Source organism: Urtica dioica, chromosome 4 (genome assembly GCF_054948205.1).
Source record: "Urtica dioica subsp. dioica isolate 48M chromosome 4, U.dioica_male_clone48M_v1_H2, whole genome shotgun sequence".
NCBI lineage: Eukaryota > Viridiplantae > Streptophyta > Magnoliopsida > Rosales > Urticaceae > Urtica > Urtica dioica.
Genome location: NC_142759.1, coordinates 20,189,742 through 20,260,281, shown reverse-complemented (window position 1 = coordinate 20,260,281; position 70,540 = coordinate 20,189,742). Strand labels below are relative to the sequence as shown.

At 39.0% G+C, this 70,540-nt stretch overlaps 9 protein-coding genes across 10 annotated transcripts in view; 3 read left to right on the top strand and 6 right to left on the bottom strand.

The window, feature by feature from the left end:
• The first annotated feature begins 26,579 nt into the window (after window positions 1–26,579).
• Window positions 26,580–28,477, top strand: LOC149401103 (anthocyanidin 3-O-glucoside 2'''-O-xylosyltransferase-like). Its single transcript, XM_089611456.1, has 2 exons — window positions 26,580–27,311; window positions 27,834–28,477. The coding sequence occupies exons 1-2, from the start codon at window positions 26,580–26,582 to the stop codon at window positions 28,467–28,469; spliced, it is 1,368 nt and encodes a 455-aa protein (XP_089467582.1). The 3' UTR covers window positions 28,470–28,477.
• Window positions 28,478–28,526: 49 nt separating this feature from the next.
• LOC149401102 (P-loop containing nucleoside triphosphate hydrolases superfamily protein) lies at window positions 28,527–35,562 on the bottom strand. The gene is made up of 7 exons (XM_089611455.1): window positions 35,325–35,562; window positions 33,768–35,172; window positions 33,443–33,583; window positions 31,571–33,305; window positions 30,705–31,003; window positions 29,811–30,616; window positions 28,527–29,721 (listed from the first exon to the last, which is right to left on the bottom strand). Exons 2-7 carry the CDS (start codon window positions 35,088–35,090, stop codon window positions 28,869–28,871), a joined length of 5,157 nt encoding a protein of 1,718 aa, XP_089467581.1. The 5' UTR covers window positions 35,091–35,172; window positions 35,325–35,562; the 3' UTR covers window positions 28,527–28,868.
• Window positions 35,563–42,619: 7,057 nt separating this feature from the next.
• Window positions 42,620–44,494, top strand: HPY2 (RING/U-box superfamily protein). The gene is made up of 7 exons (XM_089612777.1): window positions 42,620–42,744; window positions 42,825–42,896; window positions 43,132–43,242; window positions 43,349–43,459; window positions 43,627–43,766; window positions 44,013–44,095; window positions 44,169–44,494. Exons 1-7 carry the CDS (start codon window positions 42,646–42,648, stop codon window positions 44,315–44,317), a joined length of 765 nt encoding a protein of 254 aa, XP_089468903.1. The 5' UTR covers window positions 42,620–42,645; the 3' UTR covers window positions 44,318–44,494.
• A 16-nt stretch (window positions 44,495–44,510) lies between these two features.
• On the top strand, window positions 44,511–46,763 carry LOC149401100 (Polynucleotidyl transferase, ribonuclease H-like superfamily protein). The gene is made up of 6 exons (XM_089612776.1): window positions 44,511–44,862; window positions 45,046–45,248; window positions 45,328–45,408; window positions 45,479–45,604; window positions 45,677–45,800; window positions 46,166–46,763. The coding sequence occupies exons 1-6, from the start codon at window positions 44,617–44,619 to the stop codon at window positions 46,358–46,360; spliced, it is 975 nt and encodes a 324-aa protein (XP_089468902.1). The 5' UTR covers window positions 44,511–44,616; the 3' UTR covers window positions 46,361–46,763.
• A 145-nt stretch (window positions 46,764–46,908) lies between these two features.
• On the bottom strand, window positions 46,909–47,755 carry HB52 (homeobox protein 52). The gene has a single exon (XM_089612778.1). The coding sequence runs from the start codon at window positions 47,530–47,532 to the stop codon at window positions 47,059–47,061; it is 474 nt and encodes a 157-aa protein (XP_089468904.1). The 5' UTR covers window positions 47,533–47,755; the 3' UTR covers window positions 46,909–47,058.
• A 5,564-nt stretch (window positions 47,756–53,319) lies between these two features.
• On the bottom strand, window positions 53,320–53,656 carry LOC149401098 (signaling peptide TAXIMIN 2-like). Its single transcript, XM_089613435.1, has 2 exons — window positions 53,553–53,656; window positions 53,320–53,443 (listed from the first exon to the last, which is right to left on the bottom strand). Exons 1-2 carry the CDS (start codon window positions 53,654–53,656, stop codon window positions 53,320–53,322), a joined length of 228 nt encoding a protein of 75 aa, XP_089469561.1.
• A 3,038-nt stretch (window positions 53,657–56,694) lies between these two features.
• Window positions 56,695–58,634, bottom strand: LOC149401097 (uncharacterized protein At4g28440-like). Its single transcript, XM_089613330.1, has 2 exons — window positions 58,234–58,634; window positions 56,695–57,150 (listed from the first exon to the last, which is right to left on the bottom strand). The coding sequence occupies exons 1-2, from the start codon at window positions 58,487–58,489 to the stop codon at window positions 56,957–56,959; spliced, it is 450 nt and encodes a 149-aa protein (XP_089469456.1). The 5' UTR covers window positions 58,490–58,634; the 3' UTR covers window positions 56,695–56,956.
• A 7,542-nt stretch (window positions 58,635–66,176) lies between these two features.
• On the bottom strand, window positions 66,177–70,052 carry LOC149401096 (D-amino-acid transaminase, chloroplastic-like). Its single transcript, XM_089613329.1, has 6 exons — window positions 69,639–70,052; window positions 69,503–69,567; window positions 69,220–69,395; window positions 67,202–67,398; window positions 66,528–67,007; window positions 66,177–66,459 (listed from the first exon to the last, which is right to left on the bottom strand). Exons 1-6 carry the CDS (start codon window positions 69,655–69,657, stop codon window positions 66,353–66,355), a joined length of 1,044 nt encoding a protein of 347 aa, XP_089469455.1. The 5' UTR covers window positions 69,658–70,052; the 3' UTR covers window positions 66,177–66,352.
• A 161-nt stretch (window positions 70,053–70,213) lies between these two features.
• Window positions 70,214–70,540, bottom strand: part of TAT7 (Tyrosine transaminase family protein) — a 6,472-nt gene continuing 6,145 nt past the window's right edge. For both annotated transcript variants that reach the window (XM_089613327.1, XM_089613328.1), the window contains exon 8: window positions 70,214–70,499. In XM_089613327.1, coding sequence (XP_089469453.1) covers window positions 70,372–70,499 — 128 coding nt within the window. In that variant the 3' untranslated portion in view covers window positions 70,214–70,371. The remainder of the gene's footprint in view (window positions 70,500–70,540) is intronic.

Below are 70,540 nucleotides of genomic sequence, written 5' to 3'. Positions count from 1 at the left end.
GTCTAAAACAATCCCCACGAGCATGGTTTGGGAAATTCTCCAATGTACTCAAGCGTTGCGACTACGAACAAATTCAAGCCGATCCAACACTCTTCTCAAAGATCTCAACACAAGGCAAGCACACCATCCTGAGTGTGTATGTGGACGACATAGTCATCACCGGAGACGACCTAGAAGAGATCAGGAGACTGAAGCAAACTTTGTCATCTGAGTTCGAAGTCAAGGACCTCGGCAGCCTACGATACTTCCTCGGCATGGAGGTAGCTCGATCGGAAAATGGCATCTCTGTTTCCCAGCGCAAGTACACTTTGGATCTCCTCAAAGAAACTGGCATGCTTGGCTGTAAACTAGTTGACACTCCGATGGATGCCAATGTGAAACTTCTAGCTCGCACCACCGAGGCCGCCACCGACAAAGAAAGATTTCAGCAGCTCGTAGGAAAACTCATCTACCTAACTCACACGAGACCAGATATTGGATTCGCAGTGAGTATGGTAAGTCGATTCATGAGTAATCCCTCGAAAACTCACATGGACGCAATTATGAGGATTCTCCAATACCTCAATGCTGCCTCAGGGACTGGTCTCTCCTTCAAGAAAAGACGAAGTCGTGGTGTCGAAGTGTTCACAAATGCGAACTGGGCCGGATATGTTCCAGACAGACGATCAACATCAGGCATGTGCACATACGTCTGGGGAAATCGTGTTACCTGGCGAAGCAAGAAGCAGTCCGTTGTCTCAAGAAGTAGTGCTGAAGCTGAGCTCAGGTCTTTAGCAAGCGGAGTCGGTGAAGGCATCTGGCTGAAGAGAGTTCTCGACGACCTCAAGATCATCATCGACGGTCTAATCAAGCTCTTTTGCGATAATCAAGCTGCTCTCAGCATAGCCAAAAATCCAGTCCATCATGACAGAACAAAACATATCGAGATCGACCGATACTTCATCAGTGAAAAGATTGAAGAAAAAATAATCGATATGGAATACGTTCCATCAGGTCGTCAGCTCGCCGACATTCTCACCAAAGCCCTTCCTCGAGCAACCTTCTCCGAGCTATGCAGCAAGCTTGACCTCCTCAACATATACAGTCAAGCTTGAGGGGGAGTGTTGAAATCGAGCTCGTCAGTTCGCCCTCCCGGGTCACTTAGTCAACTCGTCAGTTCGCTCTCTCGGGTCACTTCGTCAGCTCATCAGTTTGCCCTCCCGGGTCACTTCGTCAGCTCGTCAGTTCGCTCTCCCGGGTCACTTCGTCAGCTCGTCAGTTCGCCCTTCCTCCTGACAAGCGTGCCTTCCTCCTGACAAGCATGCCTCGGAAATCCTCACTCCTTGGAACTCATATCACATGGAAAAATGTGTTACATTTATTTGTCATCTATTTTTCATGTCTTATTTTCTGTGTAACATTTATTACTTTCTATTTCCTAGATAGTATTATTACATGTATTTATTACACTCTCTCTTGTATCCACCATATGTATAAATAAGTGATACAAGTTCATATCAAATATAAGAAAATATTCAAAGTCTCGGAACTCTCTCTATCTCCTCCGATTCTCTATCTTTCTTTATCATTTCTACAATTTTTTAATTGAATACGCTTGAAATTAGCTTTTTAATATGGTAAAACTTGCCTCGAAAGGTATTTTATTTTCCAATTTTAAACACCTCCAACTTAAAATATCAGCTACATGTGATTTTCCGTGTATTCTAACAAATTTCTATTTTATAACAGATGAAGAAAAAAAAGTGAAATAATTGTGGATTCGATCAAGTAGAGCCTACTTGGTTCTTGTCGGGTCAATTGTAAAATCATTTGCTGAGTCCTTGTGATAGGTCTCCTTCCCATAGAGTTTTTCAATCACTTAAACCAGTATATGATTTATGTCCATATTTTATAAAGATAATTAATATTATATCCAAATTCAATACAAGAATCATTCACGGCCATTTACAATGATAATAGATTGACCTACTGACAAAATTTGGTATACAGGTCCTAAAGTGAGAGTCATGATTAGATTAGATATATATAGATAATAGAAGTTGAATTTCCAACTTTAGAAGAAATATATATACACCTATTTTTTTTAAGAACTTTTATAAAATATGTGTACACTTACGATGAAAATAAAAGAATCATTATAATTTATATGAATGACCGCTGTGCTGGAACAAGTTGTTATGAGCAAAGAATGCACTTAATTTTACGCCTAATAATGAATATATTGCTCTCTCTCTCTCTCTCTCTCTCTCTCTCTCTCTCTCTCTCTCTCTCTCTCTCTCTCTCTCTCTCTCTGTATTAATAATTGCAATTTGTAATAACGTGACAAAAATATTTTAAAAAGGGAGGGTTATATGTGTTGGTGCTACAAAATAAGGATACATATAGATCCCACCATGTTACCACCATCTATCTTTTTGTCTTTATTTTAATTCCGTATCTTATTTAAATTACGCATATCAGAAGATTTAGGTTAAACGGTGAACAGTATACGGGGAAGAAGTTCATACGTGGGCTTTAAAAAAAAATGGAATATTAACTTATCTGTATATAAGTTTGGAAGTTGTCGTCCATATAATGCAAAAAAAAAAAACCAGAAAATGCCATTTCGATTCACGTGTATGGTCTGCTCGGCGCAACAGAGCTGTATTATAATGTGATAATAATAGCAGTACTAGTAGTAATAATAATTGGACTCATATTATTATGGGATATACATTACACAAAGCCTGGATTGCCTTTAAGGCTCCTTTTTTCATGGTTTCTTTCTTGTACTAAAAGGAAAAGCTTTCCAGGCTCTCTTGATTGTTTATTTATTCCAACTATTATTATGTTGGTCGTAAAATAAGAAGCACTGAATTAGGCTATGTTACGCGTACTGTACTTTAGTGTAATGAATTGACTAAATATTTCGTTAAACCGAAAAGGTTACGAATGTGTATATATTAAATATTTCGTTAACCATGTATATCACTACCAACCTGGTCAATGTATATTATACCATCTATTTAAATGGTAGATACACTTGAATACATTAACACACCTACAATCATTAATAAACCCACTTCCCATAATCAACCAAAATAATAATTTAGACCAAGGAAAAAAATGTCGTTTTCGTTGCCGTTTCGAGCCTCCTGATTTATGGAAAATCGTCATGTCGATGGAAAACCGAACGGAAAAATTGTGAAAAAGGGTAAGTGAAATACCGTTTTCAAATGCCGTTTTCGATGGAAAATCGACGTGCCGACGGAAAATCGAACGGAAATAATGTGGCATAATATATTATATATATATATATATATATATATATATATATATATATATATATATCTTCAATTTTACATTTGTGAAATCTATGGTACTTAAGATATTAATATATATATATATATGATATTATGATATATATTTTAAAAGTTGGACAATGTATATATTATATTTTTAAGAGTTTAATTATATGTATGTCTAATATATTTATTTTTTGACACAATGTATATATATTCATTTACTCATTATATATATATATATATATATATATGTATATATGTTTAAAAAATACTTAACTATCCTTTATATATATATATATATATATATATATATATATATATTTAGTCATGTATATAATATACATATATATATATAATTGTGTACATGTATAATATAATTTATTTATGATGACAGTTTAAATTTAATAGATAATATTCTCTTCCAACAAAAAAAAACTAATTTAATAGATTTTATAAGATTGGTAATAGAAGATAAAAGTTAATTAATTGGATTGCTTTACATAACACACCTTATTATATAATCTTTTCTTTCTACCATTATCTTTAAAAAAAAAAAAAAAAAAAAAAAAAAAAAAAACACACACACAAAACACAAAAAAACCAAAACGACACACCAAAAAAAAAAAAAACACCCAAACGACACACCAAAAAAAAACGACACAGGAAAAACGACACACGAAAAACGACAGGATAAAAACGACAAACGACGAAAATCGACGAAAAACGACGACGAAACGAAAAAACAGGTCTTCGTCGGCCGCACAACCTTCGGCAGCGACTTTTTCGCCGGAAATCGGCGAAAATCGTCGACTTTTTAAACCATGATTTAGACAATTCTACTAATTGGTTCAATGTGCAAATACTCTTTTATCATTCTTTGTTCTCTCGTTCTCTTTCAATCTCTTCTTTATTCCTCGTCCAAGTGAAAGAAAAAAAAAACCCCGAAATCTGCAAGGGATGAACAAATCAAAGAGGACGCGAGGGTACCGGAGAGAGTTGTTTCGACGGAAACGCGCTAGTCCCTCGAGGGAAACAGGATCCACATCGAAATCGAGGAGCACCGAATTTCGTACCCGGAGAGGGCGTCTTCCAAGACTTGCTCTGTCGACTAGGGAGGCGGCGCGCCGGTCCGGCAAGGGGTACAGGATCCCCATCGAAATCGAGAAATTAAGACCACCGGATTTTGTAGCCGGAGAGAGTTCCTTCCGAGGCTTACTCCGTCAACCAGGGAGGCGTCGCCGTGCCGAAAGTGTCGCACCTGGGCTTGGGACACTGGTAAACGCTCAGAGAGCTTGATGTTGCCATGAACAGAATACATGATCGCTACATTCGTTGACAAGAAATCGTTCCCTTTCTCCTCTGATTTTTGGCAGAAGTTAATCGAGCTTCCTCTCAGCCTTCAATGGTCGTTAAATCGTGTTCATGAAGCATGCGAACTTTTCGGTTTGTTCCTCTGTTCGGTCGTTTTTTTTATTTTTTTTCTTCCCGTGGTCGGAATTAGACACGTTTCCGAAAGTAATTTGAGTATGTAGTGGTTTAAAATTTAAATTAATTTGGTAAGTAATTGGTTTGGTTTTGGTCCGAACTGGTATATTATGGGAAAGTTTAGAGTGAACTATAAATAATTTGTACACACTGCAAATAAATTGGTGGTGAGCTTCATGATATTCAGCTTCCTAACCAACTGAATAATCATAATATGTGCATAATCAAATGAAACTTTTTGTGGATCTATATGTACTTAATTTGTGTAAAAGGGATACAAGACCACTTAGATCAAGTGATTGATTTTGCTATGTTGTTCTTTTCAATTTTCGGAGTAAGAGAAGACCTAAATTCTATTGATGATTGAACAGTTTTTGCAAAGCCATATGTCAACAAATTGTGTTATTTGTTGACGTGTAAGTCAACAAATGATGTCATTTGTTAACGTCTATGTCAACAAATCATGTTATTTGTTGACATCTATGTCCACAAATCAACAAATTTTCTAGTGTTGCAATTTGTTGACATATATATGTGAACAAATCGTAAACAAACCCAGATTTTTGACATATACGAGACTATGAGGAAAAAAATTACGAAAAAAGTAAAGAAAAAAAAACAAGAGGGTAAAAATGGACACAAAATATTATCTCTCCTCTTTTTACTAGTAGATTTGTCCAAATTAGACTTATGGTGGAAAATGATAAAAGTGTTATAAAATGGTAATAGATGTGTCAATTTCTCATACATTTGCTTCGGGAATAAGCATATTATATAAAAGCTTTATGACAATATAGCCCACGTCAAGAGAGCGTGGCCCATAGTTTTCTCTCTCGTTTTCTTTAATAAATTACAAAAATAACGTTTTTTAAGTGTAATATTTTTCAAATAATGGCTATTTTAAATCTTTCGAGACATATTTCATTCTCATCAAGACATATCACATATCAAACTAAGAAATCGTTATACGAATAATTCTTGCCATATTTTTTTTAACTTAATACCCCTAAATTATGTATCAAAGTTTTTTAATCCTATAAAATATCGGTTGTCTACAATTTTTCTTACCGTTATAGTTTTATTTGCCTTATTTTCCTCGATGCTTCTAACTTCACAATTTCTTCAGCGGCCATGTTGGAATCTTATATGATCTCCCCTTCATCTTTGGCCCTAGATGATGAAGTCATCAAAGTCGCTCAAGGCTCAGATTGTGCCTTCCCGAGCTTTGGCTTATGTATGGATCTTATTATATGAGGTCAAATCAAAATTCTTGCAATTTTACGAGACTACTCAAATATAGGTTTCACTACAACTAGGCTTTATTTCGATTTCCTCAGTCGACTTGGCAGGAACAGTACTGGTAGCAAGGCTGGGAGTAGATGTTGCATTACGGGAAAGAAAGGAAATTGAGAGACCAAGCAAAGCGATATTAAGTAAAATATGTGGGTAACCCAGCACAAAAACACAAAAAAAATGATATTACAGTAAGATGAAAGGTAATGAACTATAATATTGAAAATTTAGTACTACGAAATTACTAAACGTCTACTGAGAAAGTTGTACAACTATATCGGTTTGAACAACTAGTTGAACAACTATTTGTTGGTGTGAGAATAATTAAGCAAGCATAGAAACTGAAAGCAATAAATGACATACGGAATTGGTACCTTGTTCGGTGATAAAGCACTTATTCAGGGGGACTGATATGTCCGATAATGAAAAGTGATCCACTATCTCAATAATCAAAAGTAAATGACTTAGGTTTGCAGACTCCCTCTCAAACACCTAACTTCTTTGACTTCTCAAATGGATAGCAATTTGAGCTCCCCTCATATCAGAGACTCCCAATCTCTTTCACGCAACTCTTCCTCCCGAAGATTTTCTCAGCGTATCAACGCTAAACACACACTCACAAAACTATGTACAAATAAAGCACAATAGCAGCAAGTTCGTTGACCAGTTGTCTATGAAGATTTCCTAGCAGAGAGGTTAGTTCAAGGTTAAGGTTGGCTTGAATTGACCTAAAATTTCCGTGAATTGATCGAAACAAACCTTAGTGGGTTTTCTACGATGCAATTTCTAATCTCCCACGAAATCTAATAAGTCGAAATATAATTAACATATCCTATACTCATTTGTCCATAAAAATCACAACTGAAAGATATTCCAGTTATATTCGCGCGGGAGAAAAGTTACTGAAGTAACTCGAATTGGTTGAACAATTTCTTGCAGTTTCGACTTGAACAAACTGTTACAATTTGTTTTGTCAAACTAATGCTACAGGGGACCCAACATAGTAAATCAAAACAAAAACCGACATACAATGTTCTTTATGATTCGAACTAAGGTATATGAAGAAAATCAAATTTATTAATTACATATATAGGGATGAAAAAATGGTATGGCTCAGTTGGTTAAAAAAACGTGGAGTTGACATTATTTATTTTTTTAAATGACATTATTTTGATTCTCACCTCTATTAGACCTTTTTTTTTTTGCAGTTTTGGGATTTCCAAACCCTGTGTAGACAATCGCGTCGACGCCTCTTTTGTTTCACCAGTTCATTTATTGATTTCGACTCCTCCTATTTTCGGCAATAAAATATATTAGAAACGGATGCTCAACAAGGGTTGTCTTGCCATGTTCATAATCATAGGAGCTAGTGAGCTTCGTTGGGAGAGTAAGATCAAAATGTGCATCTTACACCCCAAAAAGGTGACATGTGACATCAAATAAGAGTAGGAATTGAATACGATCTAGGGAAAACAGAATGCTCAGTATTATGATAGGATTATTAAACACTACTACAAAACAAGGATTCTACAACGCTTAAAAACCGTTGTGGAATGATTCTACAACGCTTGTCAAACGTTGTAGAATCCTGCGTTGTAGAAGCTTCTACAACGCTTAAATATCCGTTGTAGAATCCAAGCGGCTTCTACAACGCTTCAACATCCGTTGTAGAATCCAAGAGGTTTCTACAACGCTTAAATATCCGTTGTAGAATCCAACTTTCTACAACGGATATCTAAGCGTTGTGGAACCTCCTACAATGGTATACATCCATTGTGAAATTTCTAAATAATTAAAAAATCCCCGCCGCTGCGATATATAATTTTCGCTGCGGCGAGATTTTTATACAACAGATATTATATCTGTTGTAGAATCAACTCGCCGCGGCGAATATTACACGTCGCCGCGGTGGGAATTTCGCCGCGGCGACGTCAAATCTTAGCCGCGGCGACATGATTCTACAACGGATAATTATGCGTTGTAGGAAGGTGGTGAATTTTTTTTTTTAAACTCGCCGCGGCGAAGAAAAAATCTCGCCGCGGCGAGACTAAGATTTCTAATTTGCCTGCTCTCGGTATCTTTTCTCGCCGCGGCGAATAATATTTCTCGCCACGGCGAGAAGTATAGTTCGCCGCGGCGAGAGTATTTTTTTTTCAATCCAAAATCTGTTTTTACACGATATACCAGCACCTGAAAATAATCTTCAATACCAAAAATAATATCCTCATCTTCAAAACATTCAAAATCTAATATATACATCTACAACCAATCCATAATTCAATAAAAAAAAACTAGCTAATCATCACAGTTAATAAATGTTTGTACATAACTTACTCATTCTTCCCTAACTCTCTCTAAATCCTCCTTTGTATAGGATTTCTTATTTTCTAATTTTCCTACACCTCCTACGACTATATCACGCATATAAGAAATCACAAAATACCCGCATTCCGTGTTTCCCGTTTGTCTCGGAGCGTCCCAAGCCTTGATGTACGTTGATTGCCCGTTACTATTGGCGTTTTGATGCTCGAGCTTGAAATCAACAAGAACCCTATATAACACGGAGATTATAAGAGAAAAAACATCTAGAACGATTTATAATAAAAATTATTTAAGAAATCAAAATATTACCTTTTTATCAATCGATTTAAATCGATTGGGATTTTATTTCTCAACGGGTCACAGAACATAGCGCTATTTCTCCAAAGGTCGAGGACAACGAGCATCCAATGCGCACCTTTGTTATACGGCATCAAAACTAGTTCACCAAATTTGCAATGTCGTACCACGTTTCCAACGTCCTTGACTCGTTTTGACAAATAAGCCTTCTCGTCGTCATTTTCGATGTATGAACTTAAGCTCGGATTTATAAAACAATAATTTCGAGTCTTATTCGCCTTTTCTAGCCTCGAGCGTAGATAGCTATGACAAACAAATATTTAGTTGATCAAAACACTAAATATTGAATATTGATATTAAAAAACGCATATAAAGAAAACTCTTACTCCATATAAACCGTTATGCTCCCCGCGCCAATTTCCAAGTATTGCAAAAAATCAGAAACGTCTTCAAATGACACCGGAATCGGGATAGCCGCAAGACTTGGACTAACATTGACCATAATCACATCCTCTTCCGGTAACATTACTTTGTTGGCATGTTGAGCGAGCAATCGATACTTGGGATTAATCACCTTGTACGAAATCTTCTTAGCATCATCGATGCTAGCTTTACTCTCAAAACCGAGCTTTGAGAGTTGTTTGACAACCGGACCGCGACTCTCTATTCCCGTGTCCATTTCAATGAGTCTCTTCGGCCACGAGAAAAACCCGCCTATAGCATCTTCAATGGTTTGAGCTTCTTCGGTGGGAATTGGCAATTTTTTCTTTTTTAATCAAAACCCCCAAAACGGCCACGCGTAAATTTCCTTCCTCCAAAGGTGAGAAATGAACTACGTCTCCATTCATGTACGCTCGCCCATCTGCAACATGAATTGTGCCTCCTTTCACAACATCATCAATGAAAAGAAGACACTCGACGCTTTCATCCGAACTCGGTGTCACCGGCGTGGTTGGATTCAAAGAGCAACTAGCACGAACACTATTGGGTTTTTCCACAACGACATTATCGATCTTCGGACAATCATCAACGATGTTAGGATCGATCTTCGGACGATCGCCAACATCGTCGTGTTCTAAGCAAATCACGAATATATATCAATATCTTAATACCAAAATATTTAGCTTTATAGATAAAAAAAAATAATGAACATACCTAAAGAGACCGCGTCATTAACGTGTTCTTCAACGTTTGCCATCTCTTCATCATCAACAACCTTGTCCTTGAGATTCTCTTCAACACGCTCGACACTAGGCGACTTGATATTAGCATCTCCGACATTAATGCTACCATTTCCACCGAAGGCTGTTGAAATCGAGCTCGTCAGCTCGCCCTTCCGCGTCGAACTCATCAGCTCGCCCTTCCGCGTCGAGCTCGTCAGCTCGCCCTTCCGCGTCGAGCTTGCCTCGGAAGTCCTCTCCTTGGAACTCATTCCTCATGGAAAATCGTTGCATTGATTTCTCATGTTATTTCCGATGTCTTGCTCTCTGTGTATATTTATTATTCTCTCTTTCCTAGAAGTAGTTTTTACACATGTATTTATTACACTCTCTCTTGTACCCACCTTATGTATAAATAGGTGATACAAATTAATATTAAATACAAGAAATATTCAAAGTCTCGGAACACTCTCTCTCTTCTCCGATTCTCTCTTTCTTTATCTTGTCTCTCTAAACTTCAACATGGTATCAGAGCAGGGAAAATCAACCATCATGAACACCACTCAGACCACGCCCACTCAGTCGCAATCTGAATCTTTCTCCCAACATATCACGAGCCACAAACTCAATGGCCACAACTTCCTACAGTGGTCCCAATCTGTGCTCATGTTCATATCGGGACGAGGTAAAGATGACTACCTCACAGGCGTGGCCACATCTCCTGTGATCGAAGATCCGACGTTCAAGAGTTGGAAGGCCGAAAACAGCATGGTGATGTCCTGGCTCATAAACTCTATGCTCCCCGAAATCGGAGAAACCTTCCTCCTTTACCGAACGGCAGCAGAAATCTGGCAAGCAGCTAGAGAAATCTTCTCCAACTTAGAAGATATGTCCGAGCTGTTTGAAACTGAGAACACTCTCCACGACCTACGTCAAGGAGAGATGTCTGTTACTCAGTTCTTCAGCTCGCTCACACATCTGTGGCAGAAGATCGACCTCTACGAACAGCACCAGTGGACCAGCTCCGAAGACTCAAAACTCTACCGCATGATAGTGGAGACCAAACGTGTGTTTAAACTATTATCCGGACTCAACAAAGACCACGACGAGGTCAGAAGTCGGATACTTAGTACAAAACCACTACCATCACTCCGTGAAGCCTTCTCCGCGGTCTGACACGAGGAAAGTAGGAGGAAACTCATGCTTGGAGTCATCCAATCGAGCTCAATTCCGAGCTCATCCTCAGACTCGTCTGCCCTCACCACGCATGGAGACGAAGCACTTGCAGCTCGCGTCGTAACAGAGAGACCTCGCAAACCTCACTCATACTGCGATCATTGCAGACGACCTGGACACCTCCGAGAAACCTGCTGGAAGCTGCATGGGAAACCACCGAGCTCGAAGTCAACCCGAGACACTAAGGATCCAAACTCAGCTGGAAACTTAGTATCCACCTCGTCCGCTGCCTCGACCTTGACCTCGGACTCCTCTCCCTTCAGCAACGACCAACTCGCTATTCTCCAAAAGCTTATCCAACAAGTCCAACTCAATGGAGAACACTCGGGCATTGGTTCTCTAGGTAACTCTCCTAGAGCCCTCCATGTAAGCTCAGAGAATCCCACAGCATGGATTGTCGACTCCGGTGCCACTGATCACATGACTGGTAATAGAAATCTATTCACAACTTACTCCGCTTGCAATAAAAGCATATTAGTCACCATCGCCAACGGAGCCAAAACTCAAGTCACTGGTATTGGTACCGTTGTCTTGACGAAGTCCATGAGGCTAGACTCGGTGTTCTTTGTGCATCAACTACAATGCAATCTCTTATCTGTGCATAAGATCAACCAAGACTCTAAGTGCCGAACTATTTTTTATGGAAGTTCATGTGTGTTTCGGGAACAGGTCACGGGGAGACAGATTGGTAATGCCGAGCTAAGCACCGGACTCTATGTCATCAAGCCAGATCAGCCCGCCATGTGTCAGCTCGCCCAACATTCACCCCAGTACAAAGAGATCATGCTCAATCACCTTAGACTAGGGCATCCAAATTTCATGTATCTCAAACGAATGTTTCCTTCTTTGTTTATCAATAAAAATATCAATTCCATTCAGTGTGACATGTGTGAGTTCGCCAAACATTCTCGAAGCTCGTATCACCCCACCTCGTACAAACCATCTCGCCCTTTTGCCACAATTCACAGTGATATATGAGGGCCCTCAAAAGTTCTCAATATCACTGGAGTTCGATGGTTCCTTCTCTTTGTTGACGACCACACTAGACTCAGTTGGATATACATGATGAAACAAAAATATGAAACATCCAATCTATTCAAAACCTTTCACAAAATGATCCAAACACAGTTCGACACATTCATTCAAATTATCCACACTGACAATGCTCGAGATTACTTTAATTCTGAGCTCGGTGATTTCTTCAAAACACATGGCATAATTCACTCCAGCTCGTGCGTTCATACCCCGCAACAAAATGGGGTAGCCGAGCGGAAAAATTGACACATTCTCGAGGTCGCCCGAGCCATCATGTTCTCCTCAAACGTCCCATCTCATTTTTGGGAGAAGCTGTCCTCACAGCCACCTACCTCATAAACAGAATGCCATCTCGTGTCCTTGGCTATAAAATCCCATCTCAAGTCCTTCTAGAGACATACCCTCACTGTCGATTCATCTCAACCCTACCTGCGAAAGTGTTCGGCTGTTCAGTCTTCACCCATTCTTATGGCCAAGGTAAACTTGAACCAAAATCGCTCAAATGCATCTTCCTTGGCTATTCAGCAACCCAGAAAGGCTACAAATGCTATGAACCCCGATCACAAAAATTCATAGTCTCAATGGATGTATCTTTTCATGAGTTCAGTCCTTACTTCGTCAATTCAGCTCGTCAGGGGGAGAATGACGAAAATGACTTCCCAAATTGGCTCATCATAAACCCAGAATTCAGCTCGCCTCAAAATCCGACCTCACATGTCTCAGAAATTCCCAGCTCGCCCAGCTCGCCTCAAAATCCGACCTCACATGTTCCAGAAATTCCTAGCTCACCTGTTCAAGAAATTCCCAGCTCGCAAGCCTCTGAACCATCTCCATGCGAACTGAATATCACCCAGAGTCCGGTACACGCTCGCGACCAAGATGTCTCTCCAAACCTGAACCACGACACTATTGAACAAGGTAACATCGAATCTCCAGACTTACCCATTGCATTGAGAAAACCTCCTCGGTCGTGTGCTCAATACAGGATGGCAGATTACGTGTACTATGGGAATTTATCTACGAGCTACCAAGCCTATATGGCGAAGATAGATGAAGGAAAAGTGCCGAACTCCATCGATGAAGCCCTTCAAAGTTCCGAGTGGTGAGACGCAAGTCATGCTGAGATCCAAGCCCTCGAAAAGAATGATACGTGGGATATCGTCGAGCTACCACCAGGCAAGCGAACTGTTGGATGTAGATGGCTCTTCACCATCAAACACAATCCAGATGGGACAGTGGAGAGATACAAAGCCCGACTTGTCGCAAAAGGGTACACGCAGGCGTATGGCATTGACTATCAAGAAACATTCGCTCCAGTTGCAAAGTTCAATACCATCAGAATCCTCTTTTCCCTAGCAGCCAACTTAGATTGGCCTCTCATCCAGCTCGATGTGAAGAATGCTTTTCTAAATGGCGAACTGGAAGAGGAAGTCTACATGCAACTCCCACCAGGATTTGACAAAGATCAAGGAGCCAACAAAGTCTGCAAACTCAAGAAGTCACTATATGGACTAAAACAGTCCCCTCGAGCATGGTTCGAAAAATTCACCAACGTGCTCAAACGTTGTGACTACGAGCAGAGTCAAGCTGATCCAACACTCTTCTCAAAAATCTCCACACAAGGCAAGCACACCATTCTTAGTGTGTATGTGGACGATATAGTCATCACCGGAGACGACCTGGAAGAGATCAGGAGGCTGAAGCAAACTTTGTCATCTGAGTTCGAAGTCAAGGACCTCGGCAGCCTACGATACTTCCTCGGCATGGAGGTAGCTCAATCAGAAAAGGGCATCTCTGTTTCCCAGCGCAAGTACACGTTGGATCTCCTCAAAGAAACTGGCATGCTTGGCTGCAAACCAGTTGACACTCCGATGGATGCCAATGTGAAACTTCTAGCTCGCACCAACGAGGCCGCCACCGACAAAGAAAGATTTCAGCAGCTCGTAGGAAAACTCATCTACCTAACTCACACGAGACCAGATATTGGATTCGCAGTGAGTATGGTAAGTCGATTCATGAGTAATCCCTCAGAAACTCATATGGACACAGTCATGAGGATTCTCCGATACCTCAAATCTGCCCCAGGTACTGGTCTCTCCTTCAAGAAAAGACGAAGTCGAGGTGTCGAAGTATTCACAGATGCAGACTGGGCCGGATATGTTCCAGACAGACGATCAACATCAGGCATGTGCACTTACGTCTAGGGAAATCTTGTTACCTGGAGAAGCAAGAAGCAGTCTGTTGTCTCAAGAAGTAGTGCTGAAACCGAGCTCAGGTCCTTAGCAAGTGGAGTATGTGAAGGCATCTGGCTGAAGAGAGTTCTCGACGACCTCAAGATCATCACCGAAGGTCCAATCAAGCTCTTTTGCGATAATCAAGCTGCTCTCAGCATAGCCAAAAATCCAGTCCATCATGACAGAACAAAACATATCGAGATCGACCGATACTTCATCAGTGAAAAGATTGAAGAAAAAATAATCGATATGGAATACATTCCGTCAGGTCATCAGCTCGCCGACATTCTCACCAAAGCCCTTCCGCGAGCAACCTTTTCCGAGCTATGTAGCAAGCTTGACCTCCTCAACATATACAGTCAAGCTTGAGGGGGAGTGTTGAAATCGAGTTCGTCAGCTCGCCCTTCCGCGTCGAGCTCGTCAGCTCGCCCTTCCGCGTCGAGCTTGCCTCGGAAGTCCTCTCCTTGGAACTCATTCCTCATGGGAAATCGTTGCATTGATTTATCATGTTATTTCCGATGTCTTGCTCTCTGTGTATATTTATTATTCTCTCTTTCCTAGAAGTAGTTTTTACACATGTATTTATTACACTCTCTCTTGTACCCACCTTATGTATAAATAGGTGATACAAATTAATATTAAATACAAGAAATATTCAAAGTCTCGGAACACTCTCTCTCTTCTCCGATTCTCTCTTTCTTTATCTTCTCTCTCTAAACTTCAACAAAGGCTTTCATCACCAAAGATTTCAACTCGCTCATCTCCCGACGCATCCTAATTAATTCTTCGTTCGGCGTTGGAGGAACAAAGTACTTGAAACGCGAAGTGTGTTTGGATTGACCGCAAACTCGCGACGTTCCCAAAGCTTCTTGCAAAATGCTCTTTCCCGATTCCGGCACCCATGTCCCTTGCGTTGCTTGTTGTGATAACGTTTTCTACACAAAATTATTTTCAAATAAAATTACAAGATTAATTGTTATAACAAATGTAAAGTACTTACAATTTTTTCTGCCATTAGTTTGTCTTTCTCATCCTTGTAGTTATCTACGTCTTTCATTCGCGAGTCAATCCAAAGTTCCTCTTTCGTAGGCCATTCCCCCGTTTCTTCGTGCTAGTAAGAAGTAATTATACAATAATTAATAAACAATGGAAAATTAGGAATAACTAAAAAAAATAAATAAACCTAACCTTTTCTTGATCAAGCTTTCGATATCCATTTCGGCCCGTTCGAGATTTGTACACACTTTTTCCGGTATTTGTTTTCCCATGTTCCGATGTTTGTATGAACACTTCGGATCGTTTATACTCAACAAATGTTATCCAATCTTCTTCGGTGACACTTGTGTAGAATTTCAAAACACAAGCCGGTCTCTTTAAGGCGATTGGATCGTTGATGATATCTTTGAGTAGATCGTTGTATAGCTCATGATGAAATAACCTTGCCGCTTCTCCGACTCTCATAAGGCAGTCGTGCTTTTGTTCAATAGGAAACGTAAATCCTTCTAACATTTCGTTCCAAATCTGTTCCTTAATTTGATTATTCTCTTTAGATCTCCAATCGCGCATCGAAAGTGGAACGTATTCTCTAGCTAGCACGCCAAAGTAACTCGACAACTCATCACCCTCCTTACCAATTGGTTGTCCCTTTTCATCAAATTGTACCGGAATTTTTTTACCTAGAGTTTTGGCCTCATTAACCCAACTCATAAGAGTGTTTCTTCTTTTTCCTTTTTCATCGGAATTTAGTGCTAGTTGTCTTCTAATTTTTCTTTTACCACTATCGCTAGAAGTAGTAGTAGTGGACGACATTGAATCTAATAAACAAAATTCAAAACATAATTCAATTTTCAACTCAAATGTAATCAAAATTTCAACTCAAATGTAATAAAAATCCAATATAAACTCAACTCCAATCACAATATAAACTCAAATCCAATCCGATTCTAAACAAAAAAACAATTTCAATCTCAATTCACTCTAATATCAAATATATTTCTCAAATCAAATCAATATCAAACTTAAATTCAATAAACTCAAATCCAATACAATATCTTCCTAATTTCAAATCAATATCGAATTCACACTAAATAAGTCCATGTAAAAATGTTCAAAAACATTACCCGGAGTTGGACGAGCACAAGGGCGGCGAAGGTGAGGGCGCGCGGCGAGGTGAGGGCATGCGGCGAGGTGAGGGCGCACGGCGAGGGTGGGCGCGAGCGAGGTGAGACCGGAGGGCGCGCGGCAATGTGAGGGCCGGAGGGCGGCGTGGGCGCGCGGCGAGGTGAGGGAGGGGGCTGGGCAGGGGCGAGGTGGAGGCGGGGCTGGGCGAGGTGGAGGCGGGGGCAGGGGCGAGGTGGAGGCGGGGCTGGGCGAGGTGGAGGCGGGGCTGGGCGATGTGGAGGCGGGGCTGGGGCGAGGTGGATGCGGGGCTGGGCGAGGGCGCGGGGGCTCAGCGAGGTGAGTGAGGTGAGAGGGAGAGAGCGTCGAGAGAGATGAGTGAGGCGAGGGTCGGAGAGAGGGAGAGAGCGCGCGGGGCGATGGCGTGGGGGCTCAGCGAGGTGAGGGACGGGGGCGCCGAGAGAGATGAGTGAGGTGAGGGTCGGAGAGAGGGAGAGAGAGAGAGGGGCTGAGAGAGAGAGAGTGGTGGCGAGAGAGGGGCGGGGCGGCAAGAGAGTGGCGGAGAGAGAGAGAGGGACGAGAGAGATGAGTAGTGGAGAGAGAGATGAGAAGAAATGAAGTAGAATAAGGAATGAGAATGAGGGAAAATTGAAAAAAAAACGCTAAGTATAGAATATGAAATGGGCGGGTAGTTAAAAAAATTTGAAATTTTCAGATTTTAAAACGCTCCTACAACGCTTATTCTAAGCGTTGTAGGAGCTCGCCGCGGCGATGTATATTTCTCGCCGCGGCGAGCTGCTTCTACAACGCTTATAATAAGCGTTGTATGAGCCTCGCCGCGGCGAAACCAAATTCTCGCCGCAGCGAGAGTTACCCAGAAAATTCTCGCCGCGGCGAAAATGTGCCATCGCCGCAGCGAGGTAACCCTAGATGTCCTCGCCGCGGCAGTATACAATTTTCGCCGCGGCGACACCTTTCTACAACGCTTAAACAAGCGTTGTAGAATCCTCGTCGCGGCGAAAGAGAATTGTCGCCGCGGCGAGGAATACATTCGCCGCGGCGTAAAATGTATGATGCCGCGGCGAGACTATATGTCTGGAACATGGTGCTCTCGGTAAGATTTTCGCCGCGGCGCAGGACTCCTGCCGAGGCGAGATTTGTACCTCGTCGCGGCGTGATTTTGTCGCCGCGGCGAACGCATATTTTTGCCGCGGCGAGGACATTGTACAACGCTTATGGAAGCGTTGTAGAATGTTCTCGCCGCGGCGAAGTAGAAATGTCGCCGCGGCGAGTGACACGAGACTGGTGATATAAATTCTCATTTCTCGTCTTTTTCACTTTGAACTCTCTCTCTCATAACCTCACTCGAAAAAATATTTCCAGTACCTTTCCTACTCATTCTAGAGCGTCCTCGTTTACTAGTCTCATCTACACATTCAAATCTTGTAAGTTCTTCTTTAACTTGTTCTTATTGTTGTTCTCTTGATAGTTTATTAATTAGAATGGGCAATTTTTTGTATAATTAGGGTTTTTCTATGAAGATGAGAAAGTGGATGTGGGAGAATAGATTGAATGAGATATATCGGAAAGGTGTAGATGAGTTTTGTGATTTTGCTAGAGAGAACATGGTAGATGTGAAATCTATTCGTTGTCCTTGTATTAAATGTGGAAATCATAGACATTTTTCGATTGATGTCGTTCGGACCCATTTGTTTGCATATGGAATAATGACCTCGTATCAAAGATGGTTCTACCATGGTGAGGTTTTTCGTTCTACGGCAAATGAGGATAATGTTGAAGATGATATTGATGATATGTGCGCAATGATGAATGATTTGGAGGACGATTTTGTTGAGCGAGCGAAATTGTTTGAGTCCATGATGAATGATGCGGAGACACCATTATATGAAGGGTGTACAAGCTATTCGAAGTTGTCATTTTTAGTTACATTATTTCATTTGAAGGCGTCGGGGGGTTGGACAAACACTAGTTTTACTCTATTGTTGGAAACACTGAAAGAAGCATTTCCGAAAGACAATAAAGTACCTTTAAGTATGTATGAAGCAAAGAAGACTTTGGGTACATTAGGCATGAAGTACGAGAAATTCCATGCGTGCCCAAATGATTGTGTTTTATATAGACACGAGTATGAAGATCTAGATGAATGTCCGACGTGCAAAGAGTCACAGTGGAAGAAGGGTAAAATTCCATGTAACGGGGTTAAAGGAGTTCCAGTTAAGGTACGTACATTTTCATCACTTGATTAGGAAATACATGTAGCTCATATTCATTATTTATTACTGATTTTTGTTAAATATATTTCAGTCGTTATGGTACATTCCTCCAATGCCGCGCTTTCGTCGAATGTTTAATAGTGTCAAACATGCGAAGAACATGGTTTGGCACTCCGAAAAGCGTATCGATGATGATATGTTGAGACATCATGCTGATGCTGCACAGTGGAAATCATTCGATTTAGAGTATAAGGATTTCAGTGTTGATACTCGAAATTTGCGCCTTGGTCTAGCTTCTGATGGAATGAACCCGTTCAGCATGATGAGCAATAAATACAGTGTTTGGCCGGTTATACTTGTGAACTACAATCTCCCTCCAAAGCTATGTATGAAGAGAAAGTTCTTGATGTTAACGCTTTTGATTTCAGGACCGAATCAACCAGGAAATGATATTGATGTCTATTTGGCACCGTTGGTCGATGATTTGAAGATGTTATGGGAGAAAGGGATGGAAGTTAAAGACGCTTACCGTGGAGATTCGTTCAACTTAAGGGCAATGTTAATGTGGACTATTAACGATTTTCCGGCCTATGGAAACTTGTCAGGATACTCTGTGAAATGCTCGATTGGTTGTCCGATTTGCATGAAAGACACATCTTCCATCCGTTTGAAGCATGGTAAGAAAACTGTTTTTCTGGGTCATAGAAGATTCTTACCAAGAGGTCACTCGTATAGAAGATTGAAACAAGCATTTGATGGAAATTCAGAAGAACGACCCCCTCCTAGAATTTTGTCTGGTGAAGATGTCTATGAGATGGTTAAAAACGTCAATGAAGTGCTTGGGAAAAGAAAGCGGAGTGCTAGTACTAAAGAATCGTTCAAAGAGAATCCTTGGAAGAAGAAATCAATTTTCTACGACCTTCCTTATTGGAAGACACACTACGTCCGGCATTGTCTGGATGTTATGCACATCGAGAAAAATGTTTGCGAATCGCTTATTGGTACACTTCTTGATGATCCAAATAAATCGAAATACGGAATAAAATCTCGATTGGATCTCAAAGAGATGAATATAAGAAGCATTTTGCATCCCGAGGAGGGGGGTGGGAAAAAAACAAAATTACCACCGGCAAAGTACACTCTAGATCGAAAGGAGAAAAAGAAATTGTGTAACTGGTTTGCTTCTATTAAAGTCCCCGAAGGTCATTCGTCAAACTATAAGAGGTTCGTGTCTTTGAAAGATTTGAGACTTATTGGAATGAAGACGCACGACTGTCATGTGCTGCTACAACAAATGTTGCCTCTTGCTTTGCGAGGAATTGTGCCAAAAGATGTGAGGTTTGCAATATCAAAGATATGTGTATTCTTTAACTCGATTTGCTCGAAGGTCATCAATCCAACTCGATTGGATTTAATGCAGTCAGAATTGGTGAAAACTCTGTGCTTGCTCGAAAAGATCTTTCCACCTTCATTTTTCGACATAATGATCCACTTAACCGTCCACTTGGTACGTGAAGTGAAATTAGGAGGGCATGTGTTTTTACGGTGGATGTATCCAATCGAACGTTATATGAAAGTGTTGAAAAGCTACGTGAAGAACTACAATAGGCCGGAAGGAAGCATAGTTGAAAATTACATAGCAGAAGAGTCGGTTGAGTTTTGTTCTGAGTATTTAGCTAAAACAGACGAAATTGGGTTATCCAAGAATACCAATTTTGATTCAAAAGCTCTATCTACAGGTATTTTTTTAACACTTTATTTGTTTATTTAAATTATATATGAACATTATTTTTAAGTATTTGTTTCATTATAGGTACTTATTCGGTCGTCAACCGAAAAGAATGGGAGCAAGCAAGTCTCCATGTGCTACACAACGTTTCCGAGGTCACGCCATTTGTGGATATTCATTTGAATGAGTTGAGAGTGAATAATCCAAAGAAGGGTAGAAATGAAAAATGGTTGCAAGAAGAGCACAACCGTTTGTTTCAAAACTGGCTTGAAAAACGCTTATTTAAAGAGGCAGGACATTCATCTACGTTGAGTAAACTATCTGGCGGGCCTTCCTCAATGGTTACAAGGTACACTGCTTGGTCTGTTAATGGTTTTACATTTTACACAAGAGAACGAGACAACAAGCATCCCGTACAAAATAGTGGTGTTACATTGTTCGCCGAAGCTTTACATGTTTCGTCGGCAAAAGATAAGAATCCAAAACATGCTTTTATGAAGTATTACGGATACATTGAAGATATTTGGGAACTTGATTATTGCGGGTTGCGAGTCGCATTATTCAAGTGCAAATGGGCAGACAATAATCATGTTAAAGTTGATAATGAAGGAGTTACAATTGTCGACTTTAGACGGATTGGCTACGAGAATGATTCATTTATTTTGGCTTCGCAAGCAAGTCAAGTGTTTTATGTTTCGGATCCAGCAAATCCTGAGTTATCGTTAGTGGTTCATATGAAAGCGAGAAACGGTAACGAAGAAGAAGACGAAGACATGTCTAGCATTCCTCCGTTCACATCAGGATTACCGCCAATTGATCAAGAGATGGATGATTTTGATGATGACGATGTTTCACATCTACTTCGTAAGGATATAGATCATATTTTTGTTTGATATTGAACATTTAGATAATGTATTTTCAGTTTGGATTTTATGTTATTCTCATGTGGACAACGTTATTTTTCATTCAAAATTTCTCTATACAATGTCATTTACATTAAAATTACATTTCTCCGACATCGCCGCGGCTGAGTACAACTCTCGCCGCGGCAGGATAATCTCGCCGCGGCAGTATACAAATCCTGCCGCGGCGAGAACCTTTCTACAACGCTTAAACAAGCGTTGTAGAAACCTCGCCGCGGCAACGTATATTCCATGCCGCGGCGAGGGTAGTTCGCCGCGGCAGGAATATCACCTCGCCGCGGTGAGACAAGTTCTTAAAAAACACAGACTCTCGGTATTAAAAAAATCAAAATCTCGCCGCGGCAGTATACAAATTCTGCCGCGGCGAGAACCTTTCTACAACGCTTAAACAAGCGTTGTAGAAACCTCGCCGCGGCAACGTATATTCCATGCCGCGGCGAGGGTAGTTCGCCGCGGCGGGAATATCACCTCGCCGCGGCGAGATAAGTTCTTAAAAAACACAGACTCTCGGTATTAAAAAAATCAAAATCTCGCCGCGGCGAAGTAATATTTTAGCCGCGGCGTAGAGCACTCGCCGCGGCGGGGACTATACGGTGTCGCGGCGAGAATAGTCACGCCGCGGCGAGAAAGGTACCTAGCCGCGGGGAAGAAGCACTCTACCACCTAATCATTCATTTTTTCCAATATTTAACCTGTTCTCCAACAAAAAATGATCATTCAATTAAAATTTCTACAATCAATAAAACAAACCAAACTAGTCTTAAACATATAACATCAAGTTTCAAACATATATGAAATTAAACACACCAAACGAGTCTCAAACACACAAATAAAACACAGTAATCTAGTCATAAACATAAACAAACCAAGCGAGTCTTAAACTGAAACTTAAATTTAAAAAGAGTTTGAAATTTATATGGAAGAGTTGGTGTTGTTGGTTCTTGAAATTTACTCGTCATTCGGTGGTGGTGGTGGTGGTGGTGGGTTCGCCGGATATTGAGGAGGTGCCATATGCGGTGGCCACTGTGGTGGTGCGTACAGATAGTCGGAGTACTGAGGATATGGAGGAAATAACACTTGATTCTCTTGGTTGATGTCCCACCGAGAGTAGAGATCGTTCAATTGATTGATGTGAGAGGCGCCATACTCCGCTTGTTGGTGCATGTACTGTTGCGTGTGTTGGAACCCCCCGACGAGATAGTTGGAGCAATGAGCAATGTAGTCGATGGTGGCAGGGTCGATTACCGGAGGTGCTGGTAAGCGCAATAGGGGCTCCGCTTCCCCCTCTTCCTCCGCTTCCTCCGCTTGTAGATCCTCCCTAATCTTGTACCGCTCGATACTGGAATCCGTAATAGGCCCCATTGGACTGTTGATCGTATCCCTTTTCGAGCGTGGTACCCCCGCATTTGTACAAAGGCCGGTAATGATCGACAGATATGGCAAACCGTGTCGTTCATTAGTATAGTCGAGTTTTTTCATCCAAGTATAGATGAATCGACCGACGTTAATGGAAAGGTCTTTAACAATGCAGAACAACACCTGGATACGATCCACGTCGAGAGTGGTGAAGTGCTTGATCGGATAGAGACAAGCGCAAACAAAGTAAATCCACGCTTTAGCGATCCTGGTGAGTTGGTCACGCTTGAGTACCCTTTTTTCCTTTTTCAGTGACCCAATCCTCTCCCGGAATGCACAACACCTGCGACATCTCCTGATGGCCGCAACTTCTTAGCCATTCTCGATAGCCCTCGTTCTCGAAAGGCACATCTGGGGTCCCAAGAAGATCGTTGATAGCTTCGACACTCATATCGACCGGTTTCCCACGGACCGTCACAACATCACCTTGGGAGTCCAGCAAGTTTGCGTAGAATTCGTACACGAAGTTGACGTTCGAATCGAACTCGGGTACAGCACAGTACCTCCCCCAATCATGACCAACTATGCTGTTGCGGATTTGCTTTCCTATATCCGACGTATTGCTTACATTGAATCCTCTCTCATGGATAATGTTACGCGGCAAGATTTTGTCGTAGCGTTCCTCCGCGACCTTGCTAGTAAAGATACTCGAGTTGTATTCCTCTTCGGGAGACTGTTGACGAGGTCGCTTGCTTTTTCCTTTACTCTGACCTCTGGAAGAGCTCGGAGCCTTGGAGCCCGCCCTGTTTTTAGTTCGACGCATTTTCAAGCTCCTACAAAACATAATCATAAACAATTCTACAATTATCATATAACAAATTATATATCAATTCCAACAATATATATTTAAACATGACAAATTAAAACAATTTCAACAATCACAAATAATTCATAAACAATTCGACCAATCACATATTCATGAACAATTCGATCAATCACAAATTCATAAACAATTCAATCTCAACATTAATATACATAACCATTTTAACCACTAACCTATGTAACAATCTGTCAAACACAATCCGGACATTTCAATTTAACTCAAATTCTCATTCAAATTCATTCATATCAACAAAACCCTAATTTCACTAAATTCACTCATTCAAATTCCACTAACCTAAATTCACTCATTCAAATTCCACTAACCTAAACCCTAATTTCTTGTTCTAAAAAGAGAAAATCAAACAAAACCCTAAATTTGTGAATTAAAAAAATCAAACTATATGCAATTCGGGTAAACAACAAGAAATCCATATCAACAACACGAAATTAAATCAATAACTACCTTAAAAAAAACTTTTAAAATCATACCTTACAATGAGGCGGCAAGAGAGAGAGAGAGAGGGGGCGCGAGAGGAAGCACGGCGAGGACTCGGCGAGAGAAAAATGGCGGCGAGGACAAGGCGAGAGAGAGTTTCCGGCGAAGACAAGGCGACGGCGAGATTTTGGGGCGGCGAGGACGTGGCGAGGGATTTTGGAAGAAAAAAACTGGAGAGATGCGGCCGAAAATGGTTGTCTCGTGTGTGGGTATTGGAAAAAATGAGAAAAAAAACTGAAAACGGCCTTTTATAGTGAAAACCTAAAAACCCTTGCCGCGGCGACAATATGTCTTCGCCGCGGCGAGGTGTTCCTACAACGGATATTATAACCGTTGTAGGAACGTCTCGCCGCGGCGAGACAGTTTCTTAAAAAACTGCTTGGCCACGGTATCCACCTCGCCGCGGCGGAGAATATTAAATACCAAATTCTAACTAAATAATCACATAAATCAAATTAAATTCAAAACAAGTTGGGAAATAACATACCCGGTGAAGGCGAGGACGTGGCGAGCGAGAGGCGAGGTGGAGGCGGGGCAGGGGCGAGGTGGAGGCGGGGCTGGGCGAGGTGGAGGCGGGGCTGGGCGAGGTGGAGGCCGGCTGGGCGATGTGGAGGCGGGGCAGGGGGCGAGGTGGAGGCCGGGCTGGGCGATGTGGAGGCGAGGACGTGGCGAGCGAGAGGCGAGGTGGAGGCCGGGCTGGGCGATGTGGAGGCGGGGCTGGGCGAGGACGTGGCGAACGAGAGGCGAGGTGGAGGCGAGGACGTGGCAAGCGAGATGCAAAGTGGAGGCGGGGCTGGGCGAGGTGGAGGCGGGGGCAGGGGCGGGGTGGAGGCGGGGCTGGGCGAGGTGGAGGCCGGCTGGGCGATGTGGAGGCGGGGCAGGGGGCGAGGTGGAGGCCGGGCTGGACGATGTGGAGGCGAGGACGTGGCGAGCGAGAGGCGAGGTGGAGGCCGGGCTGGGCGATGTGGAGGCGGGGCTGGGAGAGGACGTGGCGAGCGAGAGACGAGGTGGAGGCGAGGACGTGGCGAGCGAGAGGCGAGGTGGAGGCGGGGCAGGGGCGAGGTGGAGGCGGGGTTGGGCGAGGTGGAGGCGGGGCTGGGCGAGGTGGCGAGCGAGAGGCGAGGTGGAGGCGAGGACGTGGCGAGCGAGAGGCGAGGTGGAGACGGGGCAGGGGCGAGGTGGAGGCCGGGCTGGGCGATGTGGAGGCGGGGGCAGGGGGCGAGGTGGAGGCGGGGCTGGGCGAGGTGGAGGCCGGGCTGGGCGAGGTGGAGGCGGGGTTGGGCGAGGACGTGGCGAGCGAGAGGCGAGGTGGAGGCGAGGACGTGGCGAGCGAGAGGCGAGGTGGAGGCGGGGCAGGGGCGAGGTGGAGGCGGGGCTGGGCGATGTGGAGGCGGGGCAGGGGCGAGATGTTCCTACAACGGATCGGGGCAGGGGCGAGATGTTCCTACAACGGATATTATAACCGTTGTAGGAACATCTCGCCGCGGTGAGACAGTTTCTTAAAAAACTGCTTGGCCACGGTATCCACCTCGCCGCGGCGGAGAATATTTCTAGCCGCGGCGAGATATATTCGTCGCGGCGAGATATATACCTCGCCGCGGCGACGAGTTTCTACAACGCTTTTGTTTAGTGTTGTAGAAACCACCCGCCGCGGCGAGGTATGAATTTCGCCGCGGCGGATTACATTTTTCTACAACGCTTTCACTGTGCGTTGTAGTAAGTTCTCGCCACGGCATAAAACACATGACGCCGCGGCATAAAACACATGACGCCGCGGCGTGGATTCTACAACGGATTTGTAAAGCGTTGAGGGAAATCTGAAACACCAGGTTTCTACAACGCTTAACTATATGCGTACGGATTTGTAAAGCGTTGTGGGAAATCTGAAACACCAGGTTTCTACAACGCTTAACCATATGCGTTGTAGAATCTCCAAGTTTCTACAACGCTTAACCATATGCGTTGTAGAAACACCAAGTTTCTACAACGCTTATCCATAAGCGTTGTAGAAACACCAAGTTTCTACAACGCTTGTCATAAGCGTTGTAGAAAGTGGGTTGTATAATCCAACATTTGTAGTAGTGAAATACATTATTTTCTCATTCATCATACAAAAAAAAAAAACGTTTATAAATTTTTTATCAACACACATAAATTTATATAGTGAGGTAAATTTAAATTAAAATCTCAACTATTTTACTTATTAAACCATAACTACTTATTAATTAAATAGTTTAAAATAGTTATTTTCTCACATATATATTGAGCGGTAGTATTTAATCTTAGACAAACAGCTATTTTGACGACGCACTAATAAGAAATCTCAACATCCCACAAAAAAAAAAAAAAAAAAAATCATAAATACATGCTATATATGTTTTTTTTCCTCAACGATGTCTTGATATTACTCGTTCGTACGTGAACGTAGCAGGGTTTGTACATACACAGTCGCTCTCGAGCGAATAATAATCGGATCGATCGGATATAAGAAAGCCATGCACGTGGCGATGATCCCATGGGTAGCGGTGGGCCACATAACCCCGTTCATCCACGTGGGCAACTCCCTGGCCGCCGTGGGCCACCGCGTGAGCCTCCTCCTCCCGGAGAAGCCCTCCGTCCAGCTCACCCACCTCAACCTCCACCCAAGCCTCTTCACCTTCCACACCCTAACCCTGCCGCCATTTCCCAACCTCCCCGCCGGAGCCCAGACCGCCTCCGACGTCCACATCTCCGCCACGCCGCTCCTCGCGGCGGCGTTCGACCTCGCCCGCCCCGCCGTCGGAGCCTTCCTCGCCGCCGCCAGACCCGACGCCGTCTTCTACGACTTCGCGCACTGGCTCCCGGCCCTGGCCGCGGAGGTGGGGGCGGTGGCGGTGTTCTTTTCTGTGGTCTCCGCGGCCTCGGTGGCGTTCGCGCTGGTTCCGGCGAGGGCGGGGGCCCTGACGGCGGCGGAGATGGCTGCTCCGCCGGCGGGGTACCCATCGGCGGCGGTGGTGCTGCGCGGCCCGGATGTGAAGTCGCTTATGTTTCTGTCGTTGGCGTTTGGGGAGGGAGGAATTAGTTTCTTCGAGAGGGTGACGGGGGCGATGGGGGCGGCGGACGTTATCTGCTTTCGCACGTGTCGGGAGATCGAGGGCCCACTTTGCGACTACTTGGCTGAGCAGTACCCCAAGCCCCTCCTCCTCACCGGACCCGTCTTGCCGCCCACTGGAGGAGCCCGGGAACAGGTGTTCATTTCATTTTCCTATTGTTTTCTTCTTGCTGCTAATTGAATTTTTGCGTTTATTTAAAGTTGATCACAATCATGCTTTCGTCTGTTTGTTGTTGAATTAACGTTGTGTAAGTAAAGTATATTTTATCATACTAATTTAGCTTATTATTAATCAGATTAATAAGAATATAAGGATCATCTTAACTATCTCAAATAGTTGAATGGTTACCGTTAATTAAAAATTGTAGTATAACTATTCAAGGCTTTTCTTACATAATGCGCCTTCTCTTCTATTTTCTTGAAGTTTTAACGTTATGGCCACAACCCTTAGCACAATTATTTTGGTGTATTAACATGCAAAAGTCAAACCAAAATTGTTGATTATAAGGATTAAATTTAACGGTTATTACTTTCACAATAAACAGAAAGGGAATTTTAAAGTTCATTTCGGTTTTTCAGAATTCTTAATTTTTTGGGTTTAAAAAGAACATTATGAATATTATTTGAATGTTTATTTTTCCTTTATCGGGCTTTGCAGCTGGAGCCGAGGTGGGCGGGGTGGCTGGACTCGCTGGCAGCGGGGTCGGTGGTGTTTGTGGCGTTCGGGAGCCAGCTGGTGCTGGAGCGGTCCCAGTTCGAGGAGCTCTTGCTGGGGCTGGAGCTCACCGGATACAACTTCTTTGCGGCTCTGAAGCCGCCGCGGGGCTGCGAAACCGTGGAGGAGGGCTTCCCGGAGGGGTTCGAGGAGCGAGTTGGGGACCGCGGAAAAGTCTTCGGGGGATGGGTCCAGCAGCCTCTGGTGCTGGACCACCCCGCCGTCGGCTGCTTCGTCAACCACTGCGGGTTCGGGTCCATGTGGGAGTCCCTGACCAGCCCCGCCCAGATCGTTCTGCTCCCCAGCCTCGGGGACCAGATTCTCAACGCCAAGCTTCTCGCGGAGGAGCTCGGCGTGGCCGTCCAGGTCCAGAGGGACGGGGACGGAAGGTTCCGGAAGGAGGGGCTCAGCGAGGCGGTTCGGTCGGTTATGGAGACGGACAGCCAGGTCGGGGCCGCCGTGAGGGAGAATCACCAGAAGTGGAGGCGAGAGTTGACCACACCCGGCTTCATGTCTGATTATGTTGACCGCTTTGTTCACGAGCTTCAAACCCTGGTCAACAACCGAAACGCTCCTTGAAAGTTTAAACTTTTTTTTTTTTTTACAGGCATTCAGAGATTGTTTGACAGTGGATTATTGTTCTTAATAATATAATAAAAGGGAATTGTTATGTACAAGTACAACAAATGAAACGCTGGCAATGTTGTATCGTTGCTGAAAGAATAACGAACGATCAAAACATAAAAATGATAATTACATGATGACATATAAAGATTAGCTTATCGAGACTTGTATATCTGATGTGGTTTGCAAGAGAGGAGAAAGAAAAAAAAGTAAGGAGATTAACTTCAGTAAGTACTCCTTTTGCTCTTCTAATGGAATTGTATAAAAAAAAGTGACACTCTAAGTCTGACAAAATTTTGAGCACTCTCGAAAGAAAAGTTCTCGCACCTAAAAATCTCTCACTAACCGAGCAATTCAATGCGATGAAACGATCGGCTGAATCGAGTGAATGACCGAGCAGAGGCACAGAGTCTCTAATCTACAGTGGAGCGAGACCTCTGTGGCCGGATCGAATCGAACCAGAACGCCGTTCCTGAACATGAATTTCATCTCTGATCCATCTTTCGTTTTGAGGCTTCTTTTCAAGTGACACCTACAATCGACCAGCGCGATATTCCCGCTCGGGGAATCGTCACAACAACAAGTGCTGGGTTTTGCGTCAACTGTTTTCCCGTCGGAATAAACTTTTCTGACGGCAGAAACGAGATCCACCGATAACGATGCGACGACGTCGTGAACGTCGTCCGCGGTATGAGAAGAACTACTCCAACGACGGACAAAAAGTTTCTTCGTTAATTTAAGGAGAGCTTTCACACACTCGGAGCAGCAGCTGTATAAACACACAACGTCCTCACACTCCGTTACTTCACTAGATGGCTCAAAGGTCTGGCTCGAGACCCTTTTGTCGCCACTGGGCTTAGCAGAAACGGGATCAAAAGCAAATCCATTTGAATCCCGGTCAATCTGTACATTATTTCTGTTGCTACTATTCTGTTTGTTCAAAATTTTCGCAACCGATTGGGTGTCGTGCTCGGAATTTTCGGCTGGTTCTGGCACGTAGTTCTCATCGGGCGTTACCACTTTCTGCCGAGACCCATCTGTGGTTGAAACTCCACCTTCTTTGCTCAAGTCGCAAGAAGGGTTTTTAACACCCAGTTCTTCAGACTCGTCGAGTTTGCCTTCCACACTCTGGGCTTGATTCTTTGGAGCATCGTCGCAGTTGATTCCAGCACTCTCGACAGTCACTGGAGGAGCATCAAGCTCTAAACTGTAAAATCAGAAGAATTTAATCAAACTCCCAAAAAAATAAATTTGTTATATGAAAAAAAAAAAAAGTGTGCGGTGAAAAATGTTTACCTTTGCAGCGAGTAGACCCAGCTGTTGACTTTGTCTTCGACATACGCGACTTGCGATAGAAGACGAGCGTACTGATATCTGTCTTTCCCGGCCTTGACTTTTTCGTTCACGTGCATGACTATAATCTCGAGAACCTTCCGCAACTCAGAGGAGACCTCTCGAAGCGACGAGTATACACCTTTGTAGGCAGATAAACCAACGGCAATCAGGCCTCGAACCAAACCGGTTTTTTCTTTGTTCTTAAAATTGACCAAGTGAGAACCGACGACTATCTCTTCTAACGAGTTACTCGGCCGGACGATACAAGAATTGAAAGGCCAGCGTTTCCAAGGCCCAGTTACTTCTGCGGAGGGTCCGTCTTTGAGCTTTGAAGTGACCCAACAGAGCTCAGCGAAATACGGATAGCGCAGGATTTGATAGCCAAAAGAAGATATTGCCATATTCAAGTTTGATCTCCCCTTGGAAATTCTAGTGTCAGGAGTCGGAAGAGGTTTGGGAATAGAATCTTGGTATTTGCTGTGACGATCTGTTTCATCAACGAAATCAGAGACTCTGTACTTCTCAGGCGATGCTCTACAGATGTGAGATCTTTGGTGAAGTAACTGAGTTAGCTGTTGAACCACGTCTCTAGACAACTTGGCAACAGATATGTCGATCACTGAATTGTAGTCAAAATCTCCATCAACTTCCACAACAAACCTCGGAACTGAGTGCTCAACAAGACCTGGCTGAGATTTCGACACCCTTTTCATGAAGAATCCTCCAACTTCAGTAGGAAGTTCTTCACACGGAATTTCCGATGTAGCCTGTTGGAAAACCGAGACAAAGTTAAAAACCAGCTCACAAATAACGATTCAAAGCAACAGTAAGAGTGTATATCGTTTGCGACCATACAAGAATTGTCACAGATGTCGAAACACAGATAGATTCCACTTGTTCCACAAATAAGCTCCAGGCACTTGAAGCCCTGCTATTAGCGGCTTGATCTCCAACTTGATAAGCTGTTTCATGTTTATTCGAACCGGAAACGAGCTCATCTTTACTACCATGATTATGTCGAAGACCTGAATAATCATTATCGGGGTCTGTTGAAACAGGATCAGTATCCTCCATTGTTTGCTGAATTGTCTCCACAGCCCACAAATCTATCCTAGGCATAAATACCATGCTTGAGCTCACACCAGCACATTCCACTGCAGCAAATGAGCGCGTATTATGAAATATGAGCTTTTGTAAATTAACTTACATTTGTCAAAAAATAGGAATATTTAATTACATGGTTATCCAACTTTACACTGGAAATTCGAATTTTTAGGATATTATACTAAATGGGAAAAAAAACAAACAAAAAAACTATCACATGATGAGGTTAAAACTGCAGAAAAACATATGCATGAAGACTATAAAACATCTTATTATGATTTATGAGAGAGCTCATACCCAATCACTTGAAAAGCAAACTAGTTACGCACCACTAACGGGAAAAAAAAATAAACATAATAAAGCCTAAATGGAAATTTTCATCTGTGTATTTACACATGGTTATCAACTGTGTATTCGGAAGTAAATTTCTCAGAGGAACTCGAGCATCTTTGAAAATGTGACTTTCTCTCTGGCGCTAGCCCTTGTATTTTTTCTCTCTCATTCGCGGACTTGTATAGGTTCTGCCCAGGCTTTCATTTTTTTTCTTTTAATAAAAAACGTTTTTTCATTATAAAAAATGTGTATTCAGAAGTTTAAAGGATATGAGAAGTACATACTTAATATATCTGTTATTCCTTGCACCGCATCTCCGTGCCCTTTCTGCGAAATTGTAGCCAGATCAACCTTTTTAATAACACCGTTGCCAACAAAGCAGTGAACAAGACACGAAGCCAGATGCCTCTGACCAGATCTCGGATTTCCAGAGACCAAGACCCTGAATCCCAACGAATTTCTTGGCTGCAACATGTTCACACCGTTCCGTTTCACGTGCGGCTTGAACTTTGCATCATCCACCTCATCGTTTGAATCATTAGATGCAGAGATACAATTGTCTCCAAGCAAAATCCCAGAATCCAAGAGACCCCTTTCTATCTCCCTTGCAGCGTCTCCTTCTTGTAGAGTAAAGTCATCGAGAAACGACCACCAACGATCACTCGCCAACCTCTTCTTTGTCAGAGTAGAGACGGCCACATTTTTTATTGCGTTGGCAGCTTTAGAGAGCTGAGACGGCAAAGAGACGCGCTCGTCGAGATGGAGCGAGACGAGCAGAGTGGTCAATGGTCGCAACAGGCACGGGATGAGATGGAAAGGGAGAGGCGAAGACGCCACGTCATCAGCAGCAGTGCCGGCTTCCCGGCGCGAGCACGGTGGCGGAGATCGCGACAGAGCTTCCAACCAATCCCTCTCCTCCACTGCAAAGTTGGGAAGAGGAGGGCGTTTCCCACTTGTGGCTCTCTTCTCCGCAGCCGATAGAATGTCTTGAAGAGGGAAGTTTCTCTTCAAGCCGATTATGGCCGCCTGAGTACAGAGCGCCTGAAGATCAGCCCCGGCGAAGCCTGCCGTTTTTCTGGCAACCCACTCGAGCAACGAACCGGTGACTTGCTTCGGCCACCTCTGAGTGTGAAGGGACAGAATAGCGGCTCGGTCTTTGAGCGAGGGAAGAGGGAAATAGATCTCCCGATCAAACCTCCCGGGCCGCCTTAATGCCGGGTCGATCGCGTCGGGACGGTTGGTCGCACCTATGACCACGACTGAGCCTCGAGATTTCAGACCATCCATTAAAGCGAGCAGTGTCGACACGACCGAGCTGTGGGTCTGGTCCTGGCGCCTCGTGCGGCACGGAGCTAACCCGTCTATTTCGTCGAAGAATATTATGGACGGCTGGCATTTCTCGGCTACCTGAAACAAGAGCCTGAGCTGACGCTCAGCGTCGCCGACATACTTCCCCAAGCAATCTGCTCCTTTTCTGGCGAAATAAGCGATCCGTTTATCGCCGCGGGAACAAGCACCGATTAATGCCCTCACGACAAGGGTTTTACCGGTTCCGGGGTAGCCATGGAGAAGAACACCTCTAGGCGGTGTAATGCTGAGATTATCAAAGAGCTCGGGGTATAGTAGAGGTAATAAAACAACTTCCTTCATGCACTGGATGACTTCTTGAAGCCCGGCGACAGATTCCCAACCCTCAAAGAGTTTTCCATCGTCAGAGTCCTTGCCTCCTATATAAACAGGGGCGATCCTCGCCAAATCTCGATGAAGTCTCTTGCTTTCGCGCTTCAGAAACTCCTCATCCTCGCCGCAGTTCTCAAACCATTTCTCTTCTGCCTCAATATCCTTCCGGCTAGCCTCATTTGTGTGTTTTCTCAACTCCAGCTTCAGTTTCTTTGCCTTAACTTTCTTTAATCTGGCCAATTTCTTAAGACCGTGGGGTTGGAAGAGGTGCCGATGATCTGTGCACGCTATAAGAAATTTGCGGTGGTCAAAAATACATCCATTAGCTCGCGCACAAGGCTGAAGAGGAAGAAAAACGCATATCATCAATCAGAAAATTCCCATTTTTAAATGTTTGCAAGCTGATTAAATACAAAATGATATCAAAGAAGAACTCTCAACGGGCGAAATTATGTTGTAAAGAGAATATAACTGACCAAGTGATAAGTTTTTGGACATCTGTCAACACGGCATCCAATTGTAGCTCCTGGTCTTCCACATCGACTGCATTTTAATGCCCTTCCTCTGCAAAGGGCAGCCCTTACATTTTTCAAACATCCTAAACCGGAAAAGTAAACCTGTCAACACAAATAGAAACACGGAACGGTTATTCGCGACTTGTAACTATAAAATGGGTCTATCTACTAATTATACATATTTATCCAGCCTATAAATATATAAAGATAAAATAGTCATTCTCCGAGAATTTTTTTATAAAGAGCATTATGTATATTATTGACATAACAGGTCGAGAAAGCACACCTCTGGACTCCATACTGCGCAGTTTTGATGGACCCACGTTCCAGCGATGCCATACCGATCATTTAAGGGACCTAAAAGCCGTCCAAGCCAGCCAGGCTCGTCTCCGAAACCATCCCACATGTCGTAATTAGGGTCCTCGGAACCTGAACACCCACAATACAGCTCGTTCTCACTCTCCCCTGTGTCTTGAGCCGCTGGTTTCGGCGGCTTTCCGTCTAGCCCGCCGCCGCACAAAGCGCACCGCCTTCCCTCCTTGATCCGTGGCTTTCCAAGCGCTTCACCTCCAATCGAGCATTTCAGATTTTCCGACTTGGCATCACCATCAAGCTCGACCCGCTTAGCCTTATTCCCATCATCGTCGTTTTGGGTTTCAAATTCCTCTGCTTGCTTCTCTGTTTGCTCTACAGCCATGAGATCATCATCACCGTTTTCTGTGGGTTTGATGTTTTCTGTGGTTTTGATGAGTTCTGCTCCATCAGTTCGATTTTCTCCGCAGTCTAATTCTTCTTCCACTGTCTTTTCCAAAGGTGCATTGGCTGCCTCCGAATCATCATCGAATCTTGCGGTATCATCACGAATGCCCTCATCCTCAGACTGCAAACGCTCCTCCATCTCAACCGAGTGTGTCTCTCTGTCGTCTTCTTTTTCCTTTTCAGTCGGACCATCTGAATTGTCATCATCATCGTCATCTTGCTCAACCTCGTTAACCATTTCATCAACAATTTCCAATTCTTCCGCCTCTGTTTTCTCTCCATCTTTCGCAACAAGCGAGCCGATCGTAGCCTTAACCCTACCGGGCCTCTTCGACTTCACAACTGTAACTACTTCCGACTCTGGCTCCTGAACCTCCTCTTCTTCGCCAGTATTCCCATTCGGCTCCTGAAAAATCCTTCTCTTCCCCCTCGGACTGTCCCTCTCGTATCGCTCCCTAAAGTTCGAACTCTCGCGCCTCTCTCTCAACCTCGACTTCCACGTTCCAGGGCTCTCCAAATCCTCCGAATCTCTCACCACCGGAGAAGTTTTACCGTTTTTTCCACTGCTCGACACTCCATTACTTCCGTTTCCAAGCTTGCGACGCTTCTTCCGCGGCGGAGGAGAGACATCGAGCAAAACCGGAGCGCGGCGAACCCTAGAGCTTCTCCGGATAGCAGAATCCTGATTCTCTTCTTCCCCATTCAGTTCGCCATGGTTTCTTGTGTACTCTCTTTCGCATATAGCGTCGAGCCTCTTGTGCTTCTTCCGGTGCCGAGGGCTCAGCTTAAGCTGATTCGGAGACGCCTTTCCATCCTTGGACGAAACCGATGATGGCAACGAAAATCGCATCACAAGAAAAATCAAACACCAAATCTTTCCTAACAGTAACACTGATGCCGAGCCTGGTAGCTTCTTTTACTATCCAATATATCTACAACATCGATTCTCGATTACTACTCACAAATTTGATCTCCTAACAGATTGACATTAAACGATCGCAAATTTCATCCACTGCGGTGTCCGAATATCATCCGATTCGGACAAAGAGCCATTCAGGCGAAAGAAGAAAAAAAAAAGACTCACCGAGTGAGAGCCGAGTTTGGCTATTTCAGAGCTGAGAGACTCGAAACCCTAAAACAGATATCGCGAACAAATCAGAGCAGCTTTTGGCTTTGAATCTCCTCAAGAACTCTAGGGTTTACACCTTGAAGATTGGGTTCTGAGTTTTTGGGTCTTCTCTGGACGAAGAAGCTTTGTTCACTCTCTCTGGTGTTTCTTTTCTTTTCTTTTATTTCTGTGAAATTTTTCTCATTTGTTTGAGCGTTTTATAAAGCTCTAGGGCGTGAGCGTATAAAATCAAGCTTTTTCACGTTGATTTTCTTCAGCCACAACGACTCTCGAAGGAGCGCGTGACACCACGCTCGTGGTTATCTACTGCAATTCCAAATTTTCAATTTTCCAACTAGAGTGTTGAGGGCGAATAACTCGCTGTGTTGAGAGAGTTCTAATTTCTTTTTATCTTCAATTTTTATATTTAATTTTGTTGATTTTAATTTTATTGCTTTATATTTTTAATTTTTGCTACCAAAATATTGCCGCCAATTTATAAGAGTATTTTGCATGTTACAAACACACACAAGTGGGATGGGATTTCCTAATGCCAAATGGAGAGGAGGTACAAGTTACAACGGTTTAGTTTTTGTGCCCAAAAGAAAAATATATTCCTCTTTTGTGAGTTATTTCATGCCACTTCTGTGATGTTTGTAAAAAAAAGTTTCAATACGTGGGTTGGATGGATTCGCATCAAAATTTTATATATGCAAGAAAAACGAGCAAAATGTGAAAAATATTAGAGTGCTTCTTATATTGAAAATAAATTTTGACTTGTGGTATTCAAATTTTAACTTCAAATGCAAGCATCAAAGTGATCAAACAAATGTATTACAACAGCAACAAATAAGAGTGCATTGTTTTGTAAGGAAAATCTCACTAGCAAAATATAGTGGCTAAACCTCTTATGTCAAAAATATCAAAAATTATATTTTTATTCTTTTTTTATATATAAAAATACCCTTAAATATATTATAAACACCATATTATCTTTTTTTTTTTCATTTTCTCACTTCTCTCTCTCACTCTAAAACTCGAATTCTCTCTAACACGTGGATTGAAATTCAAGAGAATGAGAAAGTTCACTTGTTTTTCATTTAGAATTAATTTAGATTAGGTTGAACTGGTATTTTTTTTTTACTTTGATTAGACTGCACGTTCAAAATTTTGAAATTTTTCGATGGTTTGCGATGGTCAAAAATGAAATTTATAGAAATTTGCGATTAAATTGATGAGGATTAAAGATGGCTACTGATAATTAGTGATGATTTACGATGGTTTTAGGCTGTGTTTAGCGATGGTTAGCGATAGTTAGAGACGGTTTGCGATGCTATTATGTGTTATCAACGGCTAGAGACAGTTAGATATCATTTGCGATGGCTTGTGACAATTAGAGACAGTTTATAAAGGTTAGAGACCGTTAGAGACGGCTTGCGATAGGGTTCAGTATTTTTTGCGATGATTGATATGAATCTCTTGTTTTTTATTGTCTGTCTTATTTAACGGGACTTGGAAGAAATAAAGCACAGCGTTAGGAGGTTCATATCATGATGTATGTAGAGATAATGTGACGATGATCAAAGTATTGGTTTCATACCCAGTGTAGCTAAAAAGAACAAAGCAACGGTTGGAGCATTGATTTGCTTGCAGTGGCGGAGTTTGGATTTCACTTGAAGGGGGATGGCATAACAAAACACAATTTAATTCATTACAATTGTCCTCTATGAGTTTTCAAAAGTTGATAATACTCCATAATACTATCGTTTTCAATTCTATAAAAAAAAAAATTCTCTATGTATACAATCAAACTCTCATTCATCCAATGATCATTCATCCGGTTGTGTAGATGATTCTTCACATTAGTCATAGAAAAAAGTGTTCTCTCAATATTAGCGGTAGCAACGGGAAGTTTAAAAGCTTATAAACCAAAGGGTAGACTTGATTTTTTTTTCTTCACCATTTTCTTGGCAAGATCGCCAATACCCCTTAGCTGTGCAAAATTTGTGCTCGAGCGAACATCACAAATATAAATTCCAAGTTGATCGTCGAGCTTCAAAAAGTTCGTTGGAGAAAATTCTTTGGGATAGTGATTAGCAAGACATATAAATATTTCTTTAACAAAAGAATAGAAAGAATCATGTGGGCATAAACAAGCTATATGATTATGAAGAAGTAATTTCGAGTTTACCTCGGTAAAACGGCCATTTAGCTCTTGAACTTGCATATCGATAACGGCATAAAATATATGAACTTGGAAGTGACGCATGTTTGTATGCTCTTAAGCATTGCGCCGCGACCGACCTCGAGTTATGAACCTATCATTCATGTTCAGAATGTCTATATTGTATTTTTTTAAAAAGAATAGACATTACTACATAACGGCTCTCATTCTTCATCTTTCATCTTATGTAGATGTGTCTTGGTCGTCTTCACAAGATTCATTATATTCACAATATCTTGATATTTTTGTTGTTATGCCTTCGACAAACTCATTTGTAGTCCCCAAGATCTTTCTCATCAAATGCAAACTAAAGACAAACTCAAACAACATGATCACATCCAACTATTGGATTCACATATTTGTTCATTGGTTAATTTTTCATCCACAATCTTTTCAAGAACATCAATGATAAACTGGAACATAGGAATCACACTTATCAAAGTATCATAGTTTGAACCCTAACGTGTATCACCTGATCTTTTAAGGGTAAGATTGTAGATTGATTTAAGCTCTTTCCACTTACCATATCACCACTATTTAATGCCTTAATGGTCACTCCAACTTGTTTTTCTTGAAGCATGTCACAACGCTTTGAGGAAGCTCCAACGACATTCAACAAAATAGAAATTATGCTGAAAAACGATACTATGTGTATCCGTTTCTTTGCCACAACTACTAGAACTAAGTGAAGTTGGTGAGCAAAAGAGTGAATGTAGAATGCGCATGGATTTTGTCTCACGATAAGTACTTTGAGACTTAAATTCACCTTGTTGCTAGCCCCGTCATATCCTTGCGCACACAATCTTGATACGCTCAAGCTATGTCTAGAAAATAATTTTTCAATTGCAGCCTTTAACGAGAGAGGGAGAGAGATAGAGAGAGAGAGAGAGAGAGAGAGAGAGAGAGAGAGAGAGATATATATATATATATATATATATATATATATATATATATATATAGTACTCATCATATGCTCAACACCAACAAATCGTTCGATTACATCTCCATTCTTGTCTACGAATCACAAAACAATAGACACGTCACGAGATTCATCTACTAAAATGGAAAAAGTGCATCACCAATATATTTTATGATAACTTTAATAGTAAGAGCAGCAACAGCAGATATAATACTGAATATCATGTGACGTTAGTTTGCGGTTTTCAGGGTCTTGTCTAATGAGTCATTCTTTACAAATATCATTATTGTGAACACTTTAAAATCTCAATAACTCCATAAAGTTACCTTGATTGGTTAAATATTCAGATTCATCTGGCCACTAAACGCAAGACCTTGTCGTTGAAGAAATCGAACCCAATCAACATATGCATTTAGGCGAGTTCGATATTCACTACATGATATCTCTATTTTCTTGACCAAAACTATCTTAATATGTTGATCTTAATTTTTCAAAGCCTAGTAGTTTTTCCAAGAATTGTTATAAGCGCTGCTTATGCCTCCTACATGCTTTTGAAAATTTTATTTTTCTTCCAATTTGAACATCCTAGCCAAACGAAAGAATCACCACCTAATTGTTATCCACAGTTTGGTCTAAAAAGATAGCAATATAAACAAAATGCTGCATCTTTTTCAATACTATACTCTAGCCAATTACCGTATTCGAAAACCAAATTGCGATTAAAATGTCTAGAAGTTGGTCCAAACTTCTAAAAAGGAAAATAAGGATCTTTTGGTTGACATGGACCTTTAAGCATATAAGCTCGTCGAACCCCGTTGCGCAAATTGGAATGATATGTATTGATAGGAAGTTTAAGGCCAGTGGGAAGATCTTCGGGACTAGATCCAACGTCGTCCTCCCTTGCAATTTTATCAACCATTGCACTTTTGTCAATAATGTCTTTATCTTGAGATTGAGATTTCGATTTTCTCTTAAAGTATTTGTCAATACTTGTTAAAAAAAAGATAAAAAAGAAATACTAGAGTCAATCCTGAGAAAATTTTGAAACATTATTTAAATTTATATTTGAAATACATCAAATTAAAACATAAAAATAAATAAATTAGTTAACTGGTTGAAAGAATAAAAATACAATAAAAAAGCGAGCAACGTTTTCTTTCATTATCTTGACTATTACTTCATAATTTTCTCTAATTTTTTTTATTCCAAATTAAAAATAAATAAATAATTAAATACCTTGAGAAGACATTATAGAGAAGTGATTGGTGATATACTATTCAATTGATTTCTTTCTAATGGGATTCCAATTGATGTCAAACCCTTTCTTTGGTTTCTAAAACTCGCAGCGGCAATAGTTGTGTTTGGAAGAAAAATTGAAATCTTCACTTGCCCTTCACGTTTCTACGAATATAGATATTTTTGTTAACTAATGTCATTTTGGGCTTCAAACTTTAATGGGTTTGGCTTTTAATAATTTGATAGCTTTAGTTATAGCTTACAAAATAAAAATTTACATATATAATTTAACAAAAATCATTTATGATGAACGTGATGATGTGCACACTGGACACAAAATGACATACAAGATGCTGAACCAGATGAAGTATACAATGGTGACGAAGATGGCGGACGCACTGATGTGAGCAATACAATTTTATGGGAACCGAGGAAAAGGAAGAATTTGTGAAAAAATTTGTAGTACCCTCACCACCACGTCAACTGTCATGCTTGCCGCCTCAGAGAGCACCAACAGTAGATTCATGCCTTATTCATGGAAAAGCTATTGAGTTCAAAGACGAGGAAATCTTGGAAGAATCAAGTCAATATCCAACATCGCATCGATGTGCTGAAAACATACAAACTCCGTTAGTTAAGATCATTTGAACAATAGTTTAAATCAAAGACATAAATAAAACGTACTGAGTAATCTAGTTATCTGCCTGACTTCAGTAGCTTCTTTCCAAACCAATCCTCATCAACGTTCTTCGTATGAACGAACACTTTTGGTACAAACTTACGGACCTATTTCTGAATCTTATTCCATATGATCACTTAATTGTAGAGCGTAATTTTTGATCCCTTCACAAGATTAAAATGCGAGAGTAGTTTCTCATAGTACCAATGCTTTGTCGGGTCCATGTGGTCGGCCCACAATGTGTTTTTGTCTTTCCGACTTCGCTTATGTGGGGCGTTTGCTAAGGTTCTTGAGACTTGCATTTAGATGTAGACTTCGACGGAGTTGTTAGCGACGTAGACTTGTGTGTGTGTTTATAATGCGACCCACACTGGGACGATGAATGAGGAAGGGGTGGAGGCGGAGGCGCCTGTGAATCATCATCGTCCGTATGTTGACCAGTGATGTGCTTGTTGATGTGTCCGAAATCGCCGAGGTCAACAATCACGAATATTATATGAATAATATTTTATTTATTGTTTTGAAGTGGGCTAACCTTCCTAATCAAGAATCGGAACTGAAAGCCTCTAAAGATGGACAAGTATTTCTCGAAACTTGGTTGTCAAAAGAGAAAGTGGTATTTTTGCTCAATAATGTTCGTCCATGTACATATCCCTTTTTTGGACTTGATCTTACAAATATCAACATCAATCTCATTTAATGAGGTTTGTACGCTAATAATTCCGTATTAAAACACAATTAATGAAAAATCCTATTTAAAACATTGGCTTCATTATTTGAAATATGCTTTATGGAGAGCTGGGGTATCCACACAGCTGCTCCACGTCTATATTCTTTGATTGGCCTTCTTTATCCTTTTCGCTAATGGGTTGAGCTAATCAAACTTTTGGCTTATCTTCTCAACGAGTCTGACCCAATTGGGCCTGCCTTAGGACGAAGTCTGGTACCAACAATCAACCCCTCAGTTCATCAAGTATTTATTACTTGTTGAACCTAAATGCCACGTTGACTCTTACATCGATTCAATTCCCGATTGCCTTTCCGCCTTAATGCGGTACCCGCTCCCAAAACCTTTTCTAGAATTTTTAGGTCGCCTAGGAATTGCGGTTCATTTCGAGCTCGAGACACGGACTGTGATTCTTTCACCGACTTAAATTGCAACTGATCGGACTTCTGAAATGAAGTCTTCATTTTGCATGAAAAAAGGTAAAAAAAAAATCATATTCCGATTGCTCTACATGCTCGCGCCAAATTTTTTAAAATTATTTATTATTGCTGTATTGTTTATTTATTTATTATTAATTTTTTAAAATTATTTCAAGCTCACCTTTTCATGCCAAGATGAACCGAAATCTCAACGCTTATGGTGCGGTAGGTCTTCCCCCACCTCTGCCGCGCCAACCAACCGAAGCGACTTTCATCGTCTGCTACTGGTTTTGCTGATCCGCCCGTTTCGCGATCTTACGAGGTCGTTGATCTCAAAGCCGAGCCTCCTTCTTCTGATCCTCAAATCGAAAATACCGAGAGAGCTCTGATTCAGGCGAGTTCTCTTGGGACGGCGACTCTTCCTGTCGAGCCCCCAATATCATCATCTAAGAAAAGAAAAACTCCTCCGGAAGATGTCTTAACATGATGAGAAGGGAAAAGACACCGATGAGGTCCCTGAAAAAGGTGAGCTCGTTGGAAGATGGGCCAGGCGAGCGACTGACTTTAGGAGGCATGAAGCCTCGCGCCGATCACCCTAGTAACAGAAAAGGAAGTTCTTCCAATAAATCCTCTCGGAATCGCTCCGGCCTTCAGTAATGCGAAAATATCGAAACATTCATTCTTATGAAAGCGAATCTGCCCTTCTGATTAGAAATCTAAAAACGAGCAACAGTTCTTCCGATGAGCTGACGTATCATGGACATGGTCTCCCTAACACCGAGACAATGCACGACAACGGTATTCACAGATGGACTAAATATCGATATTAGGTATTTTATCCACAATTTTTAAATATTAGGTGTATAAATGTTAAACTTTAGGTATTTTTGTCACCCTTTTCACTAATAATTATTGTTATAAACATGCCCAAATCCTCACACGCACGGAATGAAGAAAACAAAAAGGGATGTATTTGATGCAGAAAGTATACGGGACACAATTAGATTTTCATAAAAATTCAGGGGCTGGTTTGAAAAATAGGGAAGCGATGTAAACCCCACCATTTGAGGGTCATTCCATTCTCCCTCCAAAAATGGCTTCAACTTCAGCCGGTCGATCCAATGGCGCCGTGGCGAATCGGATTCGAAACACCGCTTCGTCGACTTTCTCCGACAACCAGTCGCTTCTCTTGGTCAATATTTCTTCTCGCTTTGATTTCTTTCACTCTGTTCTCGACTTCGTTACGAAGAACTGTTTGTTCGTCTTGTTTAGGATATTCGAAAGGGTTTCGGTCTGATCAAAGATCTTGCTGTCGATTTTGAGAAGCAAAACCGGCCTGAAAAGGTACTCTCTCTGTCTAGATATATACATATATAATGGAATCTTATTGTACTTTGGGTTCAAGACAATGAATTGGGGGATTTTGTTGAGACTATGCTATTGCTTGGTAAAACGTCACCTTCTTAAGACACAATGGTTTGGTTATCTGGAATTCGATCACAATTCGCAACACATAGTTCTTAGGATGAGAGTAAGACAAATGAGATACCAACTTGATCATCTCAGTTGTTTTTTTAAGGTAAAGGAGCTGGGAGATTCCATGGTTGAATTGTTGAATGCTTATGAGAACTTTCAGAATTTCTCAATGGCCATTAAATCTGTTGGAGATAACTACCAGCCTATGGAGGAGGTGATTGCCTTCTCGCTCCCTGCTCTTTCTGATTTTTTTATCTTATATAAATTATTTATATGCTATAAATTGCTAGTTCGTTGGGTTTTTGTTTTTGGGAATTTAGAAAACCGATTTCAAGAAGATTATCGATGACGAGATGTCAAAGGCCAAGGCTCATGCACCGTCGGACCTGCAAAACCATCCTCTTAGACGCCAATTCCAGCAAGCTATCTGGGTATGTGACTTTCTGTCTCACGGTGAGACTTAAATCTCGCGCGGAATGTTAATGGAGGCTGTGTTTCATCATCTGAAATTTCTGCAGATTTTTGTTGTTGGTATAATTTAGCATGGAATTATAATCATCTTAAGGATCGTTGATTTAGAAAGTGAATGTTTGTGCAGAATGTTCATCACGAAGGGCAAGCAATGCCGGGAGAGGAACAAGAGGATATTGTGATGACAAGCACACAATGTGCTCTTCGAAATGTCAATTGCCCGTTAAGTGGAAAGCCCGTTATTGAACTCTCAGATCCTGTTCGAAGGTATCGTAAAGATTTATACATTTGATCATAAATGTCTGTAGCCACTGTACTGAGATACTTGTTTTTGATATCGTGTCTCTTTATAAATTTTCTTATCGGTCACAAACCTGGTCGGAGTGGTTAAAGACTAAGTAAATCATTTCACATGATTTTCATTATGTTTTTTCCGGTTTAATTAAAATTGTGCCGATCAAAAATGGAATTCGAGTCACTCTTCAATATCCATTAATTTGACCATAATTGCAGTGTTGAGTGCAAGCATATCTACGAAAATAGTGCAATAAAGAACTATTTAAAGCCGAATAGATCTGCCCGGTGTCCCGTTGCAGGTACCTTCGATTTCTTATATGTATATTTATTTTATTATCTTCATTTATTGACCACTCATACTTGGTGTGACAGCTTGTCCTAAGATCTTGGAGGCGAAGAAGGTCGTGTGTGACTCGCTGTTGCTTATTGAAATCGAGGAACTGCGGTCAATGAGTAAGAGAAATGCAAACACCGAAGTTATCGAAGATTTCACCGCACTCGATCAAGAAGACGATGATTAGTTTTGTTGTACTAAATTCTGCAGAAACCAGTTTTTCATGTTTTGAAAGAAAACAAATGGTATTACTTGTGCTTGCTTTTGGTGATATGGTGTTATGTAAAGCCAGTATTTCAACTTTAGAATGTTTTTGTTTGTTAACATGTTATATAGATAAGAAGTCTCGATTATTTATTAACTAGCCCCTTGGAGAAAAGCAATTTTTGTAATTTGGCCACCGAAAGTTACAACCTCTACATATCTCTGCTAAAGTTTCGAACATAGATAATCCTCGCTCACAGTCGGAGTATCTAACAAAAACAAATGTCGTTCTCGAGAGTCCCTCTGTGCTGGGTTTCTCAGTATTCTTCACTCTGCCTCGGCTCCAGAACTTTCTTTGCATTCTTGCCCATCTCTTTCTCTTCTTCCATAGCCACTCTCACATGTCCTTCACAGAGCTCCATTACAACAAGAGTGGTCTCAGCACAAGATTCGTTGTCTTTTTCAAAGCCCATGGAGAATCGTTGGAAGCCTATGTGTTTGTATTTCACTCAAGGCAAATGCACAATGGTAAACCTCGTCGTTTCTTTGTGCACGCTAGCTGTTTGATGAAATGTCTACACCAAAATAAAGTCGGTTTAGTTTAGTATTGAAAAGCGATGGGTTCTGGATTATAATGTAGTCAATGAAATAACGCGATTACATTTGAAACAAGGTCAGTATTATTATGTATATAATATCTTTTTTGAGTAGATGGATGACCCTTTGCACTTGGAGAAGTTCAACCATAGCTGCTCGCGGGATCTTCAAGTTGATCCCTCGGCATTAAGTAAAATGCGCTCTCAAGAATTTGATTACTTTCTTGTGCTCGATTTGGAGGGAAAGGTTGAAATTCTTGAGTTTCCGGTGGTGATGATCGATGCCAAAACTATGGAAGTTGTCGATTTTTTCCACAGGTTAACTCTCTCCTCTCTCATTATTAAACACGTCGCTGCCTCAAATCCATTGGTCTTCTATTTGCATTTGCATTTTTAGGTTTGTGAGGCCATCGGTGATGAGCGAGCAGAGAATAAACGAGTATATTCAAGGAAAGTACGGGAAATTCGGAGTTGATCGGTACGCCCTATCAAATTTGGTTTTGTTTATTAGTGTCTGTGTTTTCGGGTAAAGAAAATGTTCTGTTCAGGGTCTGGCACGATACAGCCATGGATTTCACGGAAGTTCTGGGAGAGTTCGAAGCTTGGTTGACCACTCATCACTTGTGGGAGAAACATATCGGCGGGTCTCTCAACAAAGCTGCATTTGTAACATGGTCAGTTCTTCGTTCTCGTCTTCTTCGCACGCTTTAATCATAGTGAGACTGTTTTGCTTTGTTCGGTTTTAGTGGAAACTGGGATTTGAAGACAAAGATCCCCGAGCAATGCAAGGTGTCGAAGACGAAGCTTCCTTCGTATTTCATGGAGTGGATTAACCTCAAAGACGTGTATCTCAATTTCTACAATACGAGGGTTAGTCTTTAGTCGTTGGTTCCTTCAAGATTTTATTAGTGATGCCATGGTTATGGTTATGGGCAGGGATCAAAATACCAATTTTATTGATAAAAATTTACTGTGAAACTGGTTATCAACGGGTATTCGATAAAATAATTTATTTAGAAATAATGCTTGTTAATATTCAATTTATTTATCATTAGTGATTCTTGAATTTATACTACTAGCTATATATATTGTTTTTCTAACAAAAATAAAAATATTAGTTTGAAAAACGTATATGACGTGTAAATTGAAAAAATTACATATATACTGCTACTGAGGAGTGAATTTCAGATCAATACCGAGTTTATACCAACTTATGGCTATGGTTATGTTGATAGGCTCCGGGAATGATGAGCATGATGAAGCAGCTGGAAATACCGGCAATGGGGAGTCACCACCTGGGATTCGACGACACGAAGAACATATGTCGCGTTTTGCAGCGTTTGCTCTCCGACGGTGCACTCATACACCTCACTGCTCGAAGAACCTCCTCTACCACTGTTGACTTCCTCTGCGAACAAAGATTAAGATAACCCGTCTCTCTCTCTCTCTCTCTCTACATTATGCTTTGTAGTTGTTGATACACAGCAAACAAGAGGTTTAGACATTTACTCGGTTAATTAACCACCGAGCCAAGAAATACTCCATGCAAGGTAAGGGTTAATCACCACTTTGTTGCTGAAAAAAAAAAAAAAAATCTGTCCTTGGGAATGAGAATTCCAACGAAGTGTTTATTCCTCGATATATATATATATATATATATATATATATATATATATATATATATATATATATATTTTTTAAACGTTGCTATTTGTAATTGTTAGTTTCCTTTTTGTCCGTGGGTTGATGAGACCCGTGCTTTAGTAAACTATTTGTGCAAATCATGATTGCTTTTCTTGTGCCTTTCTGTTTCTATAAACGAGTTTTTGTTCAGCCGCTCGGCTTCTTTGTCCCTTACTACTCTTTCGAGCAAGGTGTGAATTTCATTCTTATTTCACATTTTGATTCAATGACTTTTCTTTCGTGCTCCTTTATCGCTCATCTTCGAGAAATCGCTAGGGTAACAACAGTAATGAACTTTGAGAACACATATTGCTTGATAAACAAGCAATCATGAAACCGTCAATGATTTGAGTCACGGAGAAAACAAAAATGATAATTTAAAATAAAATTAATAAGAATAAAGACCACGAGCTTGCATTTGTTAAAAAAATAAACAATATAAAAGTCACGGAAAGAAGGTATCGTCCATGTTATCATCATCGTGATCACCACCACCGCCACTACTAGTGGTAGCACAGCCATGAATGAAAGAAAACAGCTCTTGATCATCCAACTGAAACACTTGAGGGTCACGATCTTGACTGCGACCGGGAACGGGGACGGGTTCAGAGGAGGAAGAGGCTTTGTCGATGAGGTGGCGGAGGCGGTGGAGCTCTCTGGTGAGGCTGCGATTCTCCGCGGCTGCAGCGTCGAGGCGGCGGTGGAGCGCCGCGCAGTCGTGCTCGAGGGACTGGGTGCGGAAGCGGGCCCGCCGGTTCTGGTACCAGACCGCCACCTGGCGCGCCGGAACGCCCAGCTCGGCTGCGAGCCTCATCTTCCGCTCCGGCTCGAGCTTCTTGCTCGTGCAGAAACTCCTCTCCAAGACCCGGACTTGCTCTTCTCTCAGCCTCTTCTTGATCTTCCTCTCATACATGTCCATAATTATTATATTCCTCTACTCACTCACTCACTCGCTGGCTTACTGATTAGTGTATTATAATGTTTAACGATATATTGATGTATTGATTAATTGGTTAGATAGGAAATAATGCTGAGTTTATTTATATACACACTTTGGGGTTGGATTTTGGTCCTACTTCTTAAATTGTGGATGACTTTTTTTTAGCAGCCATTCTCAGTCAGATTCGGTCTTTCTTGGCTTCCTTTATTTTATTATTTTATTATTATTGAATCTTTCTTCCAGCCTTCTACTCTTCAGTCTCTTTCATGTTTTCACGTATTGATTTTCTTCTTATCATATTACTAGTCGAAACTAGAAACAACATATTACTAATTGAAAGTTGAAACAACAAGAGAGAGAGAGAGAGAGAGAGAGAGAGAGAAGAGAGAATGGAAAAGAGAGAGTAAAACAAATCGTAAGAGAAAAAAATATCAAATAAAAAACAGAAAATATTAATAAAAAAAATTAAAAGTTGCTATGTATCGTTGTCTGAAAAAAGTCAAGTGGAGGCGTTTAGATGAAAATTGAGAGTGTGTTTGTTCTTTATTATCTATCTATGTATATGTATGTATGGATTTACTCTTTTCAATTCTCGTATGTGTCGTGTTTATGAATTTGACCACCTCTATAGCTGTATGTACATCAACTGAATAAACGACTTGATCAACGGAAAAAAGAAATGAGATCAATTATTTATGTGAGATACAATGACAAGGGATTATATCAATTGTAACATTTTAAATCCAATTTCACAAAAAAAACAAAGGATGGTACAAGAGAACAGACCTCAGTTGGGCGGGGACCAAAGTGTTAAATAACGTTTACTTGTTCTTGGTTGGTAGATATTTATGGTTTGGATTATTACATGGCGATTTCTAATTAGCACAAAATCTGTTTTTTTTTTAAATAAAAACTCATCTGAATTAGAAAGAAGGCGAAGAAGAAATGTCTTACATTGCTTCTTGGAACCCCATTTTCTGAAAGAAAAAAAGAAAGCGATGTTTTTTTTTTTTTTTTGGCTTTTAGCAGCTGTGGATATTGACCATCGACGATGTGATGTCAAATAGTAAATGCAATTTGATGACAAAGAAAATCTTGTCATAAAAGATAGCTTTACTTCATCATTGCTGATGTCACGTGATTGTAAGTAGAGAGCTTCATAAAAAAATGAACGAATTACACCGACGGATTGTCTTATTGTTATGTGACAATTTCAATTTGTAAACCAATTCTAAACACCACTAGGATTTCGATTGCGTCATTTTAAAGATACGTGACTTTGGCGTACGTAGTTTAGCTTTTTTAGTCATTTGCTTATGTAGCGTGAACTTTGAAAACTTGATCAATTGACTTTCAATCAAATATATTTGATTTGCTTGAAGCACACCTCAGAAGAAGATAAAGAACCTAGTTGTTTTTTTGTTTTTTTTTTTTATCAGCTTTCCTTTCAATGTTTTTTGGTTTAGCTACAAGCAGAGGGGGAGCTAATGCAAATTCGATTATAGTTAATTTGCTATAATTGTTATTATAGCTTCTAGGTCTTGCTGAGTAATTTATTAGTTTTATAATTTTTTTTTTAAACACAATTGAGCAATCACATTCTTAAAAAATAAGAAACATATAAGAGTTACATAATGTTTATGAAAAATATTAGCTTAAATAATAATAAAAAGCAATTTTCAAAATATGGATAATTTTTTATTATGTCTACAAAAACTAGATCTAAAATACTAAACCATAACATCTTAAATAAGTCACAATTTTGTATATTTACTATGATTGAATAGATGAAGGTATATAATTTTAATACATAAATAAAAATATAAATGCTAAATTATACATCTTTGATCAAATAGGGGTTCAACCGTTCACGTTGTGAGTTGTGGTCCTTGTGGAATGTAAATATGTGTATTTAACTATTTAATTGGCTCAAATTCTACTAGAACATAAATATGAATGGGTATTTGATTTAAAAAAAAAAAATATATATCAGACCGGCTTGGTGCTACATGTAATTTCGTATTCGGCATTTGTGTATTTGCTGGCCGATAATGAAAGATGAGGAATAAGGATTTAGTAAATGGTTGAATATATTAAGACATTATACATATATATAAAAATAAAATATCTGGTAGTTCAAACTCACACTAGAGGTAAGGTCCGGGTAGTCTATGCTCGAGGACCAAAAATTAAGAGGAACACCGATTTCATAAGAACAAGAACAAAATTCACGGTTCATAACTTAAATATATCGGAGTGACAGGATTAAATGACTAATCAAAATATGAAAGGAAAAAAAAATGGCACATACCAGTAACACCTGGCAATTAACGTGGAGAAATCGTCAGTCACAAATTTGGTAATTGTCGCTATAACTAATTAAAAGGACCCATAAAACTACGATAAAAGAAAAAGAAAAAAAATCTATAGAATTAATTTGTTGAATTTGGGTGATTTGATATGGGTTCATGAATTGGATTTGGAAAAGTGTCTCTAATTTTGGATTGCCAACGTGTCATGAACGATAAGTTGTCGTTTTGGCGGGTAACACTTTTCCCTACCATTAATATTTCCATTAAATAATAATTATAATTGCTAATATGATTAATGATTGTTATCAACACCACTATCAGAAGTGGTTCATGCACCAATCGAATTATTAAATTTATGTTGCATATATGTAGATTAATTTCGTCTAAAAATTCAAATGCATGAACTTCACATAGTCAAACCATTTTATGCGTCCCGGCACTCATCGGTCCCGGATATTCAACCACAAAGTTTATAAGAATATTTATGCTTTTAATATACATAAGAGACTTTCATATCAATTTTGAATATTCATGCGTTCTTGGAGCGGCTTGAGAAGCAAATATACCTTTTCAATTCAATTTGTTCCATTTTTTTTCTCCCGACTTATATATATATTTATATAGTATGTTCCATTTCATGACGTTGTTGTAATATTTAATCGATTTTGTTGAATCTATATAAATTCCCAACTTTGAATATGAAGTATGAGATAATGATGAAGACGAAAGACTATCCCAAACCATGAACAATGAAAAAGCGACAATGTAGTAGAAGCATTAACAATTAATCCGAATATCATGTTCAATGATTCTGCTATAATGTTATTCATGGCCAAGTAATCTATAGCTTTAACAATCTTGATCTGTATATAATATGTCAGGCTCAACAGAAAATACAAAACAAACAAAGATGTGACAGATATAAGGATTGTTTATATGGGTATTTAACTCACTTAATTTAAAAAAAAAAAAAAAAATAGGAAAAATATCATATATTTGTGGACCTGTGGTGAATATGACTCTTCTGCTATATATTAAAACGGAAGCGCTCATGTTGTATTATGAAATTTGGGGTAATATAGCTAAATAGCCTCCCATATTTAGACAGTTTTGGATTTAGCCTTAATAGTCAGCCCAATTTATTTACATAGATAAAAATACCAAAATAACCTCCCAACCGTTCCCGCCCATTAACATGCTGAAAATAAAATATTTAATACAAAATATTCTGATATAACCGCCCATTAATGTCATTAAGATCATTAATTAAGATCATTAAGAGAGAAGAAAGAAGAAAGAAGAAAGAGAGCAGAGAGAGAGAACCGAGAAAGAGATATCGAGAGAGCCTGGCGAGCCGCACGAAAACCCTAGGGGTTTGATTCTTCGCACGAGTCTGGTTTCGCGATCGGAGCTTTGAATGTCGGCGATCGTCTCTTCCAGAGACGTTCAGGAGATCGTTTCAAAGCTCTCTTCTGATAAAGCCAAAGCTCGAGAAGTAATTTTGTTTTTTGTTTTTATATGCAGTTTTTTTTTTACTTCGTTCTGCTTGTTAGCCGACAAAATGCGCAGCGTGAAAAAATAGTAATGCGTTTTTGGACGATGGTGTGAGCGTTTTGAATGTTGAATCAGAATGTGATGACTGGAGATGGAATTTATGTATAACGCGGTTTTGTTAATCTTGATCGACGATGTGAAATGATGAAACGAATGTGTATATAACGAATTTTTCTTGTTGAAGCTCTGAATAACAGAGACTAGTATGTACTTTCTTAGCAGCCAAACAGGAACTCCATTGTTTTAGATTGTGTTGTTCATGCTTCAAATTAATAAGAACTTTTGCTTTACCATTTGCAATTTTCCTCGGCCAGCGAATGCTTTTGACTTTTTGGTTTAGTATTTTTTAATATGGTTTGTTTGTTTACGAATACTCATAGCGTGTTTTTTTTTTTTAAATACAGTATGTTCGTGTAAATAGATAGCATATTTACATTATGTTCGTGTAAATAGAAAGCTTATTTACAGTATATTTGTGTAAATACGAAGCTTATTTACAGTATATTCACTGTAAATACAAAGCCTATTTACAGTGTATTCGTGTAAATAAACTGAAAAATTCTGGAAATATTTTGAGCACGAAAATTCTAGAAATTATGAATATATGGAAGACAAAATAATATCAATGAATGAAGAATTAATTCGAAATTAATTACCTAATGAATTGCAACAAAAATAGAAACTAATTACCTAAAGTCAACGTTGAAAATTTCCAAATACATAACAATTAATGGCTGATATCTTTCAAAATCTGCTCAAATTCAAATTTCAAATTTGAAAACTTCCCTATTCGGTTTCAATATTTAATTCGAATTTTTTTTTTAAAAAAAAGCCTAATTAAAATAGCGTAAGGACAAAAAAGTAAAACTAAATCAATTAATAAGCTGCCACGTAAGCAAGATGGCTATTTACGGGAAATTAACGAAAGGTTAGCTAAAATCAAATTGCTAGTGTTTTAGTTGGCTAAACAGCTAATTATTTGTTATATAATTTTCACTTCACCACCTACATTCTATATCATTACAATCTTCACTTATTTTGTAATTGTTGTTACATTAATTGACGATTTAATGTTGGCAAAATAATTAAAGAATCGTGTAATATAATTTCGGATAGAATTGAGCCTCGTTACAATTATTCTAGAAGCGTCACAATTTCTGTTGTAACAGTTTGTGCAACAGTTACGGCCCATCCATTTTTTGGCTTATCGATTCCTCTTCCGCCGCCGCCATTGTCGATCTCGAGCCCAGCTAAATCGTCCGGTGATTTGGATATGAACTTCAGATCGTCCTCCTCGGAAGGTCCGTAGGACTGATCTCCGACAGTCGGAACTGAGTCCAACTGTAGTGCGATCCGCGTCCGTCCAGACTGGTAGAGAACGACGACGTCATTGAGAGGGCCGGGAGAGAAGTCTCTGATTCTCAAAGGTAGAGTTTGGATCGGATTTGTCGAATCTTGCATTTTTCTTTAGGTTTAGTCTGAGTTTCGTAATAGAGAAAAGGAGATAAGGGTATATTTGGTACTCTAATTAATGTTGGCTAGTTACCTATATAAATTAATAATTTGACTATTATTTTAGTATCTCCCCAATTAAGAGGTTAAATACTAACAAATCTCTAAAAAAATCAAAAAGTTGGCTAATATACAAGAGCTTTAGGTTGGCTAATATACAAGAGCTTGTGTTTGATTTGCCTGGTTATTGTGATTTCAGAAATCTTTATGTTACAACATTTCACATAAACTAATATTAATAGTCCAAAAGGAAAAATATATAAAACTGATTGAAACGCCCTGAATTTGTTAGATATAATTTGTACATGAAACTAATAAAGAGGGGGAAAAAAGGACACGTAACAATACATATATCCTGATAATAATTAAATAAATATATGAAAAACTGTCAGCAAGGAATCAAATCAATGAACCATTCGACTATTTTAACAGGAAGCTTAACAATGGCCATAGCCATATTTGCAATACCAGCGCAACATATGCAACACGGACACACACAACTCAACGCTGACCTGTTATTTAGTAATTTATTATGTTATGTAAATCACTCGACGTTGTTTCATTCATTTGGCAGTAAAAATAAAAATAAAAAAATGTTTGGAATGAAATAAGGAAACTAACCCAATAATCCAAATAATGACACCAACGAGAGACAAGACGAGGGATAGCAAAGCGAAGGGCAGGCCTATCAAGAACCCCAATGGCCTGCATTTTGAATCTCCCATTATTATTATTATTATTATTATTTTATTATGCTAATATTATGATGATACCTCTTCTCTTCTCTTATAATACTAGTATTTTGGAAACGGAAAGTCTGATTTCTGGGTGATTGCGAAGGATATGGAAGGTTGATATTATTATTATGCACTAAATAACCGCGTTAGCGATTTGGGTCCTAAAAAATAGGAAGGAAAGACGTGCACACGTTTGCAATTCACAAACGACTAGTTAGTCTTATTCTATTGTTTTTAATTTTTTTTTTTACAAATAAAAATAACAATAATTAAAACAATGGACGATTGAGCAGTTTTTCATCGATGTTCTACGATTTAAGCTAAACTGTGACATAAGATACCTTATTAAAAGTCTATCACATTTTAATTCGGGGGTCCTCTAGAGTAGTCGTACCGATTTCGGTGTACACTTTGGAAACGAATAATGAGGATGTGACCAGGGACGAAGCCAGAGATCTAGGTTAGGGGGGCTAATTTGCAAGAAAAAATCGCACCAATCAAAGATACTCTAAACCGAAGGTATTGAGGTATCGAACGCTAGATTTTAGTGAGATAATGACGCATGAGCTTAGTCTTACTTCACCGTCGAGAAACGAAAGAACGGATAATATTACTAATTTCATCGGCTCGAACGGTTACCATAAATATTTCTTAATTTTTTTTTCTTATTGTTTGAAAGAAAAAAATAATAATAATGCCTGCAGTATAAAGACTAATCCGTTGTGAGTACCATAATACTAATACCTGACAACATATAGAGGCCCATCAATGCATCCACTGCCCATCCTACCTCCTCTACGTTCTTGACAGCCCATCTTTGTCTCAGTAGAGTTTTTCGTAAATTTTGAGGGTAAAAAAATGTAAAAATAAAATAAAAATGGGCAAAAAATACAAAAAAAAATGAGGGGGGGCTATAGCCCCCACTTACTTTCATGTGGCTTCGTGCCTGGATGCGACCTTCCATAGAACGCCCCGTCATATAAAATAAACATATGAGGAACTCTCTATGTGAGCCCATAATTCGGCTCGAGAAATTCCTCTAATTAACTCTTTGGCTCGAGGCAGTATGACTATCTTACTTACTTATCTTATTATTCGTATTCGTTACATTAAATACATGAACGACATACAATATAAACATACATGATAACATACATATAAGAAAAAGACGTGCTATAGCTATTCTAATTTATAGCATACCATAACATAAACTCACATATCGTCATATCATATCGAACACATTCCAAACAATCACACAGAAAAATCACACAACACACAACTACATCAGATCACATACTCATTAAATTTATTTGTGAGCTAGTACGTGTTGTAGTGAGATTATTCTCACCTTTGTTTCGAAAAGTACGACCGTGTCGTGGACGGCTTGGAAAAACTAGACGGCTCGGGAAAGCTAAACGGCTCGGAACCTAATCGCCGGAAAATATTATTAAGCTTCTTTCAAAGAAGTTCTAAAGACAACTCAGGTTCTGGAAATTTTGAAATTTCGGCTGAAGGTGTAAAATTACGAAAATATCCTTAGGGTCAAGGAAATAAATTTTTGAAAAATAAATCAAGAAAAACTACAGTAAAAGAAAAATAATATTTGGAACACTTCATACTTCAGAGGCACAGACTAAATATGCTCAGATTATTTATTAATAAATGCAAAAGTATAAGAAATCAATATTGAATCTTTTTAAAAACAAAATCTGTTTTGGAACGATTCTGCGCACTGTTTAGAATTTATTCCAAATATATTTTGTGTGCATCCAAAAATTCTAAACTGGACTAGATATAAAAAAAACATAAAGAACGAAAACTAGGTCAAAAATATTTTTTTAGGTATATAAACAAGACGTTTTGTTTTAAAAAGAATCAAGACAAAAACCAAGTCTGCGCACTGATCGTAACAAATTCAGAAAATAATATTGATAGTTTGAAAATTCTAAAATTTGAACCAAAATCAAATAACATGTGATACGTATACTCCGTAAAAAAAATAGATTAAAAAACCGTTTGTAGCTATATTAAAACGTTCGATTTTGTCACTGCTTAAAACTGATTTCTGAACATGAAATATTAAACATAATTTTTCTTATGAAAAACGAAATAAAAAGCATCTAAAAAAATGAAGGAAGAGTATGAACTGACCACGAAAACTCTAGATGACTGAAGGAAGAAACCTAATTTCTAATTGCTTTAGACTCTGAAAGATGATAGATCTTACGGTATTGGATGGCTTGGGTTTTTTTTTTTTTTTTTTTTTGGAAAGAAAGAAAAAAGAAAAAGGCCGAAGGAATGAACGTGAGACTGCGGAAGAAAAGCAGGGGAGAAGAAAAAAAAACGAAGTTTGATCAATGAGCTTTTATATAACTTTGGATAGGTTCGGGTGAATTTCCTTATAATCTTGCTAAGAGATAATATCAATATATATTATAAAACTGTACGGGATAAAACCTCGTTGGAAGCTAACCAAAAAAATAATAATTTGAAGTTGTTAAAGAATCGTTGATAGACTAAAAAGATTCTACACAGTCGAAAGACTTCTTCCTTGTACGAGGATAACGATTGGCAATCACATATAATATATATAATATATATTTGATCACTTATTGATCTTACTTCACCAAGAAAGAACGTACACAATTTTCTAGAATTAAACATATATAACAATATATATCACTAGCTATATATATATATATATATATTCATATTTCATACCAACAAAATTCCAAATATTTGGATTAAAGCAAAAATATGACAACATTTTATAAAAACTCTAAGTAAGCTAAAAAAATTAGTTTGGAGTTTCACATTTTCTCTCATGAATTTTTTTTATTTTATATTTTATTACATGTGTTTGAACTGTTCTTGATTCAAATTTCTTGTTGGGATTGTTTGTTGAAAGAATGTAGTTTCATATCAGCTCGATGACTCGCCCTAATGCCTTTTAAGAGGATTTCCGGCCTAGATCCAAAATGAGAGAGAGAGAGAGAGAGAGAGAGAGAGAGATGAAAAGATGGAAATTAGAAACCAAAAGAGAGCTTTCTAATATTTCAATACTCTGTTTACAGTCAGATCCTAACAAAACCCACTGCTTCAAGGTTTTTTCATTTTTCATGATAATAACAACAAAACCAAAAAAAATAATAGAAAGCTCTCTCGGACATAATATTCCAAACCATATACCAGAAGCAAATTAGAACACTAGCAACCATCAGGGCTTAATAAGAAGTTTTTTGGCGCTGCACCTTCGATATATTTATATTTATATATAAACAAAACGATTCATTCCTCGCCACCAACGTTGACCAACTCATACTCGACGAGAGAGAGATTGTTATCCTCTTTGACAACAAACTCGGCCGGCTCGGTGACCTCGACACGCCCCCATTTGTCGACGGCCAGCCTCATCGATCCCTTAAACATGTCGATCTTCGCGTTTCGAAGAATTATAGTTGTATCAGCTTTCATCAACTCAACTGCTTGGGATAACAAAACAGAGAAAAAAAAAACCATCAATCATTACATGAACGGAATTGCCTAAATTCAGTTGCAGGGTTATAATAAGAACCTTGAAACTACATTGATAAACAGTAGAGAAATTACAAGACAGAAAGCCTGAAATCCAACTCATTTTTCATCCCTTTCGATTTATTCTCAGCTCATATTTATAGGAAGATATTTTTAGTAATACTAGTACTAATTCTAAGCCCTAACATTTAACTAACTATTTGACTGCCTAAAGTCTTATCATGTTATCTTCTTGTTTCCTCTTACCATTAAACTTACTTGTCACCCACGTTGAGATAGGCAGTGTTGATAAATCATGAAGAGATATAAGTTATTATTGATTATTTCAATCATGACACAGTAACACCCACAAAGGTCTCATGAAGCATTCAGAAAATAAATCACATCCTAAGTTGATTTCACATCTATTCATCTCACAACATGGTTTTAAGAGTTGGTGCAAAACAAACGAAAAGCAGAAACTCGTTTTCAACATTAATTTGTCCATAGTGACAAACCGACAATAGACTCATTTCTACCACGTCTCGCTGATTATTTCTAAAGGATAAGGTTTTCATGTAAAAAAAAAAACAGAGGCAACCATAAACATCACAGTTTTATCCACTGATCATGATATGTCCAAAACTAAGACTATTCCCTAGAACAGCCAAAAAAGAAGAACACGAATATCAAAAAAATCACTAAGCATACACAGAGTTGTGGGAATTGGAAACTGTAAGCGAAAGGTTTCATAATGGGAATTGCGAATCAGAAATGTATCCCAGAAACTAAAACTCAATATTAAACCAGCTCGTCTCAAAAGCTTTAAACTTCTAATCAACCAAATTAATTACTCGAAACCACTCTACATAAATTTAGAATCACATCGCCAATTAATCAGTAGTTATTGAAAAGCTTATCTCGTAAAATCATACAAAGCAAGATTTAGATTCAACCTATCAAAAATCAATCAAAGACTAATACTCCGTTTGTCGATCCCCGAAATTCTAGGATAGCAAAAAAGAGACAGTGGAAATGAGTGAAGGCGATACCCTGGTCGTTCCTAGCAGTGAAGACGATGGTTCCGGTCTCATCGCCGATGAGGCACTCGGAGATCCGAGTCTGACGGAGGTGCTGCGACACCGATCGGCCTTTCTGAAGAACGGTGTTTGTGCTCAGGACCTTGGCGACGAGTGTGTGACCGGTGGTCCCTGGTCGGAGCTGGTCGATCTTTGTGAACACCGGTTTTCTCAGACCTCTCTTCGCGGCGTTGCTCTGCTCCGATTGCGCTTCCGTGCTCGATGCCATGGCTTTCTCGATTCACAACCCAAAACCCTAACCCTAACCCTAGATTTCTTAGACTGGTAATTCCAATTTGATTGATTTTTTTTTTTTTGTTTTTGTTTTTGTTTTTATTTTGGTATTTCAATTTAGATAACTTGACTGACTCTTCATATATTAACATTTAAAGTACTAAATTACTATATTTAGTGGTCAATCACTTAATGCGCTTCTTCCTTTTACCTTTAATTTTTTTCCGTCAAATTGTTATTATAAAAAGGGCTATGTGCAATTTTAAAGTTTGAGTACGGTAAAATAGCCCAATTTTTTTAAGTTGAGATAAAATAATCAAAATTTAACAAAACTCCTCGAACTATCCACACACACATACGTATACACTTTCATCGACAAAAAAAAATCTTCTAAAAAAGCTATCGATCGCCAAATTCACCATTCGATTTCCGTCGTCCCTCCCATTGATCGATGTTGTTGTCATCGTTCATGACGCCTCCGGCGAAAAAACCTCGGTTACTTAATTCGAGTCCAAAAATGGCCAAGGCAATTGGAATCCAGAGAATAATCTGTGGCAATCTCAGGGAACCAAAACCTGAGCTTGAACGCCGAAAAAAAATCAGTGAAGTTTTAGACTTCATCTCTAGATTCGATTTCGATGTAAGCATAAAATAGACAACCTTAAATAGTCCAGATCTTATAACTAGATGATTTTCACAAAACATTAGAGATCAAGAAAGCCTACTTCGATCCATGACGAGAGCGACGGCGGTGGCGGAATCACCGGAATTGATTTCTCTCTCTTGACCCTTTAGACTAGAGAGCTTTCTTTTGATGACAGAGGAAAATGACGTAATAGGTTGAGAGATGACCAATTTTTAAGGTTAGCTTTATATAGACCAACCATCAGGGTACAATAAAAAATTACATTTTATTTATTAACCAATATAATTTATCTTATTTATTATTAAACCCTAAAAGAGAATACATTTGAGCCACATTATTTCTCGCATACAAAGCCCACTAATGGGCTTTAGAAAATATATGGTCTAACATTCTCCCACTTGACCCATATGTAATACCATATACTTAATAACAAAACATAAGTGCGCATATCATGAGATAAGTCCATCATTATATCGGTTACATCATAAATCTCTATTAAGCAGGAAAACCAATAAGGATCATAGCGGTTGTACGTCAGTTTGTCGACATAGTCTCTTCCATGTATCAAAAAATTAGATTCATAATGCATTCATATATATACTAATCATAATATAAGATTCATTACTTCATATCAAAAACAAAAATAAACGAGCTCAAAGTGTCAATCACATAAAACATAAAATAACATCAATGATGACATCCAAGGATCCCCATTCTTTCGACATGTTCAGTGAATGCATTAAGGGGTAATCATTTCATTATTAGATCTGCAACCATAAGCTTTATGCTAATGTGCTCAATTGACATCCTTTGTTTCTGAACTTCTTCTTTAACGGCAAAGTATTTCAATTCCATATGCTTAGCACCCTTCGAATACTTGTCGTTCTTATAAAAGAAGACTGCTGCAGAATTATCACAGTAAATTTTCAGCGGCTTAGCGATTGTGTCGATAATTCCAAGCCCCGAAATTAAGTTGCGCAACCATAATCTATGAATCGTAGCATCAAAGCATGCTACGAACTCAGCTTCCATAGTGGATACAGCAATGATAGTCTGCTTCGCACTCTTCCATGAAATCGCTCATTCAGCTAAAAGGAACAAATATCCAAAAGTGGACTTTTTGGAATCCACTCATCTGGCACAATATGAATCTGAATATCCTATCACTTCGACGTGATCGGATCTTCTATAAATGAGCATACGCTAATTCGTTCCTTGCAGATACCTCAATACCTTCTTTGCAGCTTTTCAATGATCTATTCTTGGATTACTTTGATACCTGCCCAGCATTCTGACAGTAAAACTGATGTATGACCTGGTACAAGTCTGTGCGTACATCAAGCTTCCAACAATAGATGCATAAGGAATTTTTTTCCATTTGTTTGTGCTCCAATTCATTCTTTGGACACTGATTGAGACTAAATTTGTCTCCCTTCTGAATTGGAACAACACATGCAGAGCACTTGTCCATTTTGAATCTCTAAAGAACTTTATTAATGTATGCTTTCTGAGACAACCCCAACCATCCTTGTTATCTATCACGAGATATCCATATTCCGATCACATAAGATGCCTCACCCATGTCTTTCATTTCAAAGTTCTTAGAGAGAAACTCTTTGGTTTGATGTAATAAACAAAGATTGATAGTAGCAAGCAAGATGCCGTCAACATACAAAACCAGAGTTATAAAATTACTCTCACTGATCTTCAGATACATATATCGATCAACGATGTTTTCTTTAAATCCAAAAGATGTGATGGTATCGTTGAACTTAAGGTACCATTGTCAGGAAACTTGTTTAAGTCCGTATATTGAATTCTTCAGTTTACACATCATATGTTCCTTTCTGTCAACCACAAAACCTTCAAGCTGACCCATGAACACTTCTTCATCTAAATTCTCATTCAGAAATGCATTTTTCACATCCATTTGATGGAGCTCTAAATCATAAATCATAATGAGCTACCATAGCTAACAATCCTCAGAGAGTCCTTTTTAGAGACAGGTGCCCACATTTTCTTCTTATTCGTCTTAGAGATTACGTTTCGGAAGACTAAGGTATCATCATCAAGTCCATCACCACGAGAGTATCCGGAGATCTGATCGTGGGAGCTAAAGTTAGAAGATCGAATTATTGGAGCTCATAACGAGGTCTTGAAGAGCTCGATTAAAGTTTTGGTAGCTAAGGAGAAACCCGTAAGTTCTTTTAATGACTTTTCTGTTTAATTCTGTTGCTTGATATTGCTCTCATGCTTAATATTAATTAAAATAAATCTAGATCTTGTTATATAACCTTAATTAATTAGCTAAGTAACGTAATTAATTATTTCCGCATGGTTATATGGGTGCATAATCACCAACAATGGAAACCAAATTGTGAGAAACAGAAGGAACATAAAAAGTTTGGAAAAGGTCTAAATGATGACCAGTGTCTAAAATTTAACGATAGGTTCCAATGGCTTCAACTTGAACTTTGCCTCTGTTTCCCAGGAAGATGAATTTTTTATTTTGGCTTATGGTTTGGGTCGTAAGAAATCCCTGCATCCTATTTGAAACATGTGTGGTATAACCATAATCAAGCCACCAAGTATTATAAGGAACTTCAGCCAAATTTGATTCGAAACATACAAAAGCACTAGGCTCACCCTTTTTTTCGAACCATGCCTTACGTTTTAGGCAATCTTTCTGCCAGTGTCCAGTCTTTTTACAGAACCGACACATATCAATGCGTTGTTCCTTCTTGTGGATCTAGACAGATGACTCATTAAGCTTTGATAGTCCTTGCTTGCCCTTTCCAGTTTTTTATGGTTTCTTTCTAGCTCATTTACGACCAACAAGATTGGCATAATGATTTCCTGATTTCTTAAGCCTCGCTTGCTCTTGAATGAGCATACTTTGTAATTCATGCATTCCATTTATCCTTCGGAGTATTATAATGCACGTGAAATGTGCCTAACTCAGGAGGTACGGAATTGAGGATGAATGTTACGAGGAAATTTTCATTCACTTCCATTCTCATGGTCTTCAATCTTAATGCGATATTCTTCATTTCGACAACATGTTCATGCATGGGGCGAGAACCATCAAACTTCATGGTAGTTAACTACCCATTAGTGCCCCAGAGCTATCTTCCACAAACTTCATAAATTCCTTAGTTATTTTTTTCAGTTTTCTTAAATGTGGACTTGAGGTTGTCTTCTACAGTCATTCAGATAAACATTAGACTCAGTCTGTTAAAATCTTTCCCAAGCTTTATGAAAAGATCTTTAGTCAGCGCTGCTGGTATCAGTAAGTGCAGGGGTTCCTCACTTTAGAGTGTCAAATCAAGATCTAGAACAACGAGGTGAAACTGAACTTGTTCAGACCATTGAGAGAAATTAAGACCATTGAACTTAATAACAGACGTTGCTTGCAAATAAAGAGAAGCAAGAAAAGAAGGCTGCAAAAATAAATAATATATGCTCACACATTAATGCTTTGAGTAATAAACCTAATCCATAATACAGATTCATAACAATGAAATAAACATAAGGTATATATTGAAGTCACCTTTTTGCAGAACAACAATATATACAATAAAGTAAACATAATTGATGCTAAAATAATTTTCACATAATAGGTTATTGACATACTTGAATTCGATATATTTGCAATCTTTGGATATATTAAACATACCTAATCAAGCATATCAATTGACCACGATAATGTTCATGAATTATAAAACGAATAATCAACCTTTAGGCGATCCGAGCCGTTTTATAACCATAAATTTCAATATACTCATGTCAAACTTTAAAATATCATAATGTCATTTAACTTAAAAGCATCACATAAACACGAGTAATTGAATTTATTTTAATTTGATATCCAAAAAAAACTTTATAATTTGGCCACCTTGATGGCGAACAAATTAATCACGATATGGATATTAAAATAAAATAATTTTATATTTAATAGATATCTTTAAAACTTTATAATTTGATCACATGACTAACAAATATTTTATAATATAGATATTAAAATAAAATAATGACCATTTATGTCAAACGATTTGGGTAATATTGAAATACTTAAAAGGCATACTTAATTTATCAATCGAAAAAATATATGGACATTTAATAATAAGATATATGAATGCATTAGCCTTAATTACAAAATAGTCTATGTACAGACTTCTCAATCTTTTTCAAAAGTAAAGCAAAATAACAAAAAGAAAAGTACTGTTCTGGAATCAAAAACAAAGAGATATGTATTCAAGAGGATAGTTGAGACTTTATCATCGATTATATGCAAGAGAATAATTTTTTTCCACTGAGACATTAGGTAGAAAAGTCTATGCATGTCAATCTAAACGAATAAAGTTATTAAATATCTATCACTGGCACTAAAAAAACAAGGCTTTCATAATATTCCATAAAACAAAATTGGGTGAACTAAGAAAAAGGAAACAACTTCATCCATATACACATGAACTGTTTAATGGTGGTATTGATTAGAACCATCGGATCAACTTTATGCGTAATGCGTAGCCTGAAACTTAATCCCAAATTCAATTTAATCAGACAAAACACACAGACTATGTATAGAAAGGATTTTGACAATCAACGATGAGGCAATCAATATGAATAAATAAATTTAAGTGCGATCATAAAACAACCCATAAATTTGAATGCGATCATAAAACAACCAACATAATTTCATCCAGCAATAACGATATAAAATAATGGGAAAATATTAAGTATATCATCGTGTTTAATCGAAATGCGAGATTTATCCATTCGATTTTTAAAAATATCAGACATATCTCTTCAATTTAATATAAATGATATATATATATATATATATCTCCCCTAAAAAAATGTTATATTACAAATATCACCATTTTCGTTTATTTTTTTACAAAAAACAAATAATTTAAACTCCCCAAAATACCCTTAATAGAATAAATAATTATTTAACATTTTATTAAAAAAAAAATCAAAATCTCTCTTTATAAAAAAAATCCTTAACTTTTTTATAAAATAATTTTTTAATTTAAGGGTATTTTAGGGAGTTCAATTTTTTTTTTTGTAAAAAATAAATGAAAATGGTAATATTTGTAATATAACATTTTTTTACTTAAGGGATATGTCTGATATTTCTATAAATCGAATGTATAAATCTCGCATTTTGATTAAACACGAGAGATACTCTTGATATTTTCTCTAAAATATTCATAAACGGAAAATCACATGTTCTATAAACAAGGTTGTGATATAACATATCAGCATAATTTAGACAATCTTAAATAGTCAAGATCTTAAAACTAGATGATTTTCATAAGATATTAGAGATAAAAAAAGCCTATCTCAATCCATGATGAGAGCGACGGCGGGGGCGGAATCACCGGAATTGATTTCTCTCCTTTGACCATTTAGACTTGAGAGTTTTCATTTGATGGCAGAGGAAAACAACGGAATGGGTTGAGAGATGACCAATTCCTAAGTTTAGCTTTATATAAATCCACCATCATGATACAATAGGAAATTACATTTTATTTATAACCAATAGAATTCATCTGATTTATTATTAAACTCTAATAGGTAATACACTTGGGTTACATTAATTCTCACATCAAAGCACTAATGGGCTTTAGGAAATATATGGTCTAACATTCGAATCCACAGTAATTCGGTCGCGGTCGTCGTCATTGTCCATTTTGGCTCCAGCAAGGTCGTGGTCTGGAATCGAGCTCGAAGAAGCTCTGAATCCGTCGCCGCCATCTCCTCGTCCTCATCGCTCTTAAGATTGTTGAGATCGGTCGTTTCCGACAGCCGAAAGGTGTCATTGTCGATCGTCATCACCACCATCTTCTTCTTTCCTATTTTTTTTCTTCTTCTGGTTTATCGAATAGTATATTAGATTTTTTGAAAGCATGATTAAATATTTTGACACGCATTTTCTTCTTCTTCTTCTTCCGTTTTCGGTTTTGAGTGTTTTTGCTATCGAACAGTAGGTTAAAATTTTTGAAAGCAACATTAAATATTTTGACATCTTCTTCTTCTTCTTCTTCTTTTTCTACTTTTGGTTTATGGAAGAGTGGACTAAATATTTTGAAAAAATGATTAAATTATTTGACATATTCTTCTTCTTTTTCTTTTTCTTCTTCTGGTTTATCGAATGGTGGATTAATGCAAAAAAAGTGCAGTTGATTAAAATTTTGGAAATTTAGATTAATTATTTTGAAAATAATTAAGGACATATCAGTACTTTTACATTATAAGTGACTAAAATTCACTAGCTTATGAAACTTTGGTTATTTATCTAAATACTAAGTTTGAAATGGTTAGTTCATACAAAAAAAATCCTTATAAAAAAACCATTAGAAAAAAAATATTTAATTTTGTTTACTTAGCTTATTGGTTTCATTCATATATATTTTAAGCAGAGAATTAAATTAAATCATATAACAATTTATGTATCCTTTGAAATATCAAACAAAGTTGGTATTATATTAATTTTTTTTAAAAGCTATATCCTAAAATTATAATGCTGTTATTTTTTTGGCTAAAAAATGCTTAAAATAAATTGATGTGGGTCAATTGTATGACGAGTAGACTTTAATTTAAAAGTATATAGTATGATTAAAAGAGAAAATAATGCCATCAAAACAAGACTAGAGAAACAAAGCATAGATGAATACTAATAATAAAATAAAATATAAAATAAAAAACACAAACAAGACTTGAGAAATTACCTAGTTTTTCCGGTGAGTTCTAGATCTAGAAAAACTATATCATTTGAGGAAAAAAAAAATTATATATTATCTTGTCAATCAATATTTGGAATCTTGAACTTTATGAAAATGCATTGCTAACAGTTATCAAGGGATAGACTCTCATCTCTTTAAGATTGCTAACTTTATGAAAGTTTCATCTACCCTCATTTCTCAAAGAAATTCTCATAAAATTGCAAGTTTTATTAATCACAGCAGTAATTATGTAGGTAATACTAATAGTAAAAATTAAAAGCAAAAAAGATAAAAGAAAATAAAAAGAAAAACAAAAAGGTATTCGAGAGATAGCAATTAGTCATTTTCCAAACTCATGAAAGGAAGAAAACAGAGCTTTGCTTAGTTTGCCAGAAATAAACAACACCAAGCAAAATAATGATAAGATGTGCCTTGTAGAACAAGGCAAGTGATTTTATTTTTGTGGCAAGCTCTGTGTTGGTCAGTTCTTCTTGCGGTAGGGAACGAGAGTCCTGTGTGATTCAGGACCAGCCACCATGTCACCCCAAACAAGATCTGATAACTCCATTGTCAACTCTCCCACTTTACCTGTAAACATCAAAAGGAAAAACTCAATAACTTGTGCAGCAAGGTACATGATTGTTTGGGAGAATTACCATCTCCAATAGGCTTATCGTCCCACTGAACGATGGGCAACACCGGCAACGTGCTTCCAACGTACATCATCTCGGCCGCGTCTCTCGCTTCTTCGATGGTGATGTTCCCGACCCTGACGCCACTGAGTCGCCCTGCTTCGACCAGCTTCGGAGCCAGCTCGACTAGTCTTCTGACCGTGCACCCGGGTAATATCTTGTCAAACCGAGGCACGATGAGCTCGCTCTCGCGGGTTACGAATGCAAGGTTCACGTTTGGACCCTCGGCCATGAATCCCTCCTCGTCGACCCAGACTGAACCGAACGCCCTTTTCTCCTCGGCCTCCATCTGCGTCAGAACGTTGGGGAGATAATTCACGTTCTTCATGGTCGCGAATTGCGGCGGCTTCATTGCCACTCTGGCGGTCACTACTCTAACGCCTTCCTTGTGTTGGAAGATTTCACTGGCTATGACCACCGCATATAAGGCGGGTCCCGGACATCCTGAAAGTAGAGGTGGACATTTAAACCGGTTAATTAAGCGATCATTGATTTAAGTGTTTATTTCATGGTAAATCAACCACCAACAAAGAAAAGTTATAACTAATGTTTAATTAGTTAACTGTTCTAAAAAAATCACGGTTAACTGGTTAAACTTTTAACGGTTTATAATAGTTAACGGTTTTTCCCAAGATTACCTGTAGGGGAAAGCAAGAAGTCCCCGGGACCCGAGCTTAGCCAGTATCTCAGTGATCCGGTCTTGCAGTCTAGGGCAGCCGCCGCTAGCTGGACGAGTATGCTCCGGAGAGTCGAGCGGGAAAACGGAGATGAGATCTTCGCTTTCGAAGCCGAATTCAGGAAGCGGTCAAGATGTCTATCGAGCTCATAGATGTATCTTTTAAAAAGAAGACATAGTAATTATGGTGATCCGTATGGTTTTGATCAATGGACACGGTTATGGCCAGTGGCGGCACCATGAATTGTAGTCAGGGGCAAATTTGAAAGAAAAATTAGGGGGGGGCATATATAAAAAATTATACAATTTTATACTAATAATATAAAGAAGGATAAAAGACATATTTACCCCCTGAATTAAGGCGGTCATGAGAATACACTCCTCGTACTATAAAATCGACTTATTTGCCCCCTAATATCAATTTTTATAGCATCATGGTCCTTCTGTCTATTTTGAATCCAAACGTATGTTAAATTGACACAGTTTTATCACATGACAATTAAAAAAAGAAAATTTCGTAAATGTCTTTAATATCCTTTTGTTTTATTCATTTTAAAGTATTAAAATTAACAAGTAAAAAATTAAAAAAATCACTCTCTCTCTCTCTCTCTTTTCTTTATCTTCGTTACATTGCTCTTTTATGTTTCTTTTTTTTCCTGCGATTTTTACTGAACTCTTCTTTTTCAATTTTATTATCAACAATACATGAAAATAGAATATGAACTCTGTCTTATGATCTTTTTCTTCTTCCTTCAAAGATCCTAAACACTAAAGCTGATAAATGGAAAGAAAAAAAAATAAAAAAAAGAGCTTAACAGAGCCATTTATTTCAATATCCCAAAACAAACTCAAATACACAAAACACATATCAAAATGACATGAAATTTTCCAGTTGAGAAGCAAAAAAGATAACAGAAGAGAAAAGTAAATGAAAACTCGATTTATTCTAGTCCACCTCGAGATTGATGGAGTTGTTGAATTCGGTATATATACAAGGAGCTTCTTCAACTCGTCGATCTAAGAAAGCTCCGAGCTTTCTCTTGTTGGAGCTTGTCGAGGTTTTTACAGGTGGTTGGGGACGTGAACAAACACACCGTTAATCTGAAACCCAATCACCTCCTCCTCCGTCGGAATCAACTCGTTCACGGCATCCTCAAGATTGTCAACGTCATTTTTGGCCAAGATCGACGCACACACAACTCCCAGAAATAAATGGAATTTGAAACCCATATTTTTTTAAATTTTTTTTTACCCAAATCATATCACCTCAAATCGCTTTTCTCCTTGGCGTGCGACGACGAGGAGGGCCTCTGAGACCGAAGGGGCTTTTTCTCGGCATCGCCATTGCCGATTCCTCATGTAATTTTGACTCGTTGTTTGGGTTTTTTTTGGACTGAGATTTCGGAGCTAATAGAAGAGGCACATTTTTTGGTTCAGTTCGTTCGCCATGGATATAGAGAGAGAGAGAGAGAGAGAGAGAGAGAGAGATATGCAGTAAAATGTTTCATGTTTTAATTGTAATTTTTTTTTTTAGTTTTGAGAAATAATTTTTTAATATAATTTTTTTTCTCTCATATTAGATGCATATTATACATAAAGCCTTAATTTTGCCTATCACGTGAGAGTCATGTGCTTATTTAACTGACGATTTGACAAAATTTTAGACGGAAGGATTAAACTGAAATCAAAACAAAGATTAAGGGGAAAATATTTAGTTTTTAAAGTAGGAGGAGTGTATTCTTGTCGACGCCATAATTCAGGGGGCAAACGTGTCTTTTATTCTATAAAGAATTGATAAAAAAAAAAAAAATTAAGGTAAACATTACAATTTTCAAAATATTCCCCATGTTTTATGACATATTGGGTTTTTTCCACGTATATCTATGTGTTCTTGATATTTTGTATTCTACTATTTTATTGTCATCATACAATTGCGAAATCTTAAAACATACGTCGGATATTTTTGCTGTGTTTAATTACCCGTTGAGAAGGACAGCGGTGTCGAACACGCCGTGACCGCGGTGGACCATATGGTCATCGATGGGGATGAGCATCATGGCCGGATCGAGGACGATTCCCCCGAAAATGCTCGAATACATTGCTGGGTAAGGCTGTTTTTTGTCTGACCTGCATTTCTCTTGCAGTTTTGCAAGCAACTGTGTGCGTGGCCGAAAAATGAAGAAATGTAAAAATTTACACAAATGTATTAGAACAATGAATGTTAGTGAAGACATATTTTTTTGGGTTTTTGAGATGATCAAACCTCAGACGATGATTTCAATACTTGAACTTCAAACTCATCACTGCCATTTCCAACATTCATACCATCTTCCCAAAAAGAAATAGAAATAAAATGAGTTATTTGGAATGTATTATGAAAAATGAGGATCTGGGGTTACCTGGTTTGCAGTTTTCCATTGTCTTAGAGAGTGCTCTTAGGCAAGCAATGAATTTTTGGTACAAGAGAAACCAGGATCTGAGGTTACCTGGTTTGCAGTTTTCCTTTTTTTTTTTATATATTTGTTTGTTGTTGTTAATGGCTCATACCGTGATGTGAATAATCACTCTTTTTTAAAACGAAGCTTTATATAATTAAAAAAAAATTGTGCTGAGAATGTATTGGAATTCGAAACAAAATGCTAAAACCAAAACGAAATATGTAAACAAACATTTGATTTCAAATAGCATACATCCAAATGAGCCTACAGGCCTGTACTTTATAAATTTTTTTATTCGTTTTTTTTCTTTTTGTTATTTTTCAACTGCGTGTCATTTTTCATCTACGTGTTATTACGCTATAAAGGCTTGAAAGGAAAGCTCAACAAGAACATCATTCAAAATTTCACGCAATGAAATCAACTCAAGGAGAAAATTTAACGTACACCTAAAATGAATAAAAAAGTAGAGATTGACTTATTTACACGTACTTTTATTTGATGGAGTACTGATTAATAAACCAATAATAGGACACTGATTGAATAACTAAGGTCTTAATTTCGTGCAACTCTTATTGAAAAGTAAAAAAAAATACAGCAACTGTGTTGCAAAATAAGGTCATGTAATTGACATATCAGTAACATATATTATTTATCTGTGGTCTGAAATGATTTAGTATTAAACAAATTTATGACGTTATTTGTTAGAGAGTGGTTTGGAATGTCTTTGACAGAAAGATTTAGTCCTCTTTAACGCCTCTTCGAGGGACGATGAATCGACAGCAAACGTTATTCTCAGCCAATTTTTCATCCCAACCGCCGTACCTGTCACATTCAATTTATTTAATGTTAGTTTAAGATGCTTA

Coding starts and splice junctions, on each gene's coding strand:
- LOC149401103 (XM_089611456.1), top strand. CDS start 26,580: ATGCACGTGGCGATGATCCCATGGGTAGCGGTGGGCCACATAACCCCG. Junction 27,312..27,833: donor CTGGAGGAGCCCGGGAACAG/GTGTTCATTTCA, acceptor CGGGCTTTGCAG/CTGGAGCCGAGGTGGGCGGG.
- LOC149401102 (XM_089611455.1), bottom strand. CDS start 35,090: ATGCGATTTTCGTTGCCATCATCGGTTTCGTCCAAGGATGGAAAGGCG. Junction 33,306..33,442: donor GTCCAAAAACTTATCACTTG/GTCAGTTATATT, acceptor CTTCCTCTTCAG/CCTTGTGCGCGAGCTAATGG. Junction 31,004..31,570: donor AGGAATAACAGATATATTAA/GTATGTACTTCT, acceptor CATTTGCTGCAG/TGGAATGTGCTGGTGTGAGC.
- HPY2 (XM_089612777.1), top strand. CDS start 42,646: ATGGCTTCAACTTCAGCCGGTCGATCCAATGGCGCCGTGGCGAATCGG. Junction 42,897..43,131: donor AGCAAAACCGGCCTGAAAAG/GTACTCTCTCTG, acceptor TGTTTTTTTAAG/GTAAAGGAGCTGGGAGATTC. Junction 43,767..44,012: donor CTCTCAGATCCTGTTCGAAG/GTATCGTAAAGA, acceptor CCATAATTGCAG/TGTTGAGTGCAAGCATATCT.
- LOC149401100 (XM_089612776.1), top strand. CDS start 44,617: ATGTCGTTCTCGAGAGTCCCTCTGTGCTGGGTTTCTCAGTATTCTTCA. Junction 45,249..45,327: donor GTTGTCGATTTTTTCCACAG/GTTAACTCTCTC, acceptor TTGCATTTTTAG/GTTTGTGAGGCCATCGGTGA. Junction 45,605..45,676: donor AAAGCTGCATTTGTAACATG/GTCAGTTCTTCG, acceptor GTTCGGTTTTAG/TGGAAACTGGGATTTGAAGA.
- HB52 (XM_089612778.1), bottom strand. CDS start 47,532: ATGGACATGTATGAGAGGAAGATCAAGAAGAGGCTGAGAGAAGAGCAA.
- LOC149401098 (XM_089613435.1), bottom strand. CDS start 53,656: ATGGGAGATTCAAAATGCAGGCCATTGGGGTTCTTGATAGGCCTGCCC. Junction 53,444..53,552: donor GTCATTATTTGGATTATTGG/GTTAGTTTCCTT, acceptor ACTAAATAACAG/GTCAGCGTTGAGTTGTGTGT.
- LOC149401097 (XM_089613330.1), bottom strand. CDS start 58,489: ATGGCATCGAGCACGGAAGCGCAATCGGAGCAGAGCAACGCCGCGAAG. Junction 57,151..58,233: donor CACTGCTAGGAACGACCAGG/GTATCGCCTTCA, acceptor TATCCCAAGCAG/TTGAGTTGATGAAAGCTGAT.
- LOC149401096 (XM_089613329.1), bottom strand. Junction 69,396..69,502: donor TATTGAAATCATCGTCTGAG/GTTTGATCATCT, acceptor CCACGCACACAG/TTGCTTGCAAAACTGCAAGA. Junction 67,008..67,201: donor CTTCTTGCTTTCCCCTACAG/GTAATCTTGGGA, acceptor CTCTACTTTCAG/GATGTCCGGGACCCGCCTTA.